This window comes from Akebia trifoliata, chromosome 3 (genome assembly GCF_017979445.1).
Source record: "Akebia trifoliata isolate Shusen 1 chromosome 3, ASM1797944v1, whole genome shotgun sequence".
Classification (NCBI taxonomy): Eukaryota; Viridiplantae; Streptophyta; class Magnoliopsida; order Ranunculales; family Lardizabalaceae; genus Akebia; species Akebia trifoliata.
In genome coordinates, this window is record NC_141377.1 from 41,887,243 (window position 1) to 41,948,190 (window position 60,948).

Below are 60,948 nucleotides of genomic sequence, written 5' to 3' on the forward strand. Positions count from 1 at the left end.
AAATAAGATGCGAGTTACAAATACACTTACCTTTTCGATGAACAATAAGAACATTGGAATCTGAATAAACTGGATGTGAAGTAGTCCTGAGAACATGATTTGGCTCCTTAGTGGTGTGGCATTGTAGATCAACAATGACTTGTTTTCCTTTTTCGGTGTAAGTGCATCCAAAAATAGTAGGCACCGACTCGGTTGATTGCACAACTTCCACAGTAGATTTTGGAATAATTGGCCAAAGGTAGTGAAACTGGGAAAGATGACTCCGAAAGAGCCTCATAATTAGTGAATGGAAGGAACCACTCTCCCTGAAGAGATTACTGACCAGAACTAGGAAAGTAACATTGATTCTCAAAGAATGTGATGTTCATTGTGTTTATACCATGTCTTTTTTCTTTTTTTTCCCTATTTATCATGTAAATATATATAAGAATGGAGAAATATAAAACATAATTTTTTCTTTGAATTTTTTTTTTTTATCTTCTCTAAATCCTATATCATTTTCTACATGGTATCAAAGCTTTGATGATGACTAAGAAGATCAAAGAGAGTTCCAAAACAAGTAAAGAAGTTTTGCGATCACTCAATGAGGGTTACACGGGTTTCAATCTCCACTTTTCTACAGTCATAGGGCTATTGCCAGCCACCTAGTCACCATTTAGGGTCTGTTTCCATCAGCAGCAGCCATCTAGGGGCTACCGCACATCAGTAGCTACCCTCTAGAGGTTGTCGCACCACTTCAACCAGCTCCCATGACTGCCACCAGTCATTTAGGATTGTCGCCACCTCCCACAGACCATCCTAGGTCCATCGCTTCCCTTCAAAACCCCTTTTGAGTTCTTTATCCAACCTATTAGGGGTTTTGTGGAACTCCATCTGGTCATTTTTCACACTTGATTGACTATTACAATCAATGTCATCGTTGTAATTGCCTTCAAGGTGAGTCGGATTTTTTTTTCTTTCATCAAGAATGCGGAGAGGTTGAAGTGTGACCATTATGGAAATTTTGGGAATATTCGAGTAAAGTGTTGGGACTTGATAGGTAGTCCTAATTCATTTCAACCTAAGGGCCGATCTTCCTCAACTCATCATGCTTCCAATGCTTACATATTGGATGATTCCCTGAGTTTTGAGATATTGGCTTCAGCAATAGATGCACCATTTTCCCAGGAAGGTATTATTCATTTGAGGGCTCTTTATTGGATGGTTCCATTGCTATTTCTTCCTTCACACACACAGGTACCCCTACCACTGCTCATCATGTTTCCTTATCTCAATCCAACTCCTGGATTATTGATTCATGAGCTTTAGATAACATGACAAGATTTGACAATGAAGAGTGTGATTAGTAGTGGTCATGAAGCAAATGGCTTGTACTTTCTCGACATCCCAACGTCTTAGCACGTTCCACATGCTCATGTTTCTCAAAGCAGTAGTAGGGTAATCAATAAATCCTGATTAATGCGGTGGCATATTCAGTTGAGTCATGTTTATTTTCAGTATTTACATCGTTTGTTTCCTTATTTGTTTCAGTCTATGTCATTGTCAGAGTTATAATGTGAATTTTATCAATTGTCAAAGCACCGTTGTTCTTCTTATCCAACAAGTTTAAATAAAAGAAGTTCATCTTCGGGGGGGGGGGGGGGAAGTTTTAGAATTTTGTAGTAGAATTTCTTAATCTTGTAGGGAAAAGAATTTCTTAATCTTAAATATCTAGCCTTCTTAATTATATGTCCTTCATTCCCATTCGTCATGCAGATAGTCGCCTAGTCGGAATGTCTTCTTGGTCAAATCCTTTTTACAATCCCTACTACAAGTTTCAGAAATTTCATCTTTGGAATTCCCAAATATAGCTATAAGGGGCATAATGGGATTCCCATCTATGATAGCATTTTTTTTTCATTTGGTTGGCTTTCTTGTAAAGAATCCTAATTTTGGATATTATTATCACCAAGGGAATTATTTTTGTGAATTTCTCTTCTCTTTGTAAAGCTAGTTGTATGTTTGTTAGCCACAGGCTCATCCATTACGATTTCTTTCACACTGTATGGTCTCATTTTATTTTGCTTTTTCGCATGTTTTTGTGCTTTCCTAGTTTGTTATTGGGTTTAGTGGCAATCCCAGGCTCCTAATTTCAAGGAGGGGATTCTATGTAGTTTGATCCCATTTCCTGCATTGGGAGATCTGGAAGGAGAGGAACAGCCATGCATTTGAGGGGAATGACAACACTCCACATATTTATTATTAATATTCTTGGATTTATGTTCTAATTGTCTACAATGTTTAAGGAGTTGAAGGAGATCTTCAAAGATTTTTTTTTGTGTTTTGTTTTAGAAGAGAGTTGGTTCGAATGCAGTGTAAGTGTAAGGTTCGACTCATCTTTGCTTTTGGTTTCTTTTTTCCTCTCTCCTACTAGGCAGCTCTGCAGACCTCCTTGTTGTTAATTCTATTTTCGTTTTTTAATAAAAAATTTACCTATGAATGAAAGCCACGCTAAAGTTTAGCCAAAAAGGTGACACTTTTAGCATTAACAAATAATGGCTTAACGTGGAAACTATGATCTAATAAAATAGGAAGCCCATGACAAATTAACATTCATACAGTTATTAGACTCATATAACAAAGATAGTGGTTACACCTCTCTTGAACATTATACAGTAATTCATGAAATCTGGAAGCTTAAAAGTTTGCTGGTTCTCGATTTGCTGGAGATTCCATTGAAATTTCAAAATCTATCTGTATTTTCTTAAAGCTCTTTGCCTTAAAATTCTCTGTTTATTTCGTTTTCTTTTGGCCAAATAGAAGTTTAATCTTCTGTTATCGTCATGAGTCAAATTTCTGTCCAAAAAAGGTGTCAAATTCATCAGCCCTTTCTACATCATAATCCCTTTTTTGGGGGCGACATAAAATTTCAATCACATGTTCTGCATCTTCAGCCATTACTATCATGCAGTTAAATAGTTAAAAGTAGGATGCATTCAATACTTGAGATACGCATGAAGACTTCAAAATGCAATAATTCAGTGAACTATTCTCAATATGTTCAAAAAATTTCTACGCATATTGGCCTTTTAAGTTACTATGGTTTATGATATTGTTCATCTGTTATCAATACAAGATGCATGCATGTTATCCTTTTAAAACCCCGTCTTTACTTCTAATAGATGTCCTGAAATCTGTCTTCACTTTTTAAATGTATTTGGAGCCATAGTCTCCCCCCACATGGGTGGAAGTGGACTCGGATGTAGGTGGCCAATGTGTGAGGGATTACATGGTATTTGATGTTTGGTACAACTTTAAATGAAAGATGCCAAATGTTAATAGACTCCTCTTGCTAGTTGCCGCTTTGCGACTTGATGTTGATTTGACCATCCATTATATAAATGTGCATGGTGAAAGATGCAAGTATAATCTTCTAACAATGACGACCTTCTTAGTCTTTTAACATTAACTCCCTTTTTTAGGTGTCAAGATCTATTGGAGATGTCTATCTGAAGAAGCCTGACTTCGACAGGGATCCTCTTTTCCGGCAATTTGGCTTACCTTTTCCTCTAAAACGACCTGTGATGACAGCCGAACCTACAATCCAGACAAGAAAGCTAAGACCACAGGATCTATTTTTGATATTTGCATCAGATGGCTTATGGGAGCAACTGAGTGATGAAGCAGCAGTAGAGATCGTCTTCAAAAACCCAAGAGCGGTAAGTTCCCATCTTTTTCCTCATATTTTAGTCCACATTTTCTACCACTCTTTATCCCCTTATACAACTCACTCTTTAGTGGAGCTTGAACATTGTTTTGTGATGATATTGGCTTTGGATTATATGGCAGGGTATAGCAAAGCGATTGGTGAGAGCTGCCCTTAATGAGGCAGCGAAGAAGAGGGAGATGAGATATGATGACATAAAAAGGATTGAGAAAGGGATCAGGCGCCATTTCCACGATGACATCACAGTGATCGTGATCTATCTTGATAACCATCAAGGCGCCCAAAATAGTAAACCCAAGGAACATAACACTGTTGGCTGCACTAGTGCCCCTGCTGACATTTTCTCTCTTAAAGGCTCACACCATGCATTTCCCTGAACAAACCATTCACCAAAGGGTACACAGTGCCTGCCTGTGAATATAAATGTTAAATACGTAAAATGAGTCAGTGTGTGTACATGCATCAAATGCGAAATTTACTTGATTTTATAAAAATTAGGTGAGGTTGGTGAACATATATCGAATCAAGGGAGAGATGCTAAATCCAATCTACTGTCACAATTCAGGGTTTGATCACATCCACATGGTTCCCTTCAATTTTGCTAGTGTGCAGAAAAACAATATGTTACGTGATGGTGGATGCTTTGAGGGGGATAACATGGAAGGATTGATGGCCTAAGGGAGCTTCATTATGCCTTTGCTATTATTAATTTTTTACACTAGTTTGGGGATTCATATAGGTGTCCTTATATTGGTCTTTACAAGCTTAGAGAGAGAGAGAGAGTCAAATGTGAGCTTGGTTCACTGATATTCGTCATGATCCAATTATTTTATGAATGAGATGATTGGAACCAATGAGGGACACAGGCCCACCTTGCTTATAGGGAATCTGGCTTCTATTTATTAGTTACATTGCATCTGAATCCTTCTATTTGCTTTTAACTTCAACATATGGATTATTGGGAGAGAATGATCTGCTTTGGAATAGATCCGATGAAACTGCTAGATATTCATTTCATATGTTCATATGTTTTAGAGAGATTTTATTGGCATACCAACTTTTACTTAAAACACTCCAATCCCGTTGAAAGTAGTAACAACTGTTTACATATAGTTTGGTATGTTGATGGGTTAATAGCAGCTCTATTATTTATTACTGGTATCGCAATCTTTTACCCCCTGGAAGTTGACTTTCATTTGTCTCTGTACCTTTTGGAACAACTTGTGTCGCATCAAGTCCTTCCAATCTCGTATCCGATACAAGTTAAAAAACAAAATAATTATAATAAAATTAAAATTTACTATGAAGGGTCCAACTATTTAAGTTGTCAAATCATGTAATTCTCATGTAGGAAATCCACAACGCCTTTCCGTCTCGTCTCGTCTCTAGGATGAGTTTATGGAAAAAATAAATTAAAAAAACTATTCATCTCCTTAATTAAGGGATCCTAATAATTCATTAAATAGATATCAAAATAAGTTAATTTTCTCATTGATTATGGGGTCTTTTTATTATGTGATTAAATTACTTTTCAGATCTGTTAAAATCAAATTTTATTTTATCAATCCTACCACGTTGCACATTAGATCGCCGATAAATTTTGAAAAAAAAAAAAACATGATTGCATCTTTAGATGATATTTCCATGGTTGCATTAGATTACTCTTGAAATATATGCCAATTATTATCAATTAACTCCACTTTGAAAGAATCTCTCCATTGAATTACAGATGACATTTCCATGGAAGTATTGCAAATTTTGATGAAAATGTAGGGGTGTGAAATAAATTCAAAAGGTCATGTGTCTGGTAACGAAGAGAGTTCCTTCAAAGTCGGACTCAACTTTGAATATGTGTCAATCAATGCCTCAATATCTATATCAGATCAATGTAAAGAAATATCTTATCATATTATATGTATGTAATTTTTATGCCACGTGTTTGATCATCAGAGAAGATTTTTAAAAAAAATAAAGATAATAAATTATTTGAAATAGGTCTCTTGTGATAAATTTGCAGGGAATAGGGTATAAAGGTGTGCCAAGAATAGACTGGCACAGCAACGAAACAACACTCCTTGGACCCTGTATCACGTGCATAACGTGCTATACAGTTGAACAACCTTCCAATTGCACAAGTTTGACGTACTTGTCTGCTAGTTTGCTAAGAAAAACTATCGACAACCGCTAGTGGACACCTCGTGCAGTATAGTGGGCCTCATAAGTCATCTCCTATATAAGATGTATCTTGTCTTTGGTGGGAATGGGATGAACGATGACCCATCTCTTATCCACGCCACGCCAAAGTCTAATATCCGCAATCTACAGTCATTTATGTCGCCAAGACACGCTCAGAGGTAGTGGGACCCGCACCTGAACTTGAAAGATCACTTCCCCCCATGTGCTAAGCCATGCTCACGTCAACCGGTAGTTAAGACAATTATTTGGATTATTCCAACTTTCAAATATATATATAATATTAGTTGGGATTTGTTGAATCTTAATAATGCAACACATGATTCTAATCCTTTAAACATAAAATTCAATAAATTATTGAGATTTATAAGTATCTTGATAATATAAATCTCAGAGATACTTATCTTGATAATAAATCTCAATCATTAGATTTTGAATTTAAAAGATTGAGATCATGTGTGTTTTTTTTCATGAGTCAATCTTAGGAGTTAATAGATCTTAACATTTTATATATATATGGGTCACGTTCAATGGTAAACTTTTTAGCAAACTTTTTGGCAAAACACTTTTCAAAACATGAGTTAGAAGTTTTGGAATGGGCTGATTTTTGGTGAGGATGATCTCTATAGTGAGGAAATCATCATCACCAAAAATCAGTCTATTCCAAAATTTCTAACCCCATCAAAAATAGTTTACAAAAAATGGATGGTCCACGATTATTCAACTTGTAAACATGAGATAGAAGTTTTGGAATGAGCTGATTTTTGGTGATGATGATCTCCTTACCGTAGAGATCATCCTCATCAAAAATCAGCCCATTCCAAAACTTCTAACTCATGTTTTGAAAAATGTTTTGCCAAAAAGTTAGTCATTTAACGCTAGGGGGCGGTTCAAGGGCCATATGTAAAAACATATGAAAAAACAATGGTTTTTCAAAATAAGGGTTAGCTGATTTTTTGCAAGGATGGTCACTATGATGAAAAGATCATCCTCACAAAAAATCAGCTCAATCAGAAACTTCTAAATTCATAAAAAGTGATTTACAAATTAGTGATAAAAATTGACAAAAAATCGACGGTCCACATTCTAAATCACTTTTAATGGGGTTAGAAGTTTCAGATTGGACTGATTTTTTTTTCGGATGATCTTCCCATCATAAAGATCATCCTCACAAAAAATCAGCTCAATCCAAAATTTCTAACCCATATTTTAAAATTTTATTAATGTTACATTATTTTTACATATGTTTTCTCATATGGCCCTTGAACCTGACCCTTTCTTTAACACTACCATATGGGTCCCGTTCGCCACCCTTAGTTTTACCACACACTTTAACAAACGCGTTTTGTCTTACATGGGTTAGAAGTTTCGGAATGAGCTGATTTTTGGTGAGGATGATCTCTAGGGTGAGGAGATCATCCTCACCAAAAATCAGCTCATTCCAAAACTTCTAACCCCATCAAAATTGATTTACAAAAAATGGACGGTCCACGATTTTTCAACGTGTAAACATGGGGCTAAACATTTCGGAATGGGCTGATTTTTGGGGAGGATGATCTTCTAATCATAGAGATCATCCTCACCAAAAATCAGCTCATTCCAAAACTTCTAACCCATGTAGGACAAAAAACGTTTGTTAAAGTGTGTGGTAAAACTTAGGGTGCTGAACATTTCCCTATATATATATATATATGGGTCAGGTTCAAAGGACAACCATTTCTACACACATATAGACAATGTGTTTTGTCTTATATGGGCAAAAATGTTTGGAATGGACTGATTTTTTGTGAGGATGATCTCTGTGATGAGGAGATCATCCTTGTCAAAAATCAGCTCATTATGAAACTTCTAGACCGTCCAATTTTTGTTGAAAAATTATAGACCGTCCAATTTTTGTAAATCAATTTTGATGAGGTTACAAGTTTTGGAATGTGATGATTTTTTGCCAGGATGATCCCCTCATCACAGAGATCATCCTCACAAAAAATCAGTCCATTCCAAACATTTTTGCCCATATAAGACAAAACACGTTGTCTATATGTGTGTAGAAATGGTTGTCCTTTGAACCTGACCCTATATATATATATATATATATATATATATATATATATATATATATAGGGTCCCATTCAGCAACAAACATTTTGGCAAAACATTTTTCAAAATGTGGGTTAGAGGTTTTGGAATGGGTTGATTTTTGGTGAGGATGATCTCTACGGTGAGGAGATCATCATCACCAAAAATCAGCCCATTTCAAAACTTCTAGCCACAGTTTACAAGTTGAAATATTGTGGACCGTCCATTTTTTGTAAACCATTTTTGATGGGGTTAGAAGTTTTGGAATGGGCTGATTTTTGGTGATGATGATCTCCTCACCGTAGAGATCATCCTCACAAAAAATCATCCCATTCCAAAACCTCTAACCCATGTTTTGAAAAATGTTTTGCCAAAATATTTGTTGCTGAACATTCCCCATATATATATTCTTAAAGATTCAAATTAAAAGATTATAAGGCATATCCTTTTATGTATATGGGTGGGGTTCCGTAGACACATAAAGCTACTCATAAAGTTACGTGTTTTGTCTTATATGGGTAAAAATATTTGGAATGGACTAATTTTTTGTGATTATGATCTTTATGGTGAGAGGATCATACTTGCCAAAAAGAGATCATCCTTGCCAAAAATCAGTCCATTATGAAACTTCTAGTCCCATGTTTACAAGTTAAAAAATTTTAGACCGTCCAATTTTTGTAAATCACTTTTGATGAGGTTAGAAGTTTTGGAATGTAATGATTTTTTGCAAAGATGATCCCCTCATCACAGAGATCATCCTCATGAGAAATTAGCCCATTTCGAACCTTTTTAATCATATAAGACAAAAACGTTGTAACTTTATGAGTAGCTTTATGTGTCTACGAAATCCCACCATACATACATATATATATATTCTTAAAGATTCAAATTAAAGGATTGTAAGGCATATCCTTACATTTCATTCGTTGCTTTTATGGAGAACCTCAAACTTCTTTTGAGTAGTCAACGATGCTCGAACATGTACTTATTTTGTGTGTAGGGGAAGAGTCAGGATTTTCTTGTAGCGGGGGCAAATTATGGTTAGTTGTATAGTTGATGAACATGAAGATGAATGATTTTAGGGAGAAATTCACATATTTTTTGTTAGAAATTAAAGAAAGGAATATTTAGGTCATTTTCAATTAGTATATGAGAAGGCCTGATCAAGAGACAATGTCATCAACAAAAAATTGAAAGGGGAAGAGTGTATGTGTTGGGGAGGGAGTGGGGACAAATGGGTAGGTAATTAGTTGAAAATATAGGGGTGTCTCAAGGTTTTGTGGGGGTAATTGCCCCCACCAGCTCCTTACTAGCTCCCTCCCTGTTTGGGTGCCTATTTATTTTCTGTTGGTATCTAATTAAGGATTGGGCACAGGTTGCAATATTCTTGAAATTCTATGGATATTCATGAATGATGTTGAGGATAGGATAAAAGATTTATTGATCCCAAGCAGTGCAGATCCATAATAGATAACAATCGATAAAACATACGTAAATGTTACAAAAGAAAAAAGAAAAAAAAGAATTATTTTTTATGATAACATCTCATGTGACCCACCAAAGCATGAAAATCAGGATATTTCAAAAAATGGATTCCTATCTAAAGGGAAGCCGATCTTTTGTAGCACATAGTTCTTGTAACACCTTGTAGCACATATCCAACAGATGAGAGAGAGTTATCTTGGGGGAAAAAATGAATATCTCAACCTCTTGTTATCATGATTTAGATTTGATTTAAAAAATAAATAAATAAATAAACAGTTCTTTCCTTTAGATCCATGTCTTTGAAAATAAACGGCTACTGAAAACCTAATATTTTAAGTGTGAGATCTAAGTGTATGGTTGATGTGGCTCTCTTTCAACCGTTGGATCTATGCTATAGGGTGACATAGGAATCATGTGTTACATAGGATCAACGTCCAATTCAAAATCAAATCTAAAACTATTTATTTATTTTTTAAATAAATCTAAATCATGATAACAAGAGGTTGAGATATTCATTTTTTTCTTGAAATCATTATGAATAACTACCGCATGGATATAAGTTCATGCTAATTTGTCAATTTGTGATAAAAATCATTATGAATTATTTGTTCTTGAAAATATTTTATCTCCTGAACACCACAAATAATTGAGAATTCTCATTAATTTAAATTTGGGACTTGTTTGATTATAATAACTACACTTTGTAAAGTTTAGACAAATTAAAATCATTTATATTGCTTACTTACCGTTGGATCCAAACATTAGCAGTGCTTCCAAATCAGATCAACAAACCAAATTATTTTCAACATTTAACAAGTCAATCAATTTGAAGGCCAAGATCGGTATAATATGAGCATTATTCGAGTAGCCAAAAGACTTGTTCGATTTGATTCATAAGGATTTGAGTTAATTACTCTTAGTTCAGAAATGAGGTTGTTAGTTACAAGAAAGAAGCACAGAAGATCTATGACATGTTTGGAATAGAGTACCATGTAAGCTTGAAATGTTTTCGAGAAAAAGGACATAGATTGCATGACCTACTCGAAATGATATATAAAAGGATAATTGACCAAGTTGGAAAAGTGGGATAGCGAGATTCATCAATTGAATAAAATCAAAGGTCATCGAAATTTCATAATTGACATTGAAAATCAAGGGGGATATCTAAAATGCCCTTGACCCACACTTGTAAGATATTGTCTACTTGAATTTTATCTGGCACGACTTTAAAACGCATCCTACATAATAGGGTCGAGTTTTTTCCTTAAAGCCAAGGTTCAAAATCTTTAATAAGTCAATATAGGGACTAATCTAACTTCTCCTTGCCACTCCATCAAACGCACAAGACGGTTCCACTTCGACCCAATGGTCTTAGCAGACAACAACCCTTTCCTTGGCCTTGTTAGGCGCAATGGAAAGATTGTAATATTCTTCCCATCCGATAGGATGAGCCATCCTCGACTTTCATACCGCTTTGTCACACTCCAAATTTCTGACATGAATCCCAAAGATTTTAGTGTTAATTTTCAAGGTATGAGACACACACATCCCAATATATAATGTGATATTATATAAATAATCTTGACAAGTAATTTGATTGTAACATGTGATAAAAAGATCCATAATATAACTTCAATTAAACACGTTATCAACAATGAAAACTGACAGACTACATTATGTAGCTTGTGGTTCTAGACTATACAAGCTTGAATTTTATTTTTCAGTGCTTTATATTATGTAATAATCAAATCAGTTGTCAAATTATTTATTTAATATCAAGACTTTATATGATGGGATGTGTGATCGAAAATTAACACAAAATCATGGGGATTCGTGTTTAGACTGTGACGACATCAAATTTAAGTGACATGTCCCATAATGAAAAGAAAAATAAATGACCTATAAATACAAGATAATATTTTTATTATACATATTTCTTGGTTAAAAAAACTCTTGATAATTTAACTTTAATATAAAAGATTCTTTGACAAGTACCACACCAGGACTTGAAAGAGATCAAAGAGTGAACAGAAAGACAATTATAAATCTCACGTATTGGTGATCCAAAAAAGTCGTCACAATTATATTTAGAGTCTTGATAATGTGACTAACAAGATGACATACTCATTTGACTCCATGACATGAACAAATTCGGAGAATCATAGATCTATATGCCTCGAGATACATTTTTTTTAAAATGAAAAAAGTGCAATTGTGTATCCAGAGGAATTTAGATCTACAATACTTTAACTTGCCACATCATAGAGTCATTTGAGTATGCCACCTGGTGAGTCATATTATCACGAATCTTATATTTATGGTGACTAAGCTATAAATTGTCACCCACCTTTGGATATATATTATATAGGAGAATCACATAAACTGATATTTGTAAGTGTGTTTCATGGGAACATAACTCAAAAATCTTATCATCACATATCAGTGTATGTGGTTCTAATAAAAGCCCATTCCATCCATCTGTCATAACTCATAACTCATAAGAGTCCACCCTTTCACACTAACATTATTATTATTAGTTATCAAAGGAAGGAAGAAAGAAAAGAAAAGAAGAAAACAAAAGCAAAGAAATGGGTATAGTAGAAGAAGCCCACAACATTAGGGTTTTGGGTTCAGGAGAGCGGAGCATAGTTCTAGCTCATGGCTTTGGCACGGATCAGTCTGTGTGGAAACATTTGATCCCTCACCTCATCGAAGATCACCGTGTGATCCTCTTCGACAACATGGGAGCTGGAACCACAAATCCAGATTACTTCGACTTCGATCGATACTCAACTCTAGAAGGCTACGCCTACGATCTCCTCGCAATCTTAGAAGAACTCCAAGTCCAATCTTGCATCTTCGTCGGACACTCTGTATCCGCCATCATTGGTATTCTCGCTTCCATCACTCGTCCTGATCTTTTCTCAAAACTCGTTTTAATCTCCGCTTCTCCCAGGTAACTGTGGCATCTAATCTAATAAAATTAAAATTAAAATTTCTAATTCATTCGATTTGGATCGAAATTAATTATCAATTTTATTTATAATAAAAAAAAAAAGGTATTTGAACGATGTGGATTACTATGGAGGATTCGAACAAGAGGATCTGGACCAGTTATTCGAAGCGATGAGATCGAATTACAAGGCGTGGTGTTCGGGTTTCGCGCCAATGGCAGTTGGAGGGGACATGAGTTCAGTAGCGGTTCAGGAATTCAGTCGGACCTTATTCAATATCCGACCCGACATAGCATTAAGTGTAGCCCAAACAATATTTCAGAGCGATCTAAGAAATGTGTTAGGGCTTGTAACGGTGCCGTGTCACGTGTTACAGAGTAGTAAGGATTTAGCGGTTCCGGTGGTGGTGTCAGAATACTTACATAGGAATCTGGGCAGCGAATCCATTGTGGAGGTGATGTCATCAGATGGACATCTGCCACAGTTGAGCTCTCCTGATCTCGTAATTCCTGTTTTACTTCGTCACATTCGTTTTGATATAGCTGTTTGAATCTTTATTGCTAATTGTACAACTTTATAGTAATTGGGTGGGTTTAGACTTTAGAGTCAATAAATTTATGGATCAATGGAATAGCTTCATCTCGTCAATCCATATGATTGCAAAGTTTAATGGATTTAGGGATGCTAAACCCTTTATTTAAGTGATGTGTTCCTGTTCCTGTATTTAAGATAATGGATATTACGTCTACTTCATCTCTCTCTATCTCTTACAAGATTTAATTATTAAAATAAAAAAAAAAACTGTTATTGGCACCCTAACTTTTACTTATTGCACTCAAATTCAAATAAGTGAATGATTGAGATATTTTTCTACATTTCTATTTTGTGTGGTTAGGATTTCATATAAGCATTAACAACTACTGAAATTGTTTGAATGAGAGTTATAAAGTTTTATAATTTTGAGATTATAATTTGAGCCAAACCTTTGTAATGTTTGAAGGGTTTGTTTTAATTTTTAGTTGAGCTGATGTTGGCACCTTAACTTTTACTTATTACACCCCAATTACTTGGAATTATTTATCACCCTTATTAGAAGTTAAAACACACTCTTCAAACTTTATAAAGAACTTATTTTCTTGGGATTTTCCCCAAAGCATGCGCAATTTATTTCTAAATTTTAATTTCTGTATAGTGTTCATTTCAAGTGAATTCGTCATTTTTATAATCAATGAATTCACTAGTATATCTACGAATTTGTAGATGTTAAAAGTACTCACAAGTTCGTAAGTTATAAAAATGACGAATGTATGTTTTGAAAATTAAAATGAACAGTGTACCGAACTTGGAATTTCTTCATAGTTAGCGCACCAAATAGAGATTCAACCTATCTTATAGAGGTGCAACTTGGTTCGATTTGAGGTCAAATTGGAATCGAACCAACATAGGTCAATTCCACTAAATTAGAACCTGCACCAAACCAAAATGTCATTGGAACCAAATCAACCCAAATCAAACTAAGGTCAATTTGGTTCAATTCGATTCTATGGGTTATCAATATTCTATAAATTATAAATTAGAGGTAATATATTTTTAATGAAAAAAAAAATATATAATAAACATAGTATAAAAAGTCATTAATTTATCCATAATAAAAATTTTAATCTAGATCCTAATTCCTACAATAGTTTTAATATACTAATATACATATTTATTTATTTATTTATTACATGAGGGTTCGGTTTTGGTTTGGTTTGATTCTACACAAACTTGATCCGAGAACCAAGTCAAATTGATCAGTCCTCCATTTTCTTAATCCGAAGCTAAACCACAATTTGCTCCAAACCAAATCAAACCACCCAAAGCTAACGGTTTGGTTTGATTCTTCGTTTGAACCGGACCAAGTTGCACTCCTACTATTTTCTTTATTTTTAATTGAATTGTAATAAGTAAAAGTTAGGGTGCCAGTAGCAGTCCCTTTATTATAATAAAAAAAATAATCTGAGATGGTGATTTTGAGTGACGTGGTTGATTGAGCAGCAAACCACATAACAAGTTGAAGCTGCATGCTATTTTGTGGGTACAATTGAAAGAGTGTAAGATACGTAAAGAAGGAAGTGGTCCTAGCAAATAAAAGAGGAGACAAAGGCAAGTCCCAGACTCAGCGCCATTTATTGCTAATTGGGTACCTAACATAGAAGAAATAAATAAAAATTATTGTTTTCGTTTGACATCTAGCAGCTACCTTCTCTGGAAATGATCCATGATATATGATAGAACCATGTTGATGTCGCTTCGATACTTTAGACTTATCTTTCCGTCCAGTTGGTGGATGATATCGAAATGTATCGGATGAGTTATCTCAATTTCAAACGAGATTTAAAATCATGAATTATATTGGTTAAAACTTTGAAGCGAACAGCCCACTTTAAAATTTTGGTAGAACCTTTATCTTTGACTTACATGTGGTGTCTCCAAGGAGGTCTCCCAAATATTCATGAAAATGTAGTGGTGTAAAATAAATAGAAAACACACGTGTCATCAGGGGGGGGGGGGGGGGGGGGGGCTGAGGGGGCACTTGTACCCACAAGAATTTTCAAAACAGATTTTAACGATAGATAAAACAAAATATATCAATAATGCCCACCTTTAAAAGAAAAAAAAAAAAAAAAATCCACCCTTTCTTGCCCCCACAAAAGAAAATTCTAATCTTGATTGTCCTCACATAAGCAAAAATCCACTCTTAGTTGTCCCCACTGCTGTCATGTTGAAAAGAGGATTCTAGCAAAATAAAATTTGAAGTGGTTCGCCCGCTTAAAAGTTGGACTCAATTATACTTTCATTTGTTGTTTAGTTTCTTTTTATCTTTGTTGGGATCTTGTTAATTTCATTTAACCGTCAGAAAATTATAGCGAGATTTGGAAATGGGCACTAATGATTATAATTTTTTTTTACTTCCACAACCAATAATGTTGGATATTATCGGTTGAGGCATCTTATGAACAAAATTGACTTTTTTTCCCCCTAAATGCTACATGTGCTAGACATATCATGTCCAGTTGATTAGTAGAAGTGACAAGAAAGATTCCGTGTCCAAAGGATGCATTTAATTATATAGTTGACATAAAAAACAAAAAAAATAGCTACAATTGTTCAATCATGACAATAAGGTCCAATTTGTAAATCAAAGATTCCGGATGAATAAGACTATTACTTCCAAAAATTTAAGTAAAGATTAGCCGAAACATGTGGAAGTTTTCCCATGAAACATATAAATTAAAAGTGAAAAAATCAAAGTTAACGACTGAGTTAAGAGGAACAAGAAAATTTGCATATGTTCTCCATCCAATTTCAACATATTGATTCTAATAACAGGATTCATGTGGAGATTTTGTAAGTACAATTCAAAGGGAGTAGTAAAGAAGCAAGTGGTCCATACGATAAAAGTGATTTGTTTAATAGAGGAGAAAGGATATCCACAACTCATATTTAGTGAGAGTTATGGTGATCGATACCCAGCATCTCCAACCAATTATGTCGTCATCAGAAAAAAAAATATTAAAAAATTAGATTCCAAATCTTGAGGTGTGAGGAAACCAAAACTTTCTCACACAATATCTATGTTATTTAATCTTACAAGAGCTTTTAAGGCGATGGTTGTCTGTCATTTCATATTCAGATTATTACAAACCTCCAATAGAAACTTAATTGGGAAAGACTTAGGGAAAGTTTATTTATGTACCAAAATTAACATAAGAATGTTAAGTTGTTAAAAAATTATTTTTAATTTACCTAGTTAATCAATTTGCATGATTTGAATTCAGGATCATTGAGTCCCTGTTGAAAATGAACCCAGTTCATAGGTGTACGTCAATCTGTTAATGTTTTCTATTTCTATTTGCTTTCATTCTTTATAGATTATATATTGATACCCTACGCTTGACCTAATTCATGCTTACAAGTGTATGATTGTTTGTTTGTGACATACTGTGCTATAATTTGTTTACAAACTCCTTACAAATCCTTGTTCCAGTGAGGAAACCCATTTTTTATGTTCACAAGGATGGTTCTCACTAACTTCAATGGAACTGGTGGGGGATTTGGTAAGTTCTTGCCTTGCATGAAAATTTCTCTTTTATGGTACATTCTGGTTAGAGACCTATGGACCATTTGTTAACTCTTAATTTGTGTTCTTAATATAAGTTTCAGCATTGGTTGCGGTTTCAGAGTTGGATGGGGTTTTGGAGATTCTATTTATTTTCTTAATTAGTCTTTTGCATTCATGGAATTACTAAATTTTTTGTTTGCTGATGGTTTGAACTTCTAAAGAATGCCATCTATCATATGTTGTTAAATTAAATTATTGTTTTTCTTACCCTCGATCCTTGGGTTTTATTTTTCTACTTTTTTTTTAAATACTGGGCCCTAAAAATTGTGTTCCCAATGAAGAGAAAGAGAAAATTGATGGTTAGATATGTTTGAGACACCAATTTTTAGCTTTCGCAACACCAAGTTCCAGCAGTCTTGCACATAGGGTTGTTGTTATAAGTGAGAAAATGAGATATAGGTGACCTCAAGGTTTTCTATTGAGATATGGGCTAGGACCCATATCTCAGTTGGTTGACATATTGCAAGGTAACTTTGAGGTAGAGGGTTCAAATCCAGCTTACTCATTCAAAAAGATAAAATAAATCCCCTACCCTAATACTTGACGTCTGTTCATCAAGGAAAACTCATACTTATACCCAATAACTATGACAACCCAAACTGTAAAAGTTGTGTCAATTTCTAAAATCCATAAATAATCAAATAACAAATAATTCTAGAAACTCCTAGTAAGACTCTAAATTGACACAACTGCTGAAAAATCCTTAAGAGTAAACTCCAAATCCACTATACCACATAAAAAGTATGATGTTTTCACATCCTTTATTGGGTGATGTGGCTTCCACTGGTATGGTTACGTCATTTTCTTCTGGTTGAGAAAGAACGAAATCCGACAAGTTCATATCTCTGGAGAGAGAATGTAATTCAGCCTCGATCTTTTGAAACTTGTCATGAGTGACATGGTGCTATTTCTTATACATCTCTAATGGGTAATTTCCTAAAGCGTTTCCTTCATGTGGTGGTCACTTGCTTTGGAGGTTGTCCTTGATTGCATTATGTTGGGTGCTTGGTGCCAATAGAAATGCTGTAGTCATTAGTAAGAGTGTGAAGCTGCCTTATTTCATTGGATGGCATTCACTAGTGATATGAGTAGCATTTGTTTTGATTGTATTATCTTTCAATTGATGGCCAATCATATCCTAATTGTTCCACCTAGCTGGGCTGGCTTTTCATTTTGTTGGCTTTTTTCTTATGTTTTGTTGTTTCCCTGTGTGAGAATCTCTCTCACCTTGTTTAATTTGATCATATATGCCGGTCTTTCTCCCTAATAAAATTTTCTTCTGTTGATGAAAAAATATAAATAATTTTAAAACTTGAAAGACCTTTATGATATTTGTTTAATCTTTCTTCTAATGAACCCGAAGAACCTACTAAATGCTATATGTGCTTAGACATATCATGCCAAATGATTAATAGAAGTGACAAGAAAGATTCCATGTCCAAAGGATGCATTTCATTATAAAGTTGACAAAAAAAGCTACAATTGTTCAATCATGACAATAAGGTCCAATTTGTAAATCAAAGATTCTACCAATGAATAAGACTATTAATTCCAAAAATCTAAGTAAAGATTAGTCAAAACATGTGAAAGTTTTCTCGTTAAACATATAAATTAAAAGTGAAAAAAACAAAGTTCAGGACTGGGCTAAGAGGAACAAGAAAATTTGCATCTGTTCTCCATCCAATTTCAACATAATGATTCTAGTAACAGGATTCATGTGGAGATTTTGTAGGTACAATTCAAAGAGTGTAGTAAAGAAGCAAGTAGTCCATACGAAGAAAGTGATTTGTCTAAGAGAGGAGAAAGGATATCCACACTCATATTTAGTAAGAGGTATGGTGATCGATACCCTGCATCTCCAACCAATTCTGTCGTCACCAGAAAATAAATAAATAAATTAGATCCCTTATCTTGAGGTGTGAGGAAACCAAAATTTTCTCACACAATATCTATGTTATTTAATCTTACAAGAGCTTTTAAGGCAATGGTTGTCAAGGTGTCATTTCATATTCAGATGATTACAAACTTCCAACAGAAACTTAATTGGGAAATACTAGGGAATATCAAACAAATATATTTATGTACCAAAAATTAACATAAGAATGGTACATTTTAAAAATTATTTTTAATTTACCTAGTTAATCAATTTGCATGATTTGAACTCAGGATCACGAGTCCCTGTTGAAAATGAACCCAATTTATAGGTGTATGTTGATCTGTTAATGTTTTCTATTTCGATCTGCTTTCATTCTTTAATTTGGTATACACTTAATTCATGTAAGCAAGCAAGTTACAACTACAACCATAATGCTAAAAATAAAAAAGTAGAAAAATCTAAGTTACACAGAAACAAATCTTATTATTGTGATGAAAGAAAGCTGAGTGTGGTTGACAACAAACCAAAATTACAAAATTACAAAATTACCCAGAGAAGGATAAGCAACGACCATGGCTATTAAATATATTTGTTTTTAAAAAAAGAGAAAGGCCCCACCAATATTGCAAAGGGACATCAAGTTAAGGATAACAACAAACTGTTGAATATGTTGATGTAACTATAATCTCAAGAGCCTATTATCATCATCACTGCCGTGATATATTCCACCTACCATAACCACTAACTCTCACATACCCATTGTTGATATTTCTCTAATTCAAACAGATGAAACACAATAGGACTAGTATTAAATTTACCGTTACCAGTGTTGATGGAAAATTTGAATCTCTATGTAAGCTACTGTGAAGCCTGAACCTCGTCATTGTTCTTTGAGAAATCTGCTACTGTTGTCTCATCACTTCGACCCCTACTATTGGAACCAGTGCCCTGGAATGTGACCTTGGATGTCCGGTACTGACTACCAAAGGCCGTGCCAAAGCCCCATCCAAGCCCAAGTCCTACCCCACAGCCACCACCTTGATATCAAATTTTCAATAACGATCAGGAATTACAATATGTTGAAAAACAATGATATTGGTGCAAATAAAGATGTCTTTGAGTGTGTACCTGCACCCATACCCAAGATATTCAAAGGCATACCTGAATCAGAAAAAATATTACCCATCAGTAAAGAGTGGTTGATTGATGCTTAACCATACTGTATGCCCTGTGCACTACAATATAAAAATTAAGCAAAGTGATTAACAAGGACGCATGAGGTACCTACTTAAATTAATTAGGAACTTTGTTGAGGACAAATGACTCTATATAAAAATTTCAAAAAGCACTTCCAATTCTAGCAGGTCCTGGATTGCCAAAGTGAACAACCATCAAACTGAGTTTAGTTTCATCCTCCTTTGGAAGGAATCCCTCCTTATGGATGTTAAGGGAGTGAGGGAGAGTAGAGCCATGGACAACCAATCTCTCCATAGGCCATTGCCACTACTACTTCAAAATCTTTAGATGATCAGGCCCAAACAGCAATCTTAGACTTGATTATATACACACTAGGATTATAGAAATTATCCTCAAAAAGCCTTCATTTTCTGTCTCACAGAACTATTTCCAATGAACATGGCCACAAACACCAACTCATTGGGAGATCAAATCCATAATATTTCTATTTTTTTTACTTTTATTGTTCTCTCTCTTTTCTTTTTTCCCTTTTTTCTTTTTTCGATAGGCAAACGGGTTAGGGGTAATAGTCATAATTAGTGGATGAAGGCAGGTTTTGAACCCTGGTTGTGGTATTAACTCTCACAGACCTTACCAACTTGACCAGCTGGCACCTTCTCAAAATCCATAATGTCAGAGGAGAAGACCCAATGAAGCCCAAAAATTGCAGAGATCGTAATGCCAAATCCCTGTAACTACCCTATAATGAATGAAAAGATGAGTAATTGATTCATTAATATTCTAGCACATCAACCATATTTAGGGGGAAATAGCTTTTTTCCCTCCTATTTTGTAGCATATCACTAGTGCTCAGCATTTTGAGGGGAATTTCCATATGAAGGCCTTGAATTTAGGTAAAGCAGTCAGTTTCCAAATTATCTGATATTGGAATGGAAAATGCAAGGAAGGAACATTTACAATATCTTTAAGAAAAGATTTGGAAGAAAAAATAATGTTAGGTTCATGAACAAAATTTTGTGAGAATATGATAAAAAACAATGCATACATCTTTCAAATCATCAACAAGGGCATCCATTTCCTCAGTATTCTCCACTAAACTCTACAAATTAACCTTAAGAAGGACCACTTAGGTAAGTGGCGAGACCTTGTGGAGGTTGTTCCCAAGGTCTTAGGTTCAAATCTCTTGACCCCTTTCTTATGCTAACCACCAGCCCCACCAAGCTATAAAAAAAAAAAGAACAAATTACCCAAAGGATTATAATCCTCACTGATTTGTAATGTATAATTTTTTTTTTGATATCGTGGATATCCCCCCACCATTCGGGATGGGACTAATCCTGCGGTCACACCCCCCCAGAGAGTCCTACGTACAACGGGTTGAGTCAAAGGTCACTGATTTGTAATGTATCTACACATTAAAGGAAGAACATGCATTATGTTGTGTTCATTAGGTTTAGAAAGATGATCAATGAAAGCTAAAGAGGCAATAGTAGGTTCCTCGGGTCATAAGAAGAAGATTAAACAAATATCATAAAGGTCTTTCAAGTTTTAAAATTATTTATATTTTTTCATCAACAGAAGAAAATTTTATTAGGTAGAAAGACCGGCATATATGATCAAATTAAACAAGGAGAGAGAGATTCTCACACAGGGAAACAACAAAACATAAGAAAAAAAGTCAACAAAATGAAAAGCCAGCCCAGCTAGGTAGAACAATAAGGATATGATTGGCCACCAATTAAAGATAATACTTTCAAAACAAATGCTACTCATATCACTAGTGAATGCCATTCAATGGAATAAGGCAGCTTCACACTCTTACTAATGACTACAACATTTCTATGTTTGCCATAAATAAAAATTTATATTAAAAAAAAAAACACCTACCATGCTCTTTCCATGGGCACCAACCCAACATAATGCACAATCAAGGACAACCTCCAAAGCAAGTGACCACCAAGTGAAGGAAACGCTTTAGGAAATTACCCATCAGAGATGTATAAGAAATAGCACCATATCACTCATGACAAGTTTGGAAAGATTGAGGCAGAATTACATTCACTCTCCAGAGATATGAACTCGTCAGCTTTGGTACTTTCTCAACCAGAAGAAAATGATGTAACCATGCCAGTGGAAGCCACATCACCCAATAAAGGACGTGAAAGCAGCATACTTTTTATGTGGTATAGTGGATTTGGAGTTTACTCTTACAGATTTTTCAGCAGTTGTCAATTTAGATTCCTACTAGGAGTTTCTAGATATATTTGTTATTTGATTGTTTATGGATTTTAGTAATTGACACAACTTTTACAGTTTGGGTTGTCGAAGTTATTGGGTATAAGTTTTCCTTGATGAACATACATCAAGTATAAGGGTAGGGGATTTATTTTATCTTTTTGGATGAGTAAGCTGGATTTGAACCCTCCACCTCAAAGTTTCCTTGCAATATGTCAACCAACTGAGATATGGGTCCTAGCCCATATCTCAATAGAAAACCTTGAAGTCACCTATATCTCATTTTCTCACTTATGACAACAACCCTATGTGCAAGACTGCTGGAACTTGGTGTTGCAAAAGTTAAAAATTGGTGTCTTGAACATATCTAACCATCGATTTTCACTTTCTCTACATTGGGAACACAATTTTTAGAGCCCAGTAATTTAAAATAAAGGAGAAAAATAAAACCCAAAATGAAATTGAATAAAATTGATCACCACAGCAACCAACAGAGATGTATTCCTCAGCATTCAAGGATCGAGGGTAAGAATAACAATAATTTAATTTAACAACATAGATGGCATTCTTTAGAAGTTCAAACCATCAACAAACAAATAATTTAGTAATTCCATGAATGTAAAAGGCTAATTAAGAAAAATAAATAGAACCTCCAAAACCCCATCCAACTCCAAAACCGCAACCGATGCCGAAACCTATATTAAGAACACAAATTAAGAGTTAACAAATGGTCCAAAGGTCCCCAACCAAAATGTACCATAAAAGAGAATTTTTCATGCAAGGCAAGAACATACCAAATCCCACACCAGTTCCATTGAAGTTAGTGAGAACCATCCTTGTGAATGTAAAAAGTGGGTTTCCTCCCTGGAACAAAGATTTATAAGGAATTTGTAAACAAATTATAGCACAATAGATCACAAATAAACAATCATACACTTGTAAGTATGAATTAGGTCAAGCGTATGGTCTCAATAATCTATATATGACCTTGAAACTGGTTGGTTCCAGAGAGAGGGAGGATTACTCACAGAATCGGAGAATTCAGAGGAGCTCCCTGGAAAGAGGTTTGTACGGAGCGGAAATGAGAATACCAGAGCTTGTAGCTGTAGGAGTAGGTGTCACCAACTCCAGTCCAATTGGGTTCAGTGGAAGACAATTCTCAATTCTGCCCACTTCTTTTGTCATTATATATCCCTACCCTAGTAATTGCAGTTTATTACACTATTTGCGAGTGTGGGATGTCGACAGATAGGTATCCGATCGGATAGTGCTATATCCAAATTCGAATTCGAAAAAAAATATTAATATCCAAATTAGAATTCGAATCCAATTGGATATCATTAACCAAAATTCAAATTCGAATTCGAAAAATATATCGGATATCCGATTCGATAAAAACCCTAATAAAATTAGATTCGATGTATACCAACATCTTCAATCAACAAAAATCAAATCGATTTTCCTAATTTTTTCAACTTCAGAAGTTATAATCTTCAACAGATTTCAGTCTTAAAATCAAATAAGCTTTGATTTTTGAAAAAAAATGGTTTTAAAATCAAATAAGCTTTGATTTTTGAAAAAAAATTATGAAAAATTCGAATAAAACATAGAATTTTACTGAGAGAGAGAGAGAGAGAGAGAGAGAGATGAAGTATTTACCTGATGCTCTTTGGCCGGAAAAGATGGTGATTATAGAGCTCAAACAATCGAAAGAAAGAGGGTTTTAGTTTTACTTTGAGAGTGAGAGGGGGGGGGGGGGGAGGAAATATCTACCTTGATGATTGTCGGCCGAAGAAGAGGGTGGTTATGGGGAGCTTGCGCAGTCGAAACCCACCGTTGCTGGTTTTGCGTCTTTGGTTGAAAGAAGATAAACATTTCTAGTCAAATTTTGTTGTGAAATTTGAATACACGAGAATATATATATATAGGGTCGCGTTATTACGACCCCCTTTGCGACACACCTTTTTGTCTTATATGGGCAAAAATGTTTGGAATGGGCTGATTTTTTGTGATGATGATCTCTGTGATGAGGGGATCATCCTGGCAAAAAATCATCCCATTCCAAAACTTGTAACCCCATCAAAATTGATTTACAAAAATTGGACGGTCTATAATTTTTCAACAAAAATCGGACGGTCTAGAAGTTTTGGAATGGGATGATTTTTTTCCAGGATGATCTCCTCACCATAGAGATCATCCTCACAAAAAATCAGCCCATTCCAAACATTTTTGCCCATATAAGACAAAAAGGTGTGTCGCAAAGGGGGTCGTAATGGGGGTCGTAATAACGTGACCCATATATATATATATATATATATATATATGGGTCAGGTTCAAAGGACAACCATTTCTACACACATATAGACAACGTGTTTTGTCTTATATGGGCAAAAATGTTTGGAATGGACTGATTTTTTGTGAGGATGATCTCTGTGATGAGGAGATCATCCTTGCCAAAAATCAGCTCATTATGAAACTTCTAGACCGTCCAATTTTTGTTGAAAAATTATAGACCGTCCAATTTTTGTAAATCAATTTTGATGGGGTTACAAGTTTTGGAATGGGATGATTTTTTACCAAGATGATCCCCTCATCACAGAGATCATCCTCACAAAAAATCAGTCCATTCCAAACATTTTTGCCCATATAAGACAAAACACGTTGTCTATATGTGTGTAGAAATGGTTGTCCTTTGAACCTGACCCTATATATATATATATATATATATATATATATATATATATATATATATATATATAAGTTTTGTTATGTAATATGAATATGTAACACATGTATTTATAATCAAAGCGAATATTATCGAATCAGATTTCGTAACATTTGAATTCGTGTCCGAAACTCATTCAAATGTTAAAATAACATTTGAATCCAAATCCGATATCTGAAAATTTCGGATAATATCCGATTTTTTGAATTCGAATTCGGATTTCGGCTATCTATTGACACCTCTAAGCGAGTCATTCACTTCCGTGCCTTTCATCTTTAAAAATCAATGATGATAATATGTTTGAATCACTTAAACACTATGATGATGATATATTTGAATCACTTAAACACTAATTATTTATCGTACATATGGTAAGAAAAAAAAAAACTTTTTTATTTAGAGAAAAATAGAAATGAAAGAAACTTTCCTTAGCAAGGGAATCATTTTTGGAAGAGAGTCAAGCTAACTTGGTGACATTGATAGTTGAAAACCACTTTACTATCTACCTATATCTATCTTCTTTATCCTTGATTGCTAATTAATCTGAAGCATATGCTTCAGATATTTTGTTGCCAAGTCATTAGTGGTCGTTAAACCTTTTTTTTTTTTTTTTCCACCAAAAAAGTTGGGAAAGTCAGCACACTTTGTCGATGCCCAATTTTTATTGTGTACAGGGAGGATAAAGTTTTTTAGCATGTCACGTGTCAAGTGGAACTTAGGGTAGTCCCACCACCATCTAAACGTGTAGATATGTGATTTTCGAGTCCGAAGATCACCACTACATAAATCTGGAGTCATCACCATTATTTTTTATAAGAAGGTGTGAATATACATCTGGAAGACTTTTTTTTTTTTTAAATCTGTTTTTTGTAGTGATTCTCGTATGGATTTGGTAGGTTGGTCTACTTAAGATCTAGGTAAAGGTTCGATTAAAGAGAAGGAAAATGTTAGACCCCCCCCCCCCCCTTCCACTAAAAGGTGGTAACCTTTAAAGGCATGGTCATTTTAAGAAAATATAATAAAGAAAAGAAAATTGGGAAAGTGACTTACACATAAGGGACTTTTAATGTCAGCTTAAACTAAAATGGTTATCACATTAAGAGAAAAGAACCTATCATGTCTTGCCTCAATCTCACATGATTTTGGAAAAGTATGGGATTTGTGATTATGGATCCATTCTCATGGAATGAGAAGGGCTCAACCATCAATAGCCTCAAAATGATTTTTATGTGGTATGTGCAAATTGTGGATGGGGATTAAAGATGAAAAGATTTTATTTTGAAAAATGGATTTCAACCCTACACTTTTGACCAAACCGAAGTTCGGTCTATCGGAGGTAGGGAAGGGTTGACATTACATCTTAAAACTTTCTAAATAAAAATGAAAGAAGTGAGTGAAGGAGGTAGAAGAGGAGATGGAGAGGGGAGAGAGGAGGGGTACAATACTTCTAACTCTAACCCACCTTGAGATCTTATTTCCTTCTTTCTTTTTCTTCTTCTTCTTCTTAAGTCCTTAATAGAATTGTATAAGTTTCCTTTTTAAGAGAAGAAAAAATGAGAGAAAGAAAGAGTTGAGTGAGATTGAAAAGAGTTTTTAGGTTTTTAAGAGGGCTTAAGAGCATTGGAGATTGAGAGGGATGACTTGAGAGAGGAGATTCAAGTATGGGTTTTTCAAAGAGTGGGAAGGGTTTTTATAGGGGTTGACAATTACTTTTAAGGGTAAGATGGTCCAAGATAAAATATGGAAGATAATGACATGGGATTTTGAGGATTTTGATTGGGATTTAAGATTAGTGGAGGGTAGAAGTGGTAAATGGTGTGAGTGGATTTTCTTAATCGATGTTGCATGCTTTTAACCTATATGGGTTGGATCTCTCAACCCATTCTCAAGTTGAGTATGACCCAAATGAGGTGGTTGATTGAGGGAATGACTAAGGTATGATGGTTAAGTGGTTGGTTTAGGGAGGATGGAAGAAATGGTAACACATGTGAAAAGGGTATAGGAGTGTGGGTTAGTGAGTTGATTACAAAAATTTGGGTGTGGAGGGTATGGAGATGACTTGCGGAGTGTTTTGAGGGGAATGCGATGGAGTTAGGTAGTGGCATATGGTATGATGTAGGAATAGTGATAGGATGACGAAAATGATTTCTTTTGAGAGGTTGGTTGTGGGGGTAACATATGTCTTTTTTTATGATCATAGATTTTTGGTGTTGCTTGGTTAAGATTAAAGATATGATTTTGAGCTTGGATATATGTTTGATTTAAGATGGGTTTTTTTGTATGTTGAGCTTAGGATTGGATTGTGGTTTAGATTAAAATTTTCACCGGAATAAGTTTAGGTCTAAGGTTGGGGTTGATGTTTGGCTTAGGCTTAGATTAGGGTTTGTTTTAAAATGGGGTTTATGATGATTAGGGAACAGTGGGTTCTATGTGGGTTCGGAGTTTGAGTGATAAGGGTTTGAAAGGGTGGTGGGCTTAAAAGCCTTATTGTAGGTCTATAAAACCTTTGGAGGTCTTAGGACCCTTTGATTTGAATAAAAATGTCAAATTTTGAAGATTTTGGATATTAGGCTTGTTGACAGTTTTTTGATAAAAATATGAGTTTTAAGGTCCTTTTCGAGTGGAGCCCATTCAAATTGGGGTGTCTACACCACGTTTTACGACCGTTTGATGTTGGTAATAAGTTAGGTTTTGGTATCTCCATACAGTCCTTGCTTATGGCTCCTTAGGAGAATGACGCCTTGGTTATAACTTAAATGCTTCATACCGCCTTTGGCAACGAAGTCATAACATTTTGTTAGTAGTTAAGAAAGAGGAGAGAGAGTAAGAGAGTACAATACACAAGATTTGTTCACAGGTTCGTCCAAAAACCAGACTACGTCCCCAGGTTTTGGAGAGTAATTCACTATTCTTGAGATTATCACAATGTTACATTACATTAGAAAGGGAGAAAACTCTCTTGTGATAGAGAAATCAAACTAAAGATAAAAATTAAAAAGCTAGGTGAGGAGGCCAAGTAAGAAAGCCAATTGAGGGAGCCATGTAAGGAAGCCAAATGTTTGGCTCTCTTTAAGGCGTCCGAACATTACCCATATATATATATATATATATATATATATATAATATATATATATATATATATATTAAAGGAAATTGATTTCCACCCTTGGATCTTTCCAACACCATGGATTATATTTATGACTTGGACAAAAATCCTATTTTGTATAATAGAAGATGTTAAAAGGATTTGTTAATGAGTCGCCTTCGTGGCACGATTTGATTGGAGAATAAACACATAGGCTAAGTGCACGGCTTGGTTAGTAGCCCAAAGTGTTTTAAACACCAACTAAAGCATGCCACATAAAACATTGTTCCTATTTTATAAGAATGGAACACCGGATTGATCCCAAGTCTTTATTAATATCCCTACTCTAGTCACACGTATTAAATACACCTTGGAAATAAGCATTTGAGGGTATTTCTGGTACGAAACAAAAATTTGAGGGTATTTTTTTTATAAGAAAATAAAGTTTGGAGTTGTAGTTAATGTATGTTAACAAAAACCATCTTAAAAAAGGACATTGGGGCAACATTACTTTCAAACTCAAGATGTTTATGTTAATGATCACGCTATTGACACCCATTTTTCTTCTCATTCACTCTTTTTTTTTTTCAATAAACGTGAGATTACTCGTCACACCCACTTTAAAAAAAGATTAATTTTTTGTTCAATAAGAATCTGTTTGAAAGGACTCAGTAAAAACTTACCAATTGACGAATTCGGAATTTACCTACCGAATGAAGCTTCATTTGAAAAAAAAAATCATTATCGAGATTTTTTAACAACTACTATATTAGGAGTTGAGGTTTTCATGATCATTGCTAACCTATTTTGCAAGCTCTAATGGTATTGCTTCTTGTACTAGAAAACCCTATTGAAACTTATGTAGATTCAAGAAAGAAAAAAAATGAGAATGAAGGAGATGTGAATGAGAAAAGAAGAAGGAAGAGGAAGAGGAGGAGTTGGAATTTGAGGAGGAGATTAAATTAGATTCGATAGGTGGTGATGGGTGAAAGCAAATAAAGTGAGTCTGGTGAGCAATAAAGTGGGTGTCAATAATGCACCCCATATGTAAAGGGAAAATTACTTAATAGACCCTATGGGAGGGGTTTCTGTTGAAGTAGTTCCTAACTTTTGGGTCCTATCTTGATACTCCATTTAGCATTTTTTATTTTTATTTTTTATGTTGAATTGACTTCCTTCGATACCATGCTGACGTGGCAATGTGCAGAGAACCATATATTTTTGGTATTGGATCTTGAGGAAAATATATATGGTTCTTTGCATGTTTAGCCTGTCAATGCAGTGTTGAAGGAAGTTAGTTTAGAACGACTCATTTTTATATCTTAAATGTTCTTTCAATCCTATCTCTCCAATAATATTTTTAGAAATACTCAATTGTCATTTTCTCATCTTCTTCACAAACCTAGGTATTTCTATGGCGATTATTTTTGACAATTTTTTTACATTGAATAATGAATAGAGAATAATATATTCCTAATTTTGAACATTTAGATGTAATTTTTATCTAAAAAACTCACATTATATTAAAAAATGACGTTAGGAATTCATGAAAAATCATGTTAGAGGGAAATAAACCACTTGCATCACATTAGAGGGGTGGCACAATGTATATGCTGATGCTTTCGACTGTTTATTTTGGGAGGATTTCAGCAACGAAACACCGAAAGGCATATTTAGCTGTCACAATGAACTTTCCAAAGTCGAACTTTTAAGAGTTGTTACTCCGGAAAGTCCAGCTCTCACACCCAACCTTCAATAATTTTCAAACACAAAAGGTCAAAATCAACAAGGAAGATAAAAGTTCTTTTATTTTTATCGGCTTCAGTTACATATGGAACAAGAACAGACCTTACATCCAACACGGCATCATCACCGCACTAAGGAACAATCCTGTAGGCCTTCATCTTATCTATCCAAGAAACAAATGCAGAAGTGGAATTCCTGAAACCCAAGAAACCATGCTCTTTGCTCTTGTTCATACTATCCAACGGGGATTCCTTCACACTAAACACAGCATCTACGAACCACCACGCCCCAACCTCCTCTAATTTAGTTGGCAACAACTCCTTCTCCTTCACAATCTCGTCCCAAACCGGACCCTTGTCCTTCATCATCTCCTGCAAACTCAACCCCTCTTCGAATTCTGCACATTCAACTTCGAATTGCTCTCCCAATATCTTCCACAAATGCTTCCACTTGAACAAATCTCCGTTACTGCAATTGAAAGCTTCATTCTTAGCATACGGTTCAACTGATGCCCATATCTGATGCTCCGCGATCAGATCAGCATCCGAAGCATCCCAGTAACCCTCCCAAGCTATCCGACTCCCAGGAAACCTAAGAGGTGTACCCTCATGTTTACAGATTGCCGCGTAGACACATAGCGTCCCAATTATGTTCATCAAGCTATAAGGAGAGAACCCAAAGATCACTCCGGGTCGATGAACTGACCATGTCAATCCCTCCTTTTTTTGGACCTCCTGGAAGAGGACATCTTCTAGATTGTAATAGAAATTCAAGGTGTCTAATCTCGGGAGATCCTCGTGGAATGGTGGATCATGAGGTTGGATTTTGCCAAAGGACTCAAAGGAGCCGAGGTAGTGTTTGCGGCCAGTCTGGAGGCAGATATGTTGGAGATTGGGTGCATTGGGGATTACAGTTTGGAGAACGTTGCGGAACATGGTGGCGTTGGTTTCGCAGTTTTCGGACTCGGTGGATCGAGAGGCCCAGGTGACGTAAAAGATGTGAGTAACATCTGTGAGGGGGGAGAGCTTGGATTGGGTATCTTCAACGTTGGAGACATCACACTGGATGTATTGGATTGGGTGGTCTTCGTTCCAGGAAGGACGAGGACGACGAGCGACACCGTAGACTTTCCAAGGACCGCCAGGTGTGTCGGATAGGGGGAGGATTTCGGCCAAGCTGTTTCCGACTATGCCCGTGACACCGATTATGAGGCCTACACTCTGGTACTTGAGTGGTCCCTCATGGTCTTCGAATTTCTTCTGTAAAAATCATAAACAACGTCAAAGAAGATGAAAATTTCATATTTTTAGCATTAATATTTAAAGAAAAACAAAAATAAAATCTTAATCCTGCCTTTGCAGCGCCGATCGCTCCTGCCCACCACCAGCTCATTTTTCTGTGTGTGTGTGTGTGCGCACGCGCACAGGGGCGGAGTTAGGATTTTCCTATAGTGGGGGCAAACTATGGTTAGTTGTATAGTAAAGACGGGGGCAAACTATGGTTAGTTGGCAAACTATGGTTAGTTGTATAGTAAAGACGAATGATTTTAAAGAGAAATTAAGAAGTTTTTAATTAATAGTTGAAGAAAATGATATTTAAATCATTTTCAATAAATATTTGAATAGTCAAGAGGCAATGTCATCAACAAAAAATTAAAGAGGTGAGAGAGTAGGGACAAATGAGCATGTAATTAATTGAAAATATAGGAGTGTCAAAGTTCTATGGGGGACAAAATTGTAGTGAGGTGAAGGTGTGGGAGCAAATGAGGAGAAAAGTGAGGGAATATAAGCAAATGGGACATGTAATTAGTTGAAAATATAAGGGTGTCTCAAATTTTTACGAGAGCAAAAATTGGAGGGAGGTGAGAGTGTAGAGGGCAAATGGGAGAGAGGTGAGGGAGTGGGAACAAATGGAGCATGTAGTTAATTAAAAATATAGGTATTTTTCAAAGTTCTGTGGGGGCAATTGCCCCCCACCAGCTCCTTACTTGCTCTGCCCTTGAGTGTGTGTGTGAGAGAGAGAGAGTGAGAGTAAGTGAGTGTGTGGACAGATTATGGGAATAAGGATGAGATGTGGCAACGTCTGTAATTATGTGAAGACTCTTTAACTAGAAGTAGGAACAGCCATGCCAATGCATTCTGATCCGATAATTAAGTTTGGATTTTGGTAGGAAGCTAAGGATCCAGAATCTACGACAAGATCGTTTTCGATCAACCATATCTGCTCCCACTCCCTAGTCCATTAATTGTTCAGGGACACGTGTATAATTTTGCATTTTTGCTGGTTTAGACTTCATAAATAAAAATTGAATGGTTAAGATATGTATTCAACGATTGTTTTTAGAAGAGAGAGAGAGAGAAAAAAAAAAAGTAGTACACTGTACTCGAAAGCTGTTAAGTTGGATAAAAAACCAACCAACGCACCCCAGATCTGTATTTTTATTTTTATTCATTCAGAGTTGCAACACAGCCCTTTCAGGACGAAAATTTTAGAATTATGCCAAATAGTTGGTTATATAAAATTCACTACAGTTACTTGGACTATGGGTGTGATTTATATATCAAATAGTTAAAAAGTAGTATAACAAATCTTAATCCATGAAATAAAAATAAAAATAAAATAATGATTAAAAAAGTTTGAGAAAGTGGGGATCTCATTAATAAAACCATTTCCAGATTCAGGTTTCATATGTTTTATTGTATGAAAATATAAAGAAGTTGTACCACCACCACCACCAGTATCAGCAAAGGGTCACAAACAGAACAATAAAGCATACCAAAACCAGATAAATTATGATTCTATTGAAAAGAAAAAAATGGTAATCTTTGTAAATGACGAACGACACGACAGAGTGGTTTTAATCCCCAGCAATCTATACCTCCTATGGCAAGCACGACCACAGTTGGATACATAACAATAATAAATTTCTTCCATCACTCAGATCAGTTGATAGATCTAACAATTGCAGGGGGTGAATATGGTATGTCATGCATATTTAAATTGAACAAAATACACAAGATGCTTGAACGCCCATGGGCTAAGAAAGCACAAGACGACCAACACTTAACAAAATATAACTATCATTTGGTTAAAATAAGGGGTTTTGGTATGGTCTCAAACGACTACTTTTAAGCTATTGAAGCAGAATCAGCCATATTTCCCTCTTACTATGATTGACTAACAACAACAAAACCCTCGTGTACAAGAAACAGACATATTTCCCTCTTACTTCAAGATCCAAATTAGTTATATCCCCCAGTTTATCTTTCACTTGATAAAGTGAGGATTGATCAGCCCTGTGATCTCAAGAAAGCCAACACGCTCTTTCCCTCCAAATATTTTCTTCAGCTTCTCATCACACACAATTATCTTCTTATTTTCTGGGTCCTACACAAAAACGAAGGTAAAATGAACACCATCAGTATTAAAAAAAAAAAATTTAAATATATTCAAGTCTGGTAGCTTAAATTGTGAGATAGTATGATAGATCAGATACAAAACAGCAGCAGTAACCAAATTTCATGGATAACATATTCATTTCTCAAGAGCACCTTCACTGAACTGTCTGATAAAACTCATTTTCACTGAACTGTTAGTTCAGTTTGTTAAGGAAAATCAAGATTGACCATATTTCTCTCGATTTCTTTTCAGGACTTTCAACTTGAATACTTTGATGTGTATCAGTCTTCGGGATTTCTGTACTGAGGCACTTGTAGACCAAAGCCTCAACCAGATACTAATAAACCTATGCATCTGCCAGTCTAGGTGTATGCTTCAAGGCTTTAAGAATAGGAAACGAAGAAGCCTCGATCCACTGCGGACCAACCATCGAAAAGATCTCTCAACCATTTGTAAACCAACTGAGATTTTATGGGAGTTGAGGACTGATCGATTGCACTCTTATTTCTCATTGGCATTTGACTCTGGCACTTCCATGAACTCCATATAATGACATGATTAAATGATGCAATCAACAAAAGAATTTCATTTTCAGATATCAAAGTGAATCTCACTATATCCCCATTTTCTACTCATTTTCTTGGTATTTTTCCGTGTTTTGTGTAAGCATGGGTCCAACCTGAACCCAATACGGGTTCAGCAAGACCTTGGGTCAAGCTCTACTTGGGATTTTTTAGACCAACTGGAATTCAGGTGAGGATGAAGTTGACACCTTGATGGAAATAATGAAAAGATTATGGACATGATAAAAATATTGAAGAAATTCGAATTCAACATGTAATAAACATGAAACCTCATTCATAATTCATCAAACTGCAATTAAGAACTCCATGGAGTGTGGAAAAGAAATCAATTGCATTCCAAGTAGGTACCTGAGAGCGTAATATCTAAAACCAGCTATATGGTACATGGAAACGAGAATAATCATGTCACATACAGTAACCTCAAGCACCATATCATGTAAAAACACTAGCTTAAATAAACAGACAAGTAAACTCATTGTTTTATATTTATTTATTACTAATGGGATGAGATCCGTTGACTCGTGGAAAAAAACACATGATCCCGACCATGTAAACATCAAATTCAACGGTTAAGATTTATCCTCCAAATAGGTATCCTCAAGATTTGTGTTATCTGGACTCATATAAATCCCAACTGTAGGATTTCATGTTTGCACAATTGAGATCATGTGTTTTCTCATGAGTTAACGAATTTCAACTAATTACTAATATATCCAACTAAGTAGAACAAGGCAGATTATGTGCATCCTCATATGTATCTGCTAATATGCTTAGAATACATTAGAATAATATATATATCATCGAAGTAACAAACTAATAACAAACATGTAACCAAAGTAGAATGTTCAAAGTTTAGCTTCATCAACATCAACTAAATTAACAAAATTCCTCTAACTTAAAATTGTCATTACATGTGAAACAGGGGCTTTTTAGATAAAGCACCCATTTGAGCACTTAATTATGACAAGCGAACACTTTATTTACCAAATCCCCCGTTTTTTTATTTTCCACATAATATGGTTGCTGCATAAGCACCTGGAAGTCCTCGGCACCTACTTTGCCACCTAGGAAAGGCTTAAATGTCAACTTTGACAACAAATAGAGAGAAAGATGGGCCACTAGTTTTGTTTCACCATTGATTGCATCATGCACACAAGTACATACAGCGAATGCACCTTTTCTAACAAAAACACATCATTATTCAAATTGACCTCAAGTACATTCTTAATTTCCATTAAATTTTACTGTAAGGACAATGTATATAAGCTGCAAACATTTTCTCAGATAAACTCTCAAGTGCTTAAATTGCTCCAAAGGATCCACAAAAAGATTAGAGATGACTTACTCAGGCAAATTGAACAAGAAATATCTTCAAAGAAAATCCTTAAATAATCTGCTGGCAACTACTAGACTAGCACCAATTCAGCCAATAAGAATATGCACGTGATTGTATACTTGCAATTATTTGACAGTTTAAATGCTTATGTCAGCAATCAAAACAATACGCCTCTAAATTGAAAGTGAACAACCTAAGCAATTTCTTTCCTCTCATAACAATCTCTGTTTGCAATTTATTTGGCTCGAACTTGAGTGATCAAGTTTACCAGACCAATGTTGTTAAATAGGATATGCAGCCATGTGCGACCAGCACACGTTGTTTGCATATGCGATTTTGCACATCACATGTGTGGTGGCAAATGTTGCAAGAAAACAAATATGCAGAAAAATATGCCATCGCACAAATCGCATATGACATCACACACTTCGCATATGCCATCACATATTGGCAAATAGCATAATTTGGGGTATGTGTCTATAGCATATGCGACCGCATTTGACAACACTGTACCAGACCAATGAGTAATCCTAGAATGGAAATTGACCAATGAGAAAACTAAAACCGACAGCACATGCCTAATCACTAACATTTCTCACCTTATAAAACAGTTGCAAAACAAACAACATTAGCAATAAGATTGAGCTCAATAGCCACCCCAAAGGTGATACCAAAGAGAACAAAGTAAACTGAAAAAGGTAATGGTCTTCATTGCATATGCATACAAATTAAGAACAGCAGTTGATATAGCACCGGCAATTCCTGGGTGACACCGAGTTATCATCACCATCATGGATGCTATAATGGCAGCAAGTTGCTTGACTTACCACATCAAAATAGACTCTATTGTAATTTAAGCCCTATGTTGTCAGATTCTAATTAAGATCGTTATCCGTTTTGCCTTCTTTCTTCTCTGTATTTAGTAAGGGATACACCTTATAATTTTTTTTTTTTTTCTTATCAAAAAAAAAATTGTATAGCCATTGTTTGAGTCCTTCCTTTCTCCACTGAACTGCATATTTCTCACTGAATTGTGAATAGATGAGACAACCCTTGTTAGCACATGCCCAATTGAGTGCTCCATACATCCAATTAACTCTCTTCATCCACAAGAATAGCTAACACCTTACAAGAGGGTACACAACCTAGTTTGGATAAATATATTGATTAATAACATTTGATAGCTTTTGAAGCCTTGCTACATTATTCAGTCTTGATGTTCATTAGAGTCTAGAAAGAATTTGGTTGGTAATCTCTTGATTCAACCACCTTAGAAGACTATTTTCAGTCTTTCTGCATATTTTTCTAGCTTTGATTCAAAATCAGTCAATTTTTATACGTGGGAATTTGTTTACCCTGACGTCATTCCTAGTCAAGATATTTTTAATAAAACTAGTACTTAGAGGCTAGAGCACAGCCAAACAAGGCTGATTGACATGAGTTCTAAATGAATCAGACATGTTGTGGACATTATTATTCTTTTACTCTTTTCTTCACAAATATGTTGAAGCAAAAAATGGGGAAAAAGTGGAGTGAGTTGTAAGCAATTCCATAAATTCACCACAGCTGAGCATAGAACGTTTTTTTTTTTTTTTGTTTGGTACGTTTTACCAGCTTGATTTTGTATTCCTTATCCAAGGAAAACCCCCTTTCAAAATGTCACCATTCAAATTATTTATAGGCACCAATTTAGCATATCGTGCGCAATGTTCACCCACATTTGCAACCGATTAATTTTTCACAACCAAATTTTGAATAGAAACATTAAACACAATCACATGAAAACTCTATATAATTATTGCAGCAATACTGAGCAAAAGAAAATGCCCTGCGCTCCTCACTAGTAGCTACAAAAAGAAAAGCCAAAAGAAAACTCTACGAGAAATTTATTCCTGCAAACATCAACCATTGAAGACACCTAAATTAAGGGGAAAAAAATAGCCAAACCAAAAAAATAGCATTGCTTTGCTCCAACTGCGATCCAGCAAGAAAATATCTTGCCTACAACACTTGAGGATCATTAGAATAACATTCTTAAATCATAAAAGATAGATTCACATAAATTTTTTTGATAAAAGATTCACATAAATTTTTTTGATAAAAGTGTTTCTTATGTCATTTAAAAAATTGGATGCAACTGTAGGAAATGCCTATTCTTTAAATATTGTAACTTTTCGATTCTAACCTCTTAGCCACAACAAACTGCACCAGAACAACACTACACTGTCTCGGATAAATAAAAACAAAATCTTAATAACTTCAATAAAAATTAGAAACTAATAAAGATAGCTCTTAGATGCTTGTAATCACTCAATTACAAGTCTTTAAATATCTTTCTCCTTCTTGGTCTTGAATAATACTATACAGCAATTTCAGATTCTCTAGAACTCTATACCAAAACTTGTCCAGAAATCTTAGGAAGTTTGGTGAAATTTAAAACCATGAAATAGATAATTATAAAAAATGAAATTAAATACAACCTACAGACACAAAAGTGCACAAATGCGCCACAGTAGAAAATTAAAAGTCTTGATATTATCGCACCATAAGAATATGAATAACCCCCATAAGTGAATTGATTTTTTTATAAAATCAGTTATGGAGTGTATTAAATATTTATAATAAACTTAAAACCAATTACAATTAACAAGGAAACTCGCCTTCTTGCATTTTAAATGAGCAAATAATAAACAAAGAGAAAGGAAGAATCAAGTAAAGGGCCTTCATTTTCACCAAATCCCATTTTTGAATCAGTAGCTGAAGAGCGATCCAAATTAGGTAAGTGGTCATCTCTAACTCCTCATATAAAATGTCTAAATATTTCCTTCTTTTTTCTTTTTGTTTTTTTCTATTTCTAGGGCACCCTTTGTTCATCAGAGTAAGTAGTCCTAGAAGAACAAGTATGCAACTTTATCCAACAATAATAACAGTCTTAAACTACCAAGAAAAAGAATCTAAAACTCACAGATAATAAATAAATAAAAATTAAAAGAAATTAGAAAATAAACAGAAAAGGATGGGTATTTAAATCAAGGAAACCCCTAATAAAAATGGTGACCTGGAGATTATGTTGTTTGATATAAGCCCAAATCTGCTTGAGGGCTTGGGTTCGAGATATCTCAGGGACTCCAAGCAGATCTTGCATTGCAGGAGAGATGGGTTTGGGCTTTGTGATTCCTCTGGGCTCACGTTTTCCAGTCGTTGCAGGCTTTGAAGAAGCAGCGCAGGTTACGAAGCGCACCTTGCGTAGGTTAGCAGGAGAAGGAAGAGCAAGAAGACGGAGAGTAGACGTAGTAGAGCTAGTGACGGCCTGCTTACCTGATAGAAAGCTGGACCAACAACACCCCAAAGACATCGCCATTTTTCTATATTTTTTTTCTCTATTTTTTAGAGAAGAATAAGAACTAAGAAGGGAGGACGGCTGTGTTTGTGTTTCGAGAACGAGACAGAAATTCACAAACCCGCCGTTGGATATCGTTTTAAAGAGAATCAAGAAATAAGGACCAAAGGCCATAAACCTCGGAAAAAAACTTTGAAGCGGTATTGCCTCTTCAAAATTTTGAAGATACCCACTCCATTGAATTACACGTGGCATTTAAAAAAAAAAAGAGGTAATTCCAAATTTTGAGAATGTAGAAACGTTAAATAAATTCAAAACGCCACGTGGCTTGTAACGAGGAGGATTTCTTCGAAATTTGATGAAGGCTTCCGCTTCACAGTCGGACTCATAAACCTCGAATGTGAGAAACAATTGAGCAAGGACCCGTGGGATGTGTCCTCCCTATCTATATGACACGTGTCAAGAGTTGATGATGTCCTTCGATCTTGATGGATCTTTGATAATCTTTTTTTGGATTAATATTGTTTGGAATCTTTGACTGCATGGTCGTGCCCATGAATATGGTGCGATGATTAAGTCAATTGCAAATCCATAGAGTTTTATCTGACATTTTTTTAAATTTGGGTATATTCATTTTTGTTGATTATTACTTATTCATAGTCTCAAAGCCTTTGATTTATAATCAAAAGATAAATTTAAAGCGAGGGCAGCTGCCCCACAAGAATTTTCAAAGATGAAAGACTTATGATTTATCGCGAGGGATGACCCAGAAAAAAAAAAAACACTCATTTTTTACCCCACAATAAAATTTCTGCCCTTAATTGCTCAAGTGGACAAAATCCTGACTCGACCCTATTTGTAATGTATGTTTGTTTCACTTTATCAATTGAGTGGTGATAAGCTAATTACCCCACGTGGCAAATTCAATTGACTACCTGACGTGACAAGTTTGAGAATCATAAATCTACACTCCTCGGGATGCACAATTCCCCCGAGATACACTTTTTTATGGGAAAGTGCAATTGTGCATCTTGGAGAGCACAAATCTACAATTCCCCAACTTGTCATGTCAAGATAGTCGATTGAGTTTGCCACGTGAGGTAGTCAGATTATCACGATTTTTATCAATTATAGAGATGTTGGCATATCACGGATGTTAACAAAAACTTTTGCCTTCAAATTGTCTTCATGCTTTTTTTTTTTATGAAGGTTTGTTATTCGTGCTTGGCACATCTACCCTATCCCAATCGTGTTCAATCTGATCTAGATGTGCACCTAACGACCTACATTGGATTCACACAGTATTTTAAGAGAATTCATGCACCATAGAAAAGATCAATTTGATCCAGATACCAGGGACTTTGACAAGTCAATCCTACTTAATTGTATCAATTCTGATTGGGAAAGATCATAGGATCGTCTAATCAGGAATACACCTTGTTGAAATACAGTGAATAAAAATGGGAAAGGAGATTACTTTGAGACACTTAGGCCCTGTTCGTTTGGGCTTCAAAAGCCGGCTTTTTGAACTTTTTTGACTTTTAAGCCGAAGAAGCCAGTTGATCAACGTTCGTTTAAGCTTTTTTAACGCTAACCGATTAAAAAAAAAGCCAAAAAATGGCTCATTTTAAGAGTCGTCCCGTGCTCGCTTCTAAGTTGGGCTCTCGCGCGGAGCTAATTACCGAAATATAATTTAAGTGAAAATACCGAAATACCCCTGACCTTTAATAAAATTTTCGAACTGATTTTAACCTAAATCGAAAGAGAATCGAACTGATCCTCTTCGTCTTCTTCGAGCCGATCGATTATCAACCCTTTCTCCTCTCTCAACTTCATCGCCTTCAACCTAATCGATCGATTGTCCCTCACGTTACAAGAAACGAGAAACGTTTTACGTTTCTCATCTTCTCCAACCAGTTCGCCCAATCGACTGTCGACTGTCGAACTCAACTTCGTCTCCTTCAAACCGATCGAATCTCTCATCGATCCTTGTTGCAGAGATCATTTCCTCCCTCTCTCTCATCTTTTCCTCATAACTAACCGAGTAAAAAGCCCCAACGGTGACGGCAGATCTCGTCTCATCTCATTACAGGCTGCCATTAACGATCTCTTCTGTAACAGCAGCTCTCGTCCCTAGCTTTCCTCCATTAACGATCAATTAAGGTATTGCTTTTTAATTTATTTATTTTTATTACTGATTTTGCTGTAAATCAAATTGGGGAGTTCTTTTTATTATGGATTTTATTGTAAATCGACTTGATCTGTGAATGTACTATGGTTCAACATATGACTGATCTCGAACCTTGCAATCGACTTATATTCAGCACCTCTTCAAGTGACACACACTTCTCTGTCAAAATCTCTCTTCCATCTTTTTGGTAGAATCTGATTGTTCAATGGTATTAGAATAATAGGCGAGCTCGGTATCCATTGAAATAAAAGAGTGATTTTGCAACACAACAATAAAACCAGTTGTGTTTTATGGAGCTCATTGTTTAGTTGTTTGTGAAGGAACTATGATGCAACCAGTTTTTTACAAAAATGATTGGATGATTTTTTACCAAAATTTTGTACAGAAACATTATGAGAGCAGATGAGAAAAATGATTGGTAGGGACATCCCTCCTTTTGCTCCAATTTATAGATGAAAGCATGAGAAAATTGATCTAATTTAAGGTAAATTGGATTTCATAATTTTCCAACCACATCCATTATTGATCTCATTTTCTAGGATTCCTAAGTTCAACTCACCAAATATTTTGTTCATTCCCCATAAGAGTTTTTATGACAAATTTCTAGAATTCGCTGAAATTTTTTCCAAACCTACTCTCCAATTGAAACCATAAGAGCTTTGACTGTGTTTGTTATCTTCTTGAACATGAATTTTGATGCTGAAAGAGGAAATAATTAATTATTTTTAAGGATTTAGATGTCATATGAAACCATTTACTCCTAATCATGGGACCACCGTTGGGTCTTTGGATTAAACTAATTTACTCCTAAACATGGGCATTAATTTTATGACATCTATATTGTAATCATGCTAGTATGTTGTTTTACTTTCTTGTAATCATGTGGTTTTCATTCTCTATTTTTAATATAAACTCTCTTTAGATTTTGTATGACTTAAAGTTTATATGATTAAATGAGTAAAAGTTGGAGTGACAATAGCATCTCTCAATATTTATGAAAGATACTATTGGCACCAACTTTTACTTTTCTCTTCTCTTAATCCAATAAGCCTGTTAGTTGAATCTCTGATGTATTTATTCCATTAAAGTGTTCATTTAACGACAAATAAGATCTTATGTAGTATGTGTCTGCACACGCAACGGTTGACCGATGGGTTTAGTGTATTGTTTGATATTTTTAACATTTATTTACAGTGATATTTGTTTATGATAATTATTTGTTTGCTCATTATTCTTGTTGTTGTTACTTATATTTCAGAACGTTTTTTATTCCTTATTCTTATCCATTACTTTTCATTTTTTTTTAAATGAATAATCAAATTGTCAGATGCCGAGACAAAAAGTAACAGAACCAAAAGAAATAGAGTCAAAAATTGATTCCGCAAGATGGACACCCTATCTTCATAAGATTTGGGTTGATATCTGTGTGGAATTGGTTAAGAAGGGAAAGAGACCCGGTACTTCATTGAATGTATCAGGGTATTCATCTCTAATGAAGCAATTTTAGACAACGACCGGGCTTAGTTACACAAAGAAACAACATAAGAATCATTGGGATAAAACGAAAGGTATTTGGGCTAGATGGATTAAATTAAAAGCATGTACTGGAGTGGGTTACGATGCTGTTAACAATAAGATATTGGCGAGCGATGAATGGTGGAATTCTTGGTTGGAGGTAATTTTCGATTAGATTACCAAATAGGAATATTACGTTTATCAATTCAAACTTATAAAACAAGTTTATTTATTTTGTAGAAAAATAAAACTGATACACAATGGCGTTATGACGGACTGGAACATGTTGAAGAGTTGGACATACTATTTGGAGGGACTTATGCTACCGGAGAGTATGTTGCAAGCTCTTGTAATCCTGGTGTGCGTCCATCCACTGAATCATCTAGAGCAGTTGAGCACGAGCTTCGGGATGATGATGATGCTGCGTTTGTTCAAGAAACGCAACCACCAGAGTCCCAGCCATCAAGGTCCCAACCACCTATCGATATTAGTCCTGATTTTGATGGTGATGGTGATGGTGATGGTGATGGTGATGGTATCCCTCCATTTGTTGCACCATCTCGCATGAAATCTAGAAGTAACATAGATTTTCAACACTCCAAACGACAAAAAATGACGAGTGCAGCTATGTTAGGACGACAAATTGAACGCTTAGTTGAAGCAGTGTCAACGAGGACGAGTGCAAGTAGTGCAACACCCCCACCACCACCTACACAACCCGGTAGCATTAAGGAATGTATTGATTTGTTGGATGCAACAACAGAAATCATTCCTAATAGTGAGCGGTATCGATTTGCACTGAAATTATTCAGTATGAAGAAGGAGTACAGGCAAATTTGGTGTATGCTGAAAACAAATGAACTCCGTATTGGGTGGTTGGATGGCGAAATGGAGGATGCTCGAGTTCATCATTCCAAATAGTGTGTGATTTTAATATGTTTATGTGGTTTTAATGTGTTTTTTGTATTACCATCTTTCATTGATGGTTATAACTATATGCCACCCCTATGGTGGTATGACAATTCCTGTTTATTATTTTATGTTTTCCTTGGATTGTGTAATATGTCCGTTACGTGGTGAATGCTATTGACAATGTTTATTATATAGTGAATGTTAAACATATTTATCTTATTATCTATATTATTTGAATGTTATAGTTTTAAATGAATAATTTGTAGTTATGTATTTATACAGACTTATGGATTCCAATGATGATATTTCCACCCATGATGGTACGTCTACCGACGATGATATATCCAGTAATGATGAAGTTCATGACGTGAATGCTGTAGATGATGATTTGTCGTTAGATATTTTGGTAACAGGTACCATTGTTGCAATGCATCAATACGTGGACACATTTATTTATAGAGAACCACATAGGAATTCTTGTTATACTGGAGCAGATTATGTTCGTGATGTCATTGATGGACTTGGTAACACATGCAATGATTTATTTAGGATGGAACGACATGTTTTCTTAAGTTTGTGTGACATATTAGAAGGAAGGGGTCTGATAAAAGATGAAAAGAAGATATCGATCCAAGAACAAGTTGCAATGTTTGTCTACACCGTGGGTCACAATGAAAGGCATAGGGTACTTAGGGCTACTTTTAAGCATTCATTGGATACTATTAACAAATATTTTCATGTAGTTCTTAGAGCTTTACTTGAAATATCAAATTTTTTGATCGTTCCTCCTAATCTCAACGAAGTCCCTATGCATATACGAACCAATGAAAGATATTGGCCATATTTCAAGGTATTTTCTCAATGATTTTCTTTATTTATCATTATTTATAAATAACGTCAAATATAATTAATTATATTTGAATTATGTAAATATAAGGACTGTGTTGGGGCGATCGATGGGACTCACATCAGTGCACATATCCCGTTCGTGCATCAAAATAGATTTCGAGGACACAAAGGCATAACACAAAATGTTATGGCCACTTGTGCGTTTGATATGACATTTACACATGTCGTAGCTGGATGGGAAGGATCTGCTAATGATTCTCGTGTGTTCCTTAATACTATTGCGAAGCCATCATTACAATTTCCACATCCTCCTCAAGGTTAGTTTTTTTAAGTAAAGATAAAATAAAATATTGAAAATGTCATTATTAATAAGTTGTCGTTTTTTTTTCAAGGTAAATATTATTTGGTCGACTCTGGATATCCATTGATGGAAGGCTACCTCGCACCTTATCGGGGTACAACATATCATTTACAAGATTTTAGAAGAGAGTCAAGGTCAAGAACAGATAAAGAATTATTTAACTATATGCATTCTTCTCTTAGGAATGTCATTGAACGATGTTTTGGGGTTTTAAAAGCCAAATGGACAATTTTAAAGCAAATGCCACGTTACAAATTTCAAACACAACGAGATATTACATTGGCTTGTATGGCACTCCATAACTTCATAAGGAAGCATGCAATTGCAGACGAAGAATTTTTACGTTTCGAGCAAGAACAAATTGTGGAAGATGAAGGGGGTGCATCTGAACATGATAATAATAATGAGCATGTAGATCGTCGATCTCATGTTACCATGGAGAGGACAAGGACTGGAATAACTAATGCATTATATGCTGCTTATGATAGAGTTTAAGAACTTTGATATATTTTGAGTTTGTTATTAATGAAAATTATATATATTTTTGTATGACATTGTAACACTTTTGATTTTCGTATAGTATGTATTTGTTTGAATATTGTGTATGGGATGTTATGTGGATGTCGGATTGTATATAAGATGTTATGTGAATGTCGGATTATATATGGGATGTTATGTTGATATTAAATTGTGTATTATACAGGTATTTTCTTTATCAGGAAAATTTCATATGTCCATTTTTAAGAGGAAGTGCTGCCGAAATTTCGATAAAATCATAAAATTTATACATTGATTTAAATTGAAAATAATTATTTTAATAATTTTTTAATAGAAATTATATATATATTAGTGTAATTATATATTTATTGTATTCTTCTGATCATTTTTTGTGCATTCTGGATGTATTATCAACATTAAGGGTATTCTGGTCATTTTACCAGAATCCAGCAATAAAAAACTGTAAAACGAACATGCTTTTTTGACTTCTGTGTTTCTGTAACGAACAGGCTTCTGCTGAATATGGCTTTTCAGGCTCTAGGCTTCTGCTTCTCCCAGAAGCCAGCTTCTGGAGCTGGAGCTGGCTTCTGTAAAGAACAGACCCTTAGAGTCTGTTCTTTACAGAAGCTAGCTTCAGCTCCAGAAGCTGGCTTCTAGAAGAAGCAGAAGTCCAGAGTCTGAAAAGCCATATCCAGCAGAAGCTTGTTCGTTACATAAGCACAGAAGCCAAAAAAGCATGTTCGTTTGATAGCTTTTTATTACTGGATTCTGATAAAATGACCAAAATACCCTTAATGTTGATAATGCATCTAGAATGCATAAAAAATTATCAGAATACTTTAATAAATATAAATTACACTAAATACATATATAAATATAATAAATTTATATTAAAAAATTATAAAAATAATTATTTTTAATTAAAATAAATTTATAAAATTTATAATTCTATCGAAATTTCGGCAGCATCTCCTCTTAAAAATGGACATATGAAATTTTCCTAATAAAAAAATACCTGCATAATGCATTGCATAATACATAATATATCATCCACGCAATATCTAATACACATGAACATTAAAAAAAATACATAATACGTACATCAATATGTTTTAAGTCATTATAGTTCATTATTGTTTTAAGAGAAATATTACTATTAACATTATAATAAAAAATGATCAGAATATCTTAATATATATATATATATATATATTATTTTACTTTAACAAAATTTATAATTTTTATAATTCTATCGAAATTTTGGTAGCATCTCCTCTTAAAAATGGACATATGAGATTTTCCTGAAAAAAGAAAATACCTGCATAATACATAATCCAATATCCACATAACATCCCATACACATTAGCATTTCATACACAATCCAACTTCCACATAACATCCCATACACAATCCAACCTCTACATAACATCATATACACATTTCAATATCCACATAACATCCCATACACAAATCACATTTTATCAAATAAAAAGTACTACAATTTCATAAAAAAAGAGAAATATAATTTTCATTAAGAACAAATCTAAAATAAATCAAAGTTCTTAAGTTCTATTATAAACAGCATATAATGCATTAGTTATTCCAGTCCTTGTCCTCTCCATGGTAACACGAGATCGACGATCTACAAGCTCACCATTATTATCATGTTCAGGTGTACCCCCTTCATCTTCCACAATTTGTTCTTCTTCGAAACGTAAGAATTCTTCATCTGCAATTGCATGCTTCCTTATGAAGTTATGGAATGTCATGCAAGCCAATGTAATATCTCGTTGTGTTTCGAATTTGTAACGTGGCATTTGCTTCAAAATTGGTCATTTTGCCTTTAAAACTCCAAAACATCGTTCTATGACATTCCTAAGTAAAGAATGCATATAATTAAAGAATTCTTTATCTGTTCTTGACCTCGACTCTCTTTTAAAATCTTGTAAATGATATGTTACACCCCGATAAGGTGCAAGGTAACCTTCCATCAATAGATATCCAGAGTCGACCAAATAATATTTGCCTTGAAAAAAGAAAATAACATATTAAGAACGAAGATGTAAAAATTGCATTTCAATATTGTATTTTATCTTAACTTTAAAATAACTAACCTGAAGGAGGATGTGGAAATTGTAATGATGACTTCGTAATAGTGTCGAGGAACACGTGAGAATCATTAGCTGATCCCTCCCATCCAGCTACGACATGTGTAAATGTCATATCAAAAGCACAAGTAGCCATAACATTTTGTGTTATGCCTTTGTGTCCTCGAAATCTATTCTGATGCACGAACAGGATATGTGCACTAATGTGTGTCCCATCAATCGCCCCAACACAATCCTTATATTTACATATTTCAAATATAAATAACGATATTTGACGTTATTAAAAATAATGGTAAATAAAAGAAAATTATTTAAAAAATACCTTGAAATATGGCCAATATCTTTCATTAGTTCGTATATGCATCGAGACTTCGTTGAGATTAGGAGGAACGATCAAAAGCTTTGAAATTTCAATTAAGCCTCGTAGAACTATGTGAAAATATTTGTTAATTGTATCTAATGAATGTCTAAAACTGGCCCTCAGTACCCTATGCCTTTCATTGTGACCCACGGTATAAACAAACATTGCAACTTGTTCTTTGACCGAGATCTTCTTTTCGTCTTTTAACAGACTCCTTCCTTCTAATATATCACACAAATTTAGGAAAACATGTCGTTCCATCCTAAATAAATCATTGCATATGTTACTCTCTTCATCAATGATATGACGCACATAATCTGCTCCAGTATAAACAGAACTCCTATGTGGTTCCCTATAGATAAAGGTGTCAGCATATTGTTGTATTGCAACAATAGCACCTGTTACCAAAATATCTAACAATAGATCATCATCTATGGTATTCACGTCATGAATTTCATCATTATTGGACATATCATCGTGCGTGGAAGTATCATCGTCAGAATCCATAAGTCTGTATAAATACATAATTACAAATTATATAAATTCAAGCCATAACACTCAAATAACATAGATAACACAATAAACATGTTTAACATTCACTACATAATAGGCATACCACCCAATCCACATAAAACATAAAAAAATAAACAGACATTGTCAATAGCATACCACCATAGGGGTGGGATATAGTCATAATCATCAATGAAAGATGGCAATAAACATACATATCAAAAAGTATACAAATACTACTTCGAATGATTAATTCGAGCATCCTCCATCTCACCATCCAACCATCTAATACGAAGTTCATCGGTTCGCAAAATGCACCAAATTTGCCTATACTCCTTCTTCATACTAAATAATTTTAGTGCAAACCGATAACGATCACTATTAGGGATGATTTCTGTTGTTGCATCTAACAGATCAATACACTCCTTAATGCTACCAGGTTGTGTAGGTGGTGGTGGAGGTGGTGCACTACTCCCGCTCGTCCTCGACGAAACTGCTTCAATCAAACGATCAATCTGTTGTCCCAATATAGTTGCATTTGTCATTTTTTGTCGTTTGGAATGAGATTGAAAATCTCCAGATTTCTTGTGTGATAGTGTAGTAAATGTAGGGATATCATCACCATCAACATCAATATTAGGAGAACTATCAACAGGTGGCTGATGACCTAATGGTTGAGACTCTGGTGGTTGCGTTTCTTGAACAGATGCAAGATCATCATCATCACCATCATTGTCATCATTATCATCTTGAAGCTCATACTCTCCAACTCTAGATGACCCAGCAGATGGATGTACACCAGGATTAGAAGAGCTTATGACATACTCTCCAGTAGCATAGGTCCCTCCAAATAGTATGTCCAACTCTTCAACATGTTCTAGTCCCTCATAACGCCATTGTGCATCAATTTTATTTTTCTACAAAATAAATAAATTTCTTTAATAGGTTTGAATAGGTAAACGTGACATTTCTATTTGGTAATTTAATCGGAAATTACCTCCAACCAAGAGTTCCACCAATCATCGCTTGCTAAGACCTTATTGTTAGCAGCATCGTAGCCCACACCACTACATGCTTTTAGCTTAATCCATCTAGCCCACATAGCTTTACTTTTATCCCAGTGATTCTTATGTTGCTTCTTAGTGTAATTGAGCCCCGTCGTTGTCTGGAATTGTTTCATTAGAGATGAATATCCCGATACATTCAATGAAGTACCGGGTCTTTTTCCCTTCTTAACTAATTCCACGCAGATATCAACCCAAATCTTATGAAGATAGGGTGTCTATCTTGCAGAATCAATTTTTGACTCTGTTTCTTTTGGTTCTGTTACTTTTTGTCTCGGCATCTGACAATTTAAATATTCATTTAAAAAAATAATAGATAAGGAATAATCAATAAATCGGAACAAGTCAAAAATTTATCTTTAAAAATGTCAAGAAATCTAATCCATCAATTCATAAAGCAAATAACTATATAAATTTGTATTTATCTATATAAATTCGGCATTTGAGGTGAGTTTAAACAAAAAATTGCATTATTCATAAATAAGTTTTTTAACCAAATGGTCTAAAAAATGAACAATTCTACATTTTTCATACAAAAACTGTTGTTTTCCTTTCTTCTACCTTTTTATCATTCTTACCCTTCACATTTATCAATACCCAACTCTTTTATATAATAAAGATAGGAGGTGTACAAATGTAATTTGAATATAAGTTAAAAGAAGGGTTATTAGTACTTTCAATATAAAGTTAAAAAACTGGTATTTTGAGTTCAAAAAATTGTAAAAAGTGAGTATTGTTTACATAAAGGACTGTTTAAATAAAAATAAAAATAAATCTGAACATATGGTTGGGTGAGTATTGTTTACATAAAGGAAAATACAATTTAAGCGTGGCTAAAATTGCTAAACTTACCCTGAAATCACAAAAATCAACAAAGAGAGAGAATCTAAAAAGAAATGTAGAATCAACACTAAAATTACACTATAGGAAGGCTTTTAGTTGTACCTTAGCTAAGATTGTAAGCTTGCATCCTCATAATAAAAAGAAAGAGATGAATCCCCAAAGTGGTAGATCCATAAAATTAATCACATTATCCTACACCTTACTTCAAATTTGATGGAAAGGAAACAGTTGTACAATTTCTACCTTGAGCATAACCAAGCATGGTTTTAAATCTCTTCCGAGATCGAGACAACTAGACAACTTGAGCATAACCCAAGCATGGTTTTAAATCTCTTCCGAGATCGAGACAACTAGACAACTTGAGCATAACCCAAGCATGGTTTTAAATGTTTCCAACAAGGGTGAGTTTAAATCCAATTAAAATCAAACCCAACTTCAAAAAATAAAATAAAAATGGTAAGAAGGGTCGAGACCTAGTGTTAGGAGACAATGACAGTTTTTACTTTAAAAAGTGATATTGTCATGTGAGGAATTCTATCTAAATATATGTAATTTAGCTAATACAGTCATTAGCAAGTGTTAGGAGCTTATTTAGCCGAACCCAATTCTATATAAGTATTGAACAACCCATGTGCACAGAATTAACTTGTTTTGCTTTGTTGGTATTTGGTATTAAAACTCTTAAGGAGTTTGTTCATAAGCTTTGCACATATCACTACGAATTTTCTTTCAATGCATTTGGTTCACCTACCTCCCCATAAGTTCCAGATTGTCCAAAGATATACTTGGAGAAGAATAGCAAAAACCATAACTTAAAACCAACTTCAAATCTCAACGAAGAACTCAACAACCCAAAAATAGTAGAACAACCTATCTTTTTTATCAATCCCACACCAATCCAATCCAAGTTTTCAACTAAATCATTGAAGAAAACAACAAATTCAATCAGAAAATTAGCAAAAGCTTCAAACATCATGAAGAAACTCAACCACAAATCCTGAACATATAACAATCATCAATTTCCAGTTTTTTTTACCCATTCCACACCTATCCAATAACAATTTCAAATAAACACAAAAACAACTAGAAATCCCATAGAAATCAGAAAACTTGTCATCCAAAGCTGCAAACAATATAAATAAACTCACCCACAACGAAAATCCAATAGAATCAAAAGAGATTTCCATGCTTTTAGATTCAATCCCAATAACAAAACCAATTCAAGTTTTTGACAGAAAACATTAAATAAAATAAAATTCGTGACCCATAAATTAGTTGCAGGAGATCCCATAGTTTTTTGTTCAGATTTGGAGTGGAGAGGATGAGAGAAGGGTATACACTGAGGCAACAAAATCGAGAGCAGAGAGTAGAGATTTTACCTTCGTGAGTGATGAGGAAACCCAAGATTCGCGATCTGTAGAGAGTGTTGAGCGATCGATTTGTGTGAGCCGAGAGAGATCGATTTGTGTGAGCCGAGACTGATCTAAGAAGAAGGAAGTCGAGAATGAGAGTAGAGAGTGACGACGAGGGGTTTACCCTTGAGAGATCGATTTGTGTGAGCCAAGATTGAGAGTGGAGAGTGACGAGGAGGTGTTTACAGTCGTTCAACGTTGACGAGGAGGTGTGAGCCAAGAGAGATCTAAGAAGAACGAAGCCGAGAGTGAGAGTAGAGAGTGACGAGGAGGGTTTACAGTCGTTCGGCGTTGACGAGGAGATGTGAGCCGAGAGAGATCTAAGAAGAACGAAGTCGAGAGTGAGAGTAGAGAGTGACGAGAAGGTTTACAGTCGTTCGAAGTCGATAACGAAACAGGCGGTTTTTTCGTTGGAAATAGAAAAAAAGATGAAGGGCTTTTTGGTCATTATTCCATAGCCGTTTTCGGTGTTCGGCTCTATACAGAAGCAAATGAAAGAAGCCTCTCTCTAACGTATCTGAATGAAAGCTGATTTTTAACTTTTATTGATTTTCATTGGAGCTAAAAGAGCTCAAACGAACATTGTTTATGGAGTTTTTTTGGCTTAAAAGCTAAAAAAGTAAATTGAGCTGGCTTTTCTATTCCAAACGAACAGCCCCTTAGTAATCTATGTTGTCTTATAGACAACAGATATCTCCATTCCAATTGAAATTGAAGATGTACATGGGTTGCTTGCGAATTTGTCTTCAAAATACAACAGAACCTAGTTTTACCAAAATTGTATATTTCCTCAAATTTTGCATTATTTTTTAGAAAATTTGTCACACAAAATCTCAGATACACGTATGCTTTTTTTTGTAAAAAATAATAATAATAAAATAAAGTTTATTAAGAAGAAAGTTAGAAAAAAAAAAAAAAGATTAATTTTTTTTATATTAATTTTCTTAATAGAATTGATCTTTATATATAGAGAACAATTTCAAAATTTACATTCATTCTAAAATGAACAAAAGAACTCAATAGGTACAAAACCCATTGTAACCACTAGACACCTATTTGGATCCGAGAACCCGTTAGGCACCCCGTGGTCCCATTCGGCACCCTTTGGGCCGATTTGGAGCCTAGCCAAAGTTGGACAGTCCTCTCTCTCTCTCTCTCTCTCTCTCTCTCTCTCTCTTATATTATATAAAGTAAAAGATTATTTAGTTTTTTTTATATAACTAAAAGCCACTAGGAACTCTCAAAGAGAGTCTTTAGAATGAAGAGGTGAGAAGAAGTTCTTATTTATTAGTTTGAAAAATCCTTCCAAAATTTTTAGAAATTTATGTGGGATTTACAAATTATTTGAAAAAAAGAGCAAAAATCACTTTTTACAAACTTCAATTCATGGGAAAAGATGTCGACCAATAGGATTGCTCCAAATCAAAATACTTACTTCTTTTACTTTAACAAAAACTTACCAAATGTAAAGTATCTTTCAAATATCATTTTTTTTAAGCAAATTAAATTAATCTTATTTCAATCAACTCAAAAATAAATATAAAACATATATTTATTTTAACATTAAACCGAAGCCTCCCAAGTCTCAACCATCACCAACCTCAAAATTGATCTTTCTCCTACTCCCAAAATATCGGTTGGCCTCTTTCTTATTGGTGTAGGGTACTCTGCGTTGTGTCGTGTTATCCATCAACTTCAAGCTGAAAGCACGACTCTTATTAGTCGAATTCCGGTGGCTCAGAGTTTTCGGATAGAGGTGATTTCAAGTTATGGATTTAAGCATTTTTCATATATAATTTCTAGCCTTGTCAAAGTTTTTGAGACATGGCATAGGAATTTAGTGAAAATAAGGCCTTGTTTGGGTTTGTTGTGGGCTTCCCCATTTAAGAATTGCATTAGTATAAAAGCAGGAAGTAGAAGTAGTGAAACTTTTGTTGCAAAATTATCATTTGGTTAGAGGTTCATTTATGTAGATGATGCCAGAGGGGTCGACCCTTGTAAGGGGTATTACTTATCTGACGTGTGCCACATGGCATTTTTCATGTTGAAAAACCATATCAATCATCAAACTTATCCAAGGCTGAACAGAGGAATGAAAACAACCTTGAGTAGTACCAACCCATCGCTGTGCGAGCAACTACATTGGGCATGTTTGTGGTGTTAATGGATGAAATGGTTTTTTTTTTTGGCTTCTATACATGCTTTGTTCAGGGATTTTAGTTTACACTCTTTACTGAAATTAAAAACCAAAACAGGTGCTATTTCCATAGACCACTTCCACCTGAGACTTGTCTACATTATTAACTTTTTTTTTTTACGGGAAGTGATATTAGTGATTAGGAATTAGGAGGTGAAAGCGGGTTTTGAACCTAGGTTGTAGTGTCAACACTCACAGACTTTAATCAACTCTTCAAGCTAGCACCTTGAAGCCAATATACAAATTTCAAGCCCATCTCCACAATTACAAACATGGCTGTAGCTCGTGGGTGTGTAGATGGCATTGGATTCTAACCCTACGATAACTATGCTCACTAATGGTTGAACCCACTACATACAATAAGGCAGTAACTAGTTCTAATTAATTAATTAAGCTCTTCTTACAAGGAAAAGCCTGGACTTGTTCTTCGGTCTTCATCTATGACTATTGTTGGTTTCCAATGGGCATACTGCATCAAACAATGATTCGATGGCTCATTTCAAACTACAAATTAAGCTCGTCTTGTGTTCAACGGCTTCAACCAAGAGTCTGATCTTGATTATTATGAAACCTTTTAGCCCTGTTGTCAAGCCACCAAAAATCCATAGTGCACTCTTGATATGGAAAGATCTATATCAGTTGGATGTTAAAAACACATTTCTTTTACATGCATAAATCACTGGGCTTTGTTGATTTCTCTCGCCCTCAAAATGTTTGTCAACTTCATAAATTCATTTATGGGCTTAAACTAGCCCCAGAGCCTGCTCTCAACGTTTCAACACATTTCTCCTTCAAATGGTATTTTTCTACAGCACAATTGATACATTCATGTTCACTTTTCATTCACCAATTGTAGTGATGGTTCTACTTTTATAAGTTGAGGACATTATGTTTACTGATAATGTCATCAAATTACATAAGTTCATTGTTTGTCTCGACTTTGAATTTGCAATAAAGGCCTCAGGCAATCAACATTTCTTCTTCAGCGTCGAGGCTACTCAACTATCTTCGTATCTGCTCCTCACACAAACTAAGTATTCAATTGGCTCCAAATTTTGTGCAACACTCATTGCTACTGGTTCCGAGTAGAGTGGCACTTGATGGTGATCTTTTGTCGAATACCACTAAGTTCCAAAGCATTGTTGGTGTTTTACAGTATCCCACTCTCACTAGACCTAACATTTGTTATGTTGTCAATGAAGTCTGCCAATTTATGCATGTCCCTATGGATAGACATGTTTTAGGTTGTGAAGCGCATTCTTCAATATTTAAAGGGAACACTTGGATTTGGATTGACATTGCAACCGGGGCCATTGCATCTTCTTGTTGCCTATTCTAATGCAGATTGGACTGGTTGTCCCTTTAGTTGTCATTGTACCATGGGATTTTGTACTTTCATTGGTCCCAACCATAGTGACAAAAAATGGCATTTTTTTTTCTAAATGCATTTAAAACGCGTCTTGCATCTCTGACGAGTAAAAAAAGCGACTTTTTCATTTGTAACAAAAACACATTGTTTTATTCCAGGTTTTTTTTCAAGCATTTTTCACAGGAAAAAAATTAAACACTTTCTTTTTTATTGTGGGATTTATACATAATCGAATTTGGTGATTAATAAAAGTAAAAAAAATATGGGATTCGATGATAATAACTTGATTTAATGAATTTTCATTAGATATATATTTTTCATAACTTTTAATATATATATTTCATTTTTTTTTTTTTTCAACGTTTTTCCCAAAGTTTTCCCTTGTCGTTTTAAACCCTTACTCTGACTTCGTGACTATTGTCCCAGCCTCATTTCATGGGGCTCAAAGACATAACAAAGTCTGAGCCATTCATTGTTGAGGCAGAGTGCATAGCACTTCCGTTGAAATTACTGTCTTCAAAGTTCTGTGGTTCGATCTCTTACCCTATGATCTTTGACTATCCCTCACCAAGCCATTCCTTACTGGTTGTGACAACCTTAGCAAATCCAGTTTTTCATGCACACACTTAACATATCGAAGCTTGACGATGGTTCTCATTCGAACCTAACTACACCTATATTTCATTCTATACAATCCAAATTGAAGATTTGTAGCTCCCCATTGATTTGTGGGGTACTCTTAAAAATATCCTCGTCATAGCAAAATGGAAAGATTCTCAGCCAAATCTCTACAATCCAAAATCAGCATCCATAATGGCTATAAGATTGTTCTCTTTCCTTTCATGTTTTTATTGTCAGTAAATTAACATTCAATTTCTCTTCTTCTTCCAAGTAAATTAGCATATAATATGACGATAATTAAGATTAAGCCAAAACATTCAAAGACAGAGACTATTGTTTCACTACTCTTTGGCCTTTTTTTTAAATCATATAAACTATAAAGTAGAAGCTTCCCTTGCAGACAGTCACCACATTTTGAAATACTCACCAAACCTTAAATGACTCTGTTTCCACTTATTTAATTTACCAAGATGAAATCCAGCTTCTATTCCATTTTGACTTGAACTTGAGAGCCCACCTCACTCTCGACTCGAGTACTACTTAAATTTTGAAATTTACATGTTAGTTTTAAACAAATGAAAAATCGTCTTCAACGTGCATGGTTGACTGAATTAAACAAACAGAAAGCGAACCCACAATGTCAATGCAAATTCCTAAGAAACACATTTCACGAAGTTTAAAAATTCTGAAAGATTCAATCCACACTGAACTGAATTTAAATATTTGGGGTTCACTTCTCAATTCAATGGGGGGGTTGGAATCATAAGTCTAAGAAAATCAAAAACTCTCATTCTAGGAAATGAGAAGGAACTGGGTCCATTGTTAAACTAATGGTTAGTTTATTCATTCCCAATAAATTAACATAGTTTGGAGAAAATTAATTATAGGAAAACTATATGATTCTGAGTTCCATCAACCTCAGCAGACCCTAATCTCCATACCATTCAGTCAATGATCAAGATTGTATGTTGAATAATCAAATAAATAAATAAAAAATAGACTCGTTTTAACATCTCGTTCAACAATGAGACAAATGAACTATGGTTTTAAATCACGTCTGATAGATTTGACTTGTTTATCTGTCTCATCGGTGGATGATACCAAAATGTATCGAACAAGTCATCTCGGTCTCGGACGAGATTTAAAGTCATGCTACCTAGCATGCAATTCTATCAGTAGATTGCTTTTACATAATTTATTCGTGGCCTAAGTAGGAGGAAAAATCCAATTTAAATCATGGAAGCCTTATCCCAAAAATACCTTACATATATATATATATACCAAAGTAAAAGTCTATAGTAACAAAAAGGCCAAGATGAATAGCACAAGTTGCTTGAAGCAGTGTGAAAAGTGAAACACAGGCAGGTCCTTGATATAAAGAAGGTCCCACCGAGGTACCTTATTTATTGACCCTTTTGACAACCCTCCCATGTCCCCATCAAACAAATATATAAATATATTACCCTTTTTTTTTACTACAATACTAATTCTCATCAATGGAGAATTTAAACATCAGAGACATCATCATAAGGTGAAAACTTCTCCTACAGCTCTAATAATTATAATCAGTAAAAATCCAGCTTGACTAAAGGAAGGGAAGACAATATCTGCCAAAACAGGCGAATACAATCAACAGTAGGGAATGAAGAAGAAAGAGAGAAACCACGTGGGGTGGGGTGGGGGGATTTAAAACCCTGCCCCACTGTAATGATATTTCTCACACAAGCTTTGCCCCAACCGATGCAAATCCACCCACACCCACAACACTCCCTCCCTTTCCTTCGTTGGTGGGTCTGTGACTACACATGGTCAAAAAAGGTTAAAAAGTATTTCTCTGAATCTAGGGACCCAACCAGCCCCATCTTGTCCTCCCACCTGAGAAATGTACAAATAGCCAAAACTAACATTGTTACTGATCTTTCCTAGAACTTACCTTGATGTTGGCATACATCAATGGAAATAAAATGTGGGGAAGATAAAGGGACAGCAAAATAGATGCTCAGCATTCATGTAAATTGAATTATTGAGACTTCAAATTTAAGAGATCCAAGAGAAAGGTTAAAAAAAAAAACATTATCTATATTATAAGCATTTAATATCTGATGAAAAACAGTTATGTTTACATCATTTCTCAACAGCACTAGCTCAATCCTTAACCAGAATCAGAGATGAGACGATTACATTTTGGGTACGGTTGGGTAGTAAGAAAATTTCTTCCTTTCCCACACCAAGACCAACTTCTACATCAACCAAACAATGACACAAACACACAGATCAAAGACTAAACCCATGCAAAATGACAGCCAAGTTAGTCGTCACTGCCGCCTATATGCTTTTAAGGCAAAAGGGTTAGTCGAATGAGTGAAGATTAGTGGTCTCTATATGAGATACTAAACTGTCAGCACGATCCTTCTTCGTGCATGGAAGTTAGACTGAAAAAAAAACAAACCTCCATCTGCTCCATCAGCTGGAGAAGAAAAAAAAAAGGACCCCCAACTCTATAATGGCTTCTGAGAGTATAAAGATTCACAAAGGTTCCAGAGAGAACCTGTGAATGATCATGCTCTAATTATAGATAACACATGCCCAACAAAAATATCCAAATCAGCTTTAGCTCCACCTTTACCATCTTCTACTATGCCAGTCAATTAAAACTAAACTACCTGTACGGACACTTTGCCCTGATCAAAGCCTAACCATTTTTTATACTTCCACCTTCCATACAATATTATCACGGTTGCCATCACGGGTTTTATCCATTGCAGCAACTCTTGCTCGATGAGTCCCCAGTGCCACGGTCTTACCCCTTTCTCTCTGAGGAAGTTCACAGGTTTCACTGACTGATCCACACCTAATGTCCGCAGGAGGGATGAAACAGTCAATTGACAGACCAGGGACATTGAATGCCACTTCCTCGATTGTCCACACCTCTTCCATCCTCGTCTTGGTGTGGCTCATGGCCATCTCGCCAAACCTGAAAAGGGTCACTATGGAACGACCCGAGTGGGCAATCATGATCCCTTCGACAGGCCTGTAATCGTCGAGGAAAGAATTGATTGTAGTCTCCCAGTATACAGCATCACCTCCATTAGATTGGATACGTGTCAGGTGGGAGTCTTCCATGTGAATAAGGAGCCCAGTCCTCTGGCTGAAGTAGCCGAACAACACATGCCTTATGATCTCTGCTGGACCTTCACTCCTAGCCTTCAATGTCAGCGGATCTGCACATAACTTGAGGATGAAGCAATCCTCTCCATTTACTTTCTTCTCACCAATGCATCTTGCATGAGCGAACATGCTGGCTGTTGTTCTGGGATCAAGACCCTGAAAATTAACAGAGCTCACATCTGAATATGATCAGGTGGCTAAGAGCATAGTAACAAAATTCAGATTTGGTATTTATTCGGTGGGGGCTTAATTCGGTTAATTCAGATAAATTCGGGAATGTTTCGTAAAAAAAAAAAAAAGGGAAAAAGTATACCAATAGTTTTTTTAGGTTTCTTACCAAAATCCATCATACTCGACCTCTCTAAAAACCCTTATCTTGTTCTTGAGATTTAAATGTTGAAGAAAATAAATTTTGAGGGTGAAGGATAAAATTTGTATCATACTCCAAGATTAATCGATAAATAACTGACTCATTTGTCTAGTCCCTAATTTGGAGAATTTTGTGACTATGGGTTCAGAGCATTCTTTATTGGCCAGGCTAAGAAAATCAAATTAATTGGAAGTTTGAGGACTTGAACTAACAAGGGAAATTTCACCTGAAGTGCACGACGCAAAGGCCTGACAGGCCCTTTAGCAGCATGAGCGCCAAGCCATGGGGTGTGCCTCCAGACGAGCTTGCCATTGCAACCCGCATGAACCTTGCTGCCCCCGACTGCAAGCTCCACGTACCACATGTCTGGAGACATCTTCCATAGAACGAACCCACCCGTTTCAGCAGCTCTAGAGGCGTTCCGGGTTCTCATGACTTTTGTGGCTGTCTCGATCTCAGCAGCTAGCATCTTCACCTTTCCCATGACATAGGCATTGCGAATGGAGTTCTGCAGCTTTACACCTCCTGAAGCAGCTGTGTATTGCTGCAATATATACTGAGCGGACGAAGTTTCCTGCAACAGTAACCACGCAGTGAAAACGGAGTTAATTTACAGGGTTTTAGTAAATCAAAGGAGAAGGAAGAATCTCAAAACAGAGAATGATTCTCTCTATGCCCTCTAACATTACTCTAACAAAACAATTTTTAGCCATCAACACCAATTCCTCTAACCATCAACATCTCATTAAGATGCAAATTTAAGAACTTTCTTGTTCTGCTCTCCAAATAAAGGCAACACAGAGATACTCATTTACATGCTTCCCTACAAATAGCAACAATCTCACGACCCATCTTAGAATTAAAGAAATTTGAGGGAAGAATTAAAGAACAGTGCTTCCATGTGAACATTCACAAAATTAAAACAAAACCCAAAATAAGCATTCCTCTACAGAAAACCAAAACTAAAAACACACACAAAATAAAAGAAAGAAAGAAAAAGATAGACAAATCCATTTTCTCTGAAACTCAAACCTACCCAAACGCACAAAAAAAAAAAAATTTGTTTTACCAAAGAAAAAACTCTCAAGAAAACAAACGCTTCTGAAAATGAAGACTTGTTTGGATTGCCATTTACGCGCAATAGTAGAAAAACAGCCTCAAGAGCTTCTTTGAGCGAGAAAATGTGGTAAAATAAATGTCAAAAACTGATGAAATTTGGAAACTGAGAAAGAAAGAAAGGGGGACTCACAATGGGTGTGTCTTTGATACTAAGGTGAGGGAGAGGATCAGAGGTGCTAACGTGCACCGGGGCGAGAGGAGCACCCATGACACCAAGCAGGAGCCTCAGATCGGACCGTTTATAAGCGTTAGAAGAAACGGATGGAGTCCGAGAGAGCTGACCCTTCATCCAATGTCCCCAACCTTCCCTCTTCGAATCCCCATTCTCAGACCCATCTTGATCAGGCCCTTCCATCACTGGCCTCAGACTCCCAGATCTACAGATCAACGGCTCAGGATGAGCCACGTGTTGTTGCTTCTTCCTCCTAAGAAGCCCTGACATAGGGGACCCACTCCTCGCTGGACTCTTCGCCCTCGAACTAGACCTCGACCTTGCTGGTGATAGAGCTCTCACTACATCTTCTCTCAATGCCGAGAAGAACCCTTGTTTTCTCTCCATCTCTAAAAACCCTAACCCTAAAAACAACAAAAACAAAAACAATAGAAAGAAAGCAACCGGTTTGTTCTTGTTTTTCTCAGAGAGAAGACGAAAAGAAAGAGAGAGTTCTCCTCATAGATGGATCTCAGAAGGTTTTAGAACAGATACGATCCAGAGATGGCGAAGTGTTTATATGTTCTGTTGAGAGAGAGTCTAGAGAACTATTCACTGAAAAGTAACTGAAGTGAAGAGAAGAACGACTACAGACTACAGACTACAGAGAAAGCGAGTGTGTTTTCTTTGGAGAAAATGGTGGGTGGCCTCGCTCAGCTCAAATGCAGAATCCGATAGCAATAAACAATATTTATTATTTATTTAAAAGGGTGATTTAGAGATACTCCCCCATCTGTGGTGAATATTTTAGATACCACCTATGTTGACAAACTAATAATACTGATACGCCCTTAACCTATATCTTCCCTGAAAGAGTGATAATAAGACTAACAACCTCAATCAAAAATTCAGGATTTTTCTTTCTAAAAAAAATCATATTGCATCATTTTATGGTATTTAAAAACATGATCCAGTACCATAGAATTGTAAATGACAAAATTCTATGAGTTTTAGAGAAAATAAATATTTTTCATCGTTTAATTTTAGTTTTAGATTTTTGATAATCATCTATTTTCAGCATATTGTATCAAGTTAAAAAATTGAATATTTGTTTTGAATTTGTATTTTTTCATGAAATTTAGAAGCATGTGATGTTAGATCGTTGATGTGAGAATTCATGTGGGCTCAATGACCTTTTTTAAGATTTGAAATCTTAAAAACGTGTGG

General features: G+C 35.2%; 6 protein-coding genes across 9 annotated transcripts in view; 2 read left to right on the forward strand and 4 right to left on the reverse strand.

The window, feature by feature from the left end:
- LOC147407054 (putative protein phosphatase 2C 63) overlaps positions 1-4,593 on the forward strand; it is a 9,955-nt gene extending 5,362 nt beyond the window's left edge. The window contains exons 3-4 of the mRNA XM_086435445.1: positions 3,462-3,698; positions 3,829-4,593. Of these exons, the coding sequence (XP_086291571.1) occupies positions 3,462-3,698; positions 3,829-4,083 (492 nt within the window). The 3' untranslated portion in view covers positions 4,084-4,593. The remainder of the gene's footprint in view (positions 1-3,461; positions 3,699-3,828) is intronic.
- A 7,393-nt stretch (positions 4,594-11,986) lies between these two features.
- KAI2 (alpha/beta-Hydrolases superfamily protein) lies at positions 11,987-13,171 on the forward strand. Its single transcript, XM_086435446.1, has 2 exons — positions 11,987-12,416; positions 12,520-13,171. Exons 1-2 carry the CDS (start codon positions 12,049-12,051, stop codon positions 12,962-12,964), a joined length of 813 nt encoding a protein of 270 aa, XP_086291572.1. The 5' UTR covers positions 11,987-12,048; the 3' UTR covers positions 12,965-13,171.
- Positions 13,172-18,224: 5,053 nt separating this feature from the next.
- LOC147407056 (glycine-rich protein) lies at positions 18,225-23,614 on the reverse strand. Of its 4 annotated transcripts, XM_086435448.1 has the most exons (6): positions 22,916-23,285; positions 22,682-22,751; positions 22,538-22,582; positions 19,584-19,616; positions 19,280-19,492; positions 18,225-18,447 (listed from the first exon to the last, which is right to left on the reverse strand). In XM_086435448.1, the coding sequence occupies exons 2-5, from the start codon at positions 22,719-22,721 to the stop codon at positions 19,314-19,316; spliced, it is 297 nt and encodes a 98-aa protein (XP_086291574.1). In that variant the 5' UTR covers positions 22,722-22,751; positions 22,916-23,285; the 3' UTR covers positions 18,225-18,447; positions 19,280-19,313. The 4 variants fall into 4 exon arrangements, with proteins under 4 accessions (XP_086291574.1, XP_086291575.1, XP_086291576.1 ...); XM_086435449.1 differs by lacking the exons at positions 18,225-18,447; positions 22,916-23,285 and adding an exon at positions 23,547-23,614 and having other exon boundaries at positions 18,919-19,492; XM_086435450.1 differs by lacking the exon at positions 18,225-18,447 and having other exon boundaries at positions 18,919-19,474; positions 22,916-23,308.
- A 5,873-nt stretch (positions 23,615-29,487) lies between these two features.
- On the reverse strand, positions 29,488-30,932 carry LOC147407057 ((S)-8-oxocitronellyl enol synthase ISY1-like). Its single transcript, XM_086435451.1, has 2 exons — positions 30,797-30,932; positions 29,488-30,702 (listed from the first exon to the last, which is right to left on the reverse strand). The coding sequence occupies exons 1-2, from the start codon at positions 30,833-30,835 to the stop codon at positions 29,575-29,577; spliced, it is 1,167 nt and encodes a 388-aa protein (XP_086291577.1). The 5' UTR covers positions 30,836-30,932; the 3' UTR covers positions 29,488-29,574.
- A 1,473-nt stretch (positions 30,933-32,405) lies between these two features.
- On the reverse strand, positions 32,406-38,233 carry LOC147407058 (uncharacterized). Its single transcript, XM_086435452.1, has 2 exons — positions 37,821-38,233; positions 32,406-32,830 (listed from the first exon to the last, which is right to left on the reverse strand). Exons 1-2 carry the CDS (start codon positions 38,121-38,123, stop codon positions 32,711-32,713), a joined length of 423 nt encoding a protein of 140 aa, XP_086291578.1. The 5' UTR covers positions 38,124-38,233; the 3' UTR covers positions 32,406-32,710.
- Positions 38,234-57,416: 19,183 nt separating this feature from the next.
- Positions 57,417-60,445, reverse strand: LOC147407059 (uncharacterized). The gene is made up of 3 exons (XM_086435453.1): positions 59,701-60,445; positions 58,678-59,025; positions 57,417-58,237 (listed from the first exon to the last, which is right to left on the reverse strand). Exons 1-3 carry the CDS (start codon positions 60,127-60,129, stop codon positions 57,617-57,619), a joined length of 1,398 nt encoding a protein of 465 aa, XP_086291579.1. The 5' UTR covers positions 60,130-60,445; the 3' UTR covers positions 57,417-57,616.
- Positions 60,446-60,948: the final 503 nt, after the last annotated feature.

Bases quoted from the DNA above. Each gene is read 5' to 3' on its own strand.
- LOC147407058 (XM_086435452.1), bottom strand. From the start codon at position 38,123: ATGGCGATGTCTTTGGGGTGTTGTTGGTCCAGCTTTCTATCAGGTAAG. The intron at 32,831-37,820 runs GTCACCATTTTT...GTTTTTGTGTAG, and splicing joins TCAAACAACATAATCTCCAG to GACCCAGAAAATAAGAAGAT.
- KAI2 (XM_086435446.1), top strand. From the start codon at position 12,049: ATGGGTATAGTAGAAGAAGCCCACAACATTAGGGTTTTGGGTTCAGGA. The intron at 12,417-12,519 runs GTAACTGTGGCA...AAAAAAAAAAAG, and splicing joins TTAATCTCCGCTTCTCCCAG to GTATTTGAACGATGTGGATT.
- LOC147407059 (XM_086435453.1), bottom strand. From the start codon at position 60,129: ATGGAGAGAAAACAAGGGTTCTTCTCGGCATTGAGAGAAGATGTAGTG. The intron at 59,026-59,700 runs GTGAGTCCCCCT...TTACTGTTGCAG, and splicing joins GTATCAAAGACACACCCATT to GAAACTTCGTCCGCTCAGTA. The intron at 58,238-58,677 runs GTGAAATTTCCC...GTTAATTTTCAG, and splicing joins CTTTGCGTCGTGCACTTCAG to GGTCTTGATCCCAGAACAAC.
- LOC147407056 (XM_086435448.1), bottom strand. From the start codon at position 22,721: ATGGTTCTCACTAACTTCAATGGAACTGGTGTGGGATTTG. The intron at 22,583-22,681 runs GTATGTTCTTGC...TTCTTAATATAG, and splicing joins TGGAACTGGTGTGGGATTTG to GTTTCGGCATCGGTTGCGGT. The intron at 19,617-22,537 runs GTTCTATTTATT...TTTCTGATTCAG, and splicing joins AGTTGGATGGGGTTTTGGAG to GTATGCCTTTGAATATCTTG.
- LOC147407057 (XM_086435451.1), bottom strand. From the start codon at position 30,835: ATGAGCTGGTGGTGGGCAGGAGCGATCGGCGCTGCAAAG. The intron at 30,703-30,796 runs GCAGGATTAAGA...TGATTTTTACAG, and splicing joins GAGCGATCGGCGCTGCAAAG to AAGAAATTCGAAGACCATGA.